We start from the raw sequence: 72,089 nt of genomic DNA on the forward strand, positions 1-72,089 counted from the left end.
GGTTACGCCAAGTTTATGAAAGATCTGGTCACAAAGAAAAGATCGGTCACTTTTGAGGATGATGATAGAATGCAGCATTGTAGTGCTATTGCTACAAGATCTCTGGTCCAAAAGAAAGAAGATCCGGGTGCGTTCACTATTCCTTGTACAATCGGGCTATTACATTTTGCGAAAGCATTATGTGATCTGGGGGCAAGCATAAATCTCATGCCCCTCTCGATTTACAAGAAGTTGGGTTTGAGTGATCCAAAGCCCACTGCGATGCGGCTACTGATGGATGATCGAATAGTAAAAAGGCATATAGGGATACTCCACGATGTGCTAGTAAAAGTGGAGTCGTTCATATATATCCGGCAGATTTTGTTGTTCTTGATTGTGAAATCGATTTTGAAGTGCCCATTATTCTTGGGAGGCCATTCCTTGCTATGGGAAGAGCCTTAGTAGATATAGGAAAGGGGCAGATGAAATTTCGGTTGAACAATGAGGAAGTGACCTTTAATATTTGTAGGTCCATGAGGCAGAGTGGTGAGCTTCAATCGGTATCTGCTATATCCTACAACATTGGTGAGACATCTGAGACACAAATAGGAGAACGTCTAGCGGCAGCGATAATGAATTTTGATAGCGATTGCATTGAAGAGTATGAGTCATTAGTCGCGGCTATTAATCGAGGTGATGTTCGGTTTAAATCGAAGAAATATGAGTTAGATATGAAGAATCGCGAGTCCCCACCTGCGAAACCATCTATAGAGGAGGCTCCAAAGTTAGAACTAAAATCTCTCCCACCTCATCTCATGTATGAATTCTTAGAAAATGGTGACACTTTGCCGGTAATCATTGAATCAGACCTGAATGAACAACAAGTTGAGAGTTTAGTGAAAGTGCTAAAAAGGTTCAAAAGAGCTATTGGGTGGACTATTGCGGACATTATTGGGATCCTCCTGGTATTTTCTCTCATAAAATCCAACTCATGCCTGATCATAAGCCAAGTATTGAGCACCAGAGACGCTTAAATCCACCTATGCAAGATGTCATGAAGAAGGAAATCATTAAGTGGTTGGATGCCGGAGTAATCTATCCGATCGCCGATAGTAGTTGGGTATGCCCTGTTCAGTGTGTACCTAACAAAGGAGGAATGACTGTGGTCCCCAATGAAAAAAATGAACTTGCTCCAATGAGACCGGTTACTGGATGGAGGGTGCGTATGGATTACTGCAAATTAAATGCATGGACTGAAAAAGACCACTTTCCTATGCCCTTCATGGATCAGATATTGGATAGACTTGCCGGAAAAGGGTGGTACTGTTTCTTGATGGGTATTCGGGGTATAATCAGATTTCTATTGCACCAGAAGATCAAGATAAAACCACTTTTACTTGTCCATATGTGACCTTTGCGTTCAAAAGAATGCCGTTTGGGTTGTGCAATGCACCCGCCACATTTTAGAGATGTATGATGTAGATATTTTCCGACATGGTGGAAGATACTATAGAAGTTTTTATGAATGATTTTCTGTGGTTGGTGATTCATTCGAGCGGTGTTTGAACAATTTATTTGAGGTCCTTAAGAGATGTGAAGACTGCAATTTAGTACTGAATTGGGAAAAATGTCATTTCATGGTGAAAGAAGGTATTGTTTTGGGTCATCGCATTTCAGAAAAGGGCATAGAGGTTGATCGAGCTAAAGTCGAGGTAATAGAGAGACTTCCCCCACCGATCTCTGTGAAAGGTATGAGAAGCTTTCTTGGGCATGCAGGTTTTTACCGGAGATTCATCAAAGACTTTTCAAAGATTGCACATCCATTGTGCAAACTGCTGGACAAAGATTGTAAATTTTGTTTTGATGAATCCTGTCTTAAAGCAGTCGGCGAGCTAAAAGAAAAATTGGTGTCTGCACCTATCATTATTTCTCCGGATTGGAAAAGTCCATTTGAGGTAATGTGCGATGCTAGTGGGGTTGCTCTTGGTGTAGTATTGGGACAAAGAAAGAACAAAATTCTTCACCCCATTTGCTATGCTAGTAAAGCCCTAAATGAAGCTCAAAAGAACTACACAGTGACTGAGCAAGAACTCCTTGCAGTAGTCTTTGCTTTTGAAATATTTCGCTCGTATTTGCTAGGTACTAGAGTTATAGTGCATACTGACCACTCAGCATTGAGATATTTGATGGCAAAGAAGGATGCGAAACCTAGGTTGATAGTTGGGTATTACTGCTACAAGAATTTGACTTTGAAGTGATGGATAGAAAAGGAACTGAAAATCAAGTTGCTGATCATTTGTCCTGTCTAGAGGATGAATCTATGAGAGAGTTAGGGGATAAGACTGACATTGATGATACTTTCCCCGATGATCATGTATTGGATGCTTCACAAGACTTGATTCCATGGTTTGCAGATTTTTCCATGCTTTGCAGATTTTACGAACTATCTGGCTAGTGATATTGTTCCATCAGACTTGTCCTTTCATCAAAGAAAAAAGTTCATGTATGATGTGAAGAAGTTCTTTTGGGATGAACCATACTTATATAGGAGTTATTTGGCGTTGTGTGCCAGAATGTGATGTTGAGTGTGTTAGAAGCATGCCATTCCTCACCCATTGGTGGACATCACAACGGTATCCAAACCGCTCATAAGATATTACAATGTGGTTACTATTGGCCAACTCTTCATCAAGATGCTCATGAGTTTGCTAAAGCATGTGATCAATGCCAACGAGATGGTGGCATTTCAAGAAAGCAAGAGCTCCCTCTAAACCCCATTCTTGTGATTGAGTTATTTGATGTTTGGGGTATTGACTTTATGGGCCCTTTTGTGAGTTCTCATGGAATGAAGTACATTCTAGTAGCGGTTGATTATGTATCTAAATGGGTCGAAGCCATCGCCCTCGCAAACAATGAAGGGAAGAGTGTCACTGCATTCTTAAAAAAGAATATATTCTCTCGTTTTGGCACCCCAAGGGCAATTATTAGTGGTGGGGGCTCCCACTTCTACAACAGATTGTTCAAGGGGTTACTGGAGAAATATGGGGTTTTCCATAATGTGGCCACTCCTTACCACCCTCAAACTAGTGGGCAAGTTGAAGTGTCCAATCGGGAGATCAAACAGATATTGTCAAAAACAGTGAACGCTAGTAGAACGGATTGGTCAAGGAGGCTTGATGATGCTCTTTGGGCATACCAGACAGCGTATAAGACTCCCATAGGTATGTCCCCATACCAACTTGTATATGGGAAAGCTTGTCATCTTCCGATTGAGTTAGAGCATAAAGCCATGTGGGCTATGAAGAAGTTGAAAATGGATTGGAGCGAAGTTGCAGAACAACGGTTAACTGGGTTGAATGAACTCGATGAATTTCGCCTGAAAGCTTATGAAAGCTCATTCCTTTACAAAGAAAAGATGAAGAAGTACCATGACCAAAAAATTGAAAAACGAGAGTTTATGGTCGGGGATTTGGTGCTTTTATTCAATTCTAGGTTGCGCTTGTTTCCGGGCAAGCTCAAGTCCAAATGGACTTGTCCTTACTTGGTTACCCAACTATTCCCTCATGGAGCAGTTGAGTTGGAAACTAAGGAGGGTGTGCGGTTCAAGGTGAATGGACAACGCATAAAAATCTATTTCAGGCATGCTGGATCGGCGAATGAAGTGATCGAGGCATACCATCTTGATGAAGTCTGAGTAATCAAGTGTCCTCAGTCGTGCCGCGACGTTAAATCAGGTGCTTGTTGGGAGGCAACCCAATACTTATAGTTTTTCTTTCTAGTAATGGTAGCATTTTCTACCAATGGGTTTTAAATTTGCAGGCACATCACCAGGAAATTCTGCAGAAAATCACTCTGCAGCAGTAACTGACGGATACATCGACGGACCGTTGTCCCTATGACGGAACGTCACACGAATCCGTCGTGCCAGCTACGTCTTTTTGTTATTTTCAAACTAGGGCACACGCGACGGAAACCAAGACGAACCATTACGACTGAGACGGACCGTCGTCGGGGACTCGTCGTGTCATTAATTAAGCGTACCCGACCCGACCCGGCTGGGGTTTTGTAAAAATTCAACATTTAAAACCCCCACCCCTTCATTTCACCCCATTCCTCCACTTTTTCTCCCATTTCCCTCCCTTTTCAACTTCCAAAGATCATAACCCCTCTCTCTTACAACCGATCATTTTGCCCAAATTCTCCAAATTTCTAAAATTCACTATCTACTAGTCGGAGTCTGCTGCTGTGGGTCTCTACTTGATCACCAAGTACCTTTCTCTCTTGTTTTTCTCAAATTCTCAGGTATGTGTCTCTAATTTCTACTCATTTATATTGTATTTTTGTTTATGAATTAGTATTAGCCTAGTTCTTCTTGATAGGTTCATTCTTTAATAAAATTCTGTCTGACCTAGGTTGAAAATCCTCGAAATTACCGTGTTACAACTCTAAAAATAGGTGCTTTAGCATTGCTAGTTTACTAGGTATTGGGGTTAGACATATGTAGGTTAAAACACTACCAATTCTATTTGGGTCATAGGGGATGTATGGGGCATCCCCAGTTCTGTCACTGAGTTACAGAACGAGACCCCGATGACGGACCGTCGTACCCACGATGGACCGTCGTTGGGTCCGTTCCAACAGCCCTAACACCCCAGTGTCTAATTTTCTCCAAGTGTCCACCAACGTCCACATGTGACGGACGGTCCGTCCTGCACAACCGTTCTGGTTGTCAGAGACCCTGTTCCTAAGGGTCTCTCAATTAGAGGCACAAATGGCTACACTTCTGCATCACATCCAGTCTTGGATGCAGAGGTCTATTGTTGTGGCAGAAGAGCGCTTGGAGCGGAGAATGGTCCAGCATACAGAGCGGAAGATCGCTGAGGTTTATCAGTGCTTGGACGCTTTTGAGTTGTGGGTGTTAGCCCGACCAGCCCCTCAGGTGGATGTGTCGATCCTTCAGGATGCGGTCAACAGTCTTCACACAGACATCGACATGATCTTAGAGGCTAGGGTGCCTGAGTCTGAGACCCCTTCTGCAGAGCCTGCTGAAGACACAGTGATGGCGGCCCTATTCGCCACTTCTGAGATTCCACCACCTCCCCCTCGAGAGCATGCCAAGAGGCGTAGGGGTCGAGAGGAGGATGAAGCACGAGCACGGAAGAAGGAGCGCCATGAGATAGAGGCTGTGAGGAGAACCTCGCTTGCTGATGAGGAGGCACGTTAGATGAGAGCAGTAGAGTTAGCTGCTGGGGCGTCTAGCTCCAAAAATGTGGAGATAGAGGAAGGCACTGCTGATAGTGTTGTTGATGCTGAGGACACTACTGAGGGTGTCCAGACTACAGAGGTTGTGGGTTCCGGGGAACCGGACCCACCAGCTTGCTGATCGTCGGCGCTTTGCGCCCCAGGTTTGCTTCACCTACCACTCTTGTATTTCATTTTTTTTATGCATTGGGGACAATTGCATGTCTTTTTTGTTGGGGGTGGGGTAAATAGAAAGTGAGTGCTATGGTGAAGTCTGATTAACCCAATTCACTATCCTCTTTTGGGGTTTTCTTGCCTATGTTCTTTTTCCCCAAGAGACTGATTACTTTTTCTGTTGAACCGGCATGTCTATATCTTGAGTATATAGTTTAATTCTGAAGCATGATGGCTAAAATGATATCCTGATAAAATGGAAAATGATGCATGACTAGGCATAGTAATTGATAAATGTGTGGCTCTAAGCATGACATAGAGGTACACCACTACATGACCCTAAGTCTAAAATTCGAACTAGGTGTCTAATAATCTTTTAGAGTAATGAGATGTCAAGTGAGTATGAGGAAGATTTGAATAGTCCACTATTTGTACTAAGCTAGAACTTGCCTGGTTAGTCCTGCTAAAAGTAAGCTGTAATAGACAATTAGGAAAGGATCATAGGCCCTTATTCAATATAGCCCATTTTTAGCCTAAATAAAAGAAAACCAAATGATATTTATCCTTCTTTGATCCAAATGATTTGAGCTTAAACTAGACCTTTCTTTTTCACCCCAATTTCTGAGAATAAAGTGTTGGCCCTGGTCCCTCCTTGGACATGTGCACCTCAGCTTATGCCAAAAGCATAAGCTGAGGGTGGCTAATGCAGTAAACAACCCTTTTTATGGCCCTGACCCAACTTTGGGTATTGTGTACTTTGACCCATGGCAAAGCCATGAGTTGAGGGTGGCTATTATGAGGAATGCTCTGGAAAGTGGGGTTGAAAGAACAAAGAGAGAAAAAGAACAAAAGTAAAGTGACTCAAGAATTAGTTGAAAGAAAAGTAAAAAAAAATAAAAAAATACAAGAAATACAAGCAAGAAAAGAAGAGAGTCACTTACACAAATGAAGAAAGAAGGGAAAAGACCAAGGTGAAAGTATATGAGAAACTGGGCAAAATAAAATGATAGAGAATGGTATGTTTAGCCGATATGTCAAGGAGCGCAAAAAGTCACTAAAGTATACCTAAATATACCCTACCTGACCCTGAGCCTATGTTACAAGCTAAGAAAGTCATATCGTGATCCTAAGAGTTGTATAGCGAACTTAAAGCAGTGAAAATAAGGGCAAGCTTATGGCAATATATATGAATGAGTGTGAATTTGTTCTGAGAGTGAGTGTTGAAAAGTAATCCTTATACTCAAACTGAAATCATTGTGTGAAAAATGAGGATTTTGTTTTGAAGTGAGGACACTAGTTGCAATACCGGAGATATTAGCACCTCAGTGAGAAATTGAAGAGAATAGGTGTTAGTGCATGGTGAGTCTGTGTCATGGTCTGATTCCACATAATTTAAGCCTAATAGTGATAGCATGCATAAACATGATGAGATTGATCGGGATTGATAGCCAAATGACTGCTAAGGATAAAACATGGATACTATTGTACAAAGATTTTGTATTGAGTCATAGTGCGTTGCTTGAGGACAAACAACGAATTTAAGTTGAGGGTGCTGATATACCGTGGTTTCACGGTATTATTAATACTTTTTCCTTATGTTTAGTGTGTCCAAAAGCCTTTTTGTCCTAATTTTTATGTAAGTTTCTATTTCTAAATAAAATGCTACAGGGAAAGTGTTTGCATAGATGATTTTAATCCCATCATCACCACTAGCATTGAACTCTTCATGAAGTTCTTGTTCTTCTTCATGAATTTCATTTATTTTTTGTTGTTGTGCCACAAATACTACCTCTGTATTTTTCACTTCTTCTTCCTGAACTTCATTTATTTTCCCTTGTTCCTCAACTCCTTCTTGTTTTCCATCTTCTTCCTCCACTACTTGTCTTTGTTCATATTCATTTTGACAAAATTCTACTTTTGCTTGAGGAGAAGAAACTGCTTCAGTTGCAAGATTTTCTAAAAGTGTAGATTTTTTGTTCCTCTTCCTAGAAATTTTAGACCTAGCCTTCTTCTGGATCTTTTGTTTGGTCAGATGTATCAATATCAAATTTTCTTTTGACAGGAGTCATTATACTTGTATCTGCAACCACAAAAATAAAATATTTAAAAGCCACACACATATGAGCTACAACCACAAGTCAAAACAGGGCAATAAGCAGATAAATCCCTAATTAAATATTACCTGATAAGATATATATCAACGATAAAGTAGAAATTATGAGGACAACACAACACCGCCTTTGCTGTATAAGATGATCTGTGAAAGATGGAAGAGAATAAGAGAAGAGAAGGATCAGAGAAGTGTACTGGCAAAGGGAGAGGAGAATTTAGATAAATCTTGGAATACGAAATGACACATTTATATAAGAGAGAGGAGAGATGAGAGAGAGAGGAGAGGATAGGAGCGAGGGAAAATTAAAATTATTAGAGCCGTTTAATTTTTTCTTAATTAGGAAAATTCAAACTGTGACATATGTTGCCACATATATATTATATGTTGCTACATATATACAATCTGTTGCAACATATAATTTTGTCGTGTTTATTACTACATAAATTACATATGTTGCGACGCATATACTATCTGTTAGCTACAGATTATTCGCTCTGTTGCCACATATAATTTTGATCCTTTCCATCATAATTGACATTTTTTTAAACAAAATCGAAATAATCATAAAAAATATTTTAATACATAACCACCTATATATCTAATCAATGGTTGTAAACACAACATTTTCATCGATCTTAGCTTTTTTTTAGTTCTACGCATCTCTGGGTCTTCATTGTCACTAACATAACCATTTCGAGCCTTTACAATTCCATAATTCCACATGAGTGAAGCATATCTAAAGTGAAGGGTGTCAGCACTAATTCCACATGATGGTACTTGTAATCCATCACTCAAATACTCAGCGTATGCAACAACAAAAATTCCACAATCTCTGCATGGTATATCATCAATCAAAAAATATAAAAACATTACATTTCGATAGTAGTAAGACAGAATAATATTGTGATACTTACATACTACTGTTTTCTTGTTGCGCAATACCAGTAACATGACTGACTTCGAATGGGTGAGATTTGTTCTTTCCTAGGTAACATTTAAGAACTGACCAGTTGGTTCGCTCATTTTGCTCAAAAAATCCACTCAGCTCAAGGTACTTTGGAACCATTGTAGCCATCTTTTGAATCTCGGACGATAGTTTTCTAGTAGACCTATTTGAGGACATGGAATCATACACTTTTATGCACCGTTTCTGCAATGCAAGGACTGCCAATACCCAATGGAATTCCCCATTACTATTTACAGGGACATAAACATCATCCTTCAAGTGCCAAGACATTCTAGAAGGTATAGTATACCCTTTCAATATGTCAATTATTTTGTCCTCATATTCACTAGAATTGTCAATGTATGTTTTGAAAAAACAACTAGTGGTGGTATATTGATATTTAGACTTAATCTTTTTCTTCGACTTCTTACGCAAATAGTAAAATATGACATCCACATACTGCACACATGCATCAAACAAGTGTATTTGTATATATTCATGTACTAAACAATACATATAAAAGTGGGCATGGATTTACCTCATCATTCCAGCACCTATTGGGTTGAGACATTACGTAGAACCAGTCCTTATTCATTGGAAATGCAACTACTCAATCAAGTTGGTCAAATTCAAGTTTTGACCAACTGGCTATGTAGTTATCCTCCTTGTTTCCTCTACAATTGTGTAATCATTATAAATCATTGTTTATTGGACAACAAGAAGAAATTCTAATAATAGTTCCAAGGTTTTACTTTACTTACTTTTTTGCTTGATGCTTGTAAAGACCCTCATTTATCTATTGCGAGAAGGATGACATTAGTTCAGTTGGACCCTCGCTGTCAATGTTAAAACCTTCAAATGGATATTGTCGCTTCACATCACAACTGACAACTTCGACATTCTTCCCTTTCTTTTTTCGCTTTCATTTTTTCTTTTTGCTTCACCTTCTCTTTCTCCTTCTTCTTCTCCATCTCCTTTGCCTTATTCTTCTTCTCCTTCTCCTTCTCCTTCTGCTTGTCCATATCCATCTCCTTTGCCTTCTTCTTCTTCTCCTTCTCCTTCTCATTATTCTTCTCCTTCTCCTTCTCTTCATTTGCCTTCTTCTCCCTCTCCTTCTCCTCCTTTGCCTTCTTCTCCTTCTCCTCCTTTGCATTCTTCTCCTTCTCCTTATCCTTTTCTCCTTCTCCTCCTTTGTATTCTTCTCCTTTTCCTTCTCCTTTTCTCCTTCTCCTTCTTTGCCTTCTTCTCCTTTTTTTTCTTCTCAATAATCATAGAAAGTGTTTGGGAAATAGATTTTTTCAACCTCCTACATTTCAAAGGCTATGAAGTCTTCTTGGATCTTTGCACATCAATATTATGAGACATTTCCTTAAAAATATCAGTGAATTTTTAACACGACTAATAGAATAATCATGTTGTTGCTCACATTCTTTGCATAGACAAAAAGAGCATTTCATGTTAAAAGATTGAGTTGTTGTCATGGATGAAGCTTCTTGTATCATTTCATCTACAAGGTAAATAAAAAAATATTGAGATTTTACAATTCAATATGTTGCCACATATGTACCTGCTTTTGCGCAACATATACATCTTATGTAGCAATAGATGCATCATATGTTGACACATCTATACAGATTAATGCAACATTTGAATCTTATGTGTCAATAGATGACCAACATATCAATTTTACAATTCATTATAAAATAATATTAGCAGTATGTTGCAACCGATGGATAGTCTGTTGCGATAAATTATGAATATGTTGCCACATATGTACCTGTTGTTGCGCAACATATAACTTTTATGTAGCAACAGATGCATCATATGTTGACACGTCTGTACAGATTATTGCAACATTTGAATCTTATGTGGCAACAGATGACCAACATATCACTAAAATGTGGCAACATACTCTAAATATATTTTGGACGCCTGAACAGTGTAAGCAACACTATATTTCTAAAATCATATCAACAAAATGGCCAAAAAAAAGAACAACAACAGCAACAAAAAATGACTTTTCACTGAATGATAACAATACATATACATTTCCTCAATATAAGGATTTTTTGAGTTGGCTGATTTTCTTTCAAAAATGATAAATAATACACACCATTAAGTCGATTATTCATTTTTTTCACCTACGCAACAATTTATTTTTCATTAATCCAAGAAAAAAACTTCGAAAACGTAAAGTATTTCAAAAAAATAACTTACCCATTTCTAGTCGAACACGATTACAATTCAGAAAGATGAGAGAGTAATGGATGTCTGGAGAGGAAGAGTAACAACTGGAGAGGAAGAGTAACAATGGATTTTTGAATTTCTAAGGAACAAGATGAACAATCACCCAAGGGAGGAAGAAAATAAGAGAGAGAAGAGAGGAGGGAAGATGAAAAGATTTTTCTTTTTAAATGATTTGGTTTGAATTATAAAAGTGTGCTTTTTTGTATTTTATAAAAGATTAGAAAGTTTTGAAAATGTTAATTTGGTCGCATAATTAGTTACTTACATTTTAAAGAGGATATGACCGGCCCTTGGTAAATCTGTCACCAAAACAATAACGAGACTTATTTGACACCTTTCTCTTAATTTTCTCATGCAACTATGATTATGCCGAAATAGCATGATCAGATTTGTAGGTTCATTAGAGGGTTTCTTTACTCCTTCATGTTTCTACAAAGTAGGTAGCATGAGACTTTCATTTCTTAAGGTTATAAACCATGCACGCAACATTGAAAGGATACGCCTTGAGGACTATGGGGGTTTCGACAAGAGGCCCCGCCACGAAGATGGTGTTAGCATCTCTCAGTCTCAAAGTAGAGGGTTTTTTGATAAAGGTAACCTATAGTAGTTTCAATCTAGTAGGATGGTTCACGCAGCCCTATAGATTACAGATGGTGGCTTCGTGGGTGTTATTGGTTAAGGCAACTAGGCTTTGTGTCATACTTCTCGAGGTTTGCATTTTGGGTATTTGGGTTGTGGTGGTCAATCAGGTTCAACCGAGTCATCTCAGAAAGTTACTTATGGTATGGTTTGTTATGCATGTGGCATGATAGGAAACTTTTCTAGAGATTTACCCACGACCAGTCACTACAGGATAAAAGGTCCATAGATTCACGCCGCAAGGAATTCGATATGTTCGACTAGAGGCAACTCATAGGGTAGTAGGGGTAGTCTCTACGGTACTCGAGGTGGTCCTCTGGCAGGCAGGTTGGGCGGTCGAGGTAGATGCATCCATAGGTATGCCTTCCCGAGTAGGCCAGAAGGGTGGGATTTGGATGATCTCATCATAGGTACAATCTACATATCTAATCGATTTTCTTTTTCTTTGTTTGGTTTAGGGTCTACTTATTCATATATGTCTGTTTATTATGCTATGTGTTTGTAGTTATCTTGGGAGTCGTTGTTGGTGCTTATGTGTGTAGATTTTACTATAATGATTCTTCAGTAGTGTCCATCTTAGGGTATGACACTTGGACAGAACTTGATTTTGTTAGATATGGTGGATTTTTACTTGATTCTAGACATAGGTTGGCTATCTCCATATCATGCGTTCTTCGATTACTTTTCCAAGTCTATCACTTTGTGTATGCCTCGTATCCTTTTGATTATATGGACATTGATCGATAGCCATATATGAGGGGTGTGATTTAATTTCTAAGGGTGCAACAGTTTGTAGGAAAAGGGAATTGACACGACTCGACCGTTGTAATTGGCACCCACACTATCCCTCCGATGAGAGAACCACTACTATAACCAAACCAAACAACTAGACCAAAACTAAGGAAATTAAGTTATGGTAGCAAGTTAACTAACTAACAAATACGAAATTTAAATATCTATAGTCTAAAAGTCAATGTACCAAAATATCTTACGAGATTCATAAATATAAACAAGAAGGGATATATCCCCCAACTAATGAATTATTCAACGATATAAAACAATGCCTATGTACGAAAATGGTGGACATAGACGAAAGAGAACTTTATGACAACCCAAAAGATGCGGCTCACCCTTGAAGTCTATGCAATGATCTCTAGTCTCCTAAGTGAGGTCTGTCAATAGCCTCTTGAAGATGCCCTATACTCAACAAAAATAAGAGTAAGTGCAGAATTAGTACACAACCACCGTGTACTGGTAAGATCATAAGGCCACTCGGTAGTGCAATATAAACAAGTCTAACAACATTATAATCACATGCATATATATATCAACATATACAACATTATCAATATGACAATTCAAAAACACATTACACATGTTTATCACATCATTGGTCCTCTCACGAAACCCAAACCCAAACAATTACCTTGCCAAATCCTGGCAATCCGATCCCAAAGTATGTCGGAACGTGAAAATCCAATTCAATATTATGCCGAAACATGGCAACTCGATCCAAAGTTATGTTGGAACGTGGCAGATCGATCCCAGTTAGCTTGCCGGAACGTGACAATTCGATCCTTATTCACACACCCAATCACAATCACAAGTATATCATCACGATCATACATTTACATCATGATCATGGCAACATCATTCATCCATCTCAGTTACAACAAGTGTGATTAATATTACTACATTCATATACATACAAGTATAACAATGAAGGAAAAACATGCATACAAAACACAATCATGAAATCACAACCATCACCTACCTCGAAACAAGATGGAAAACCTAAGAAATTTGATCATTTCCTTTCCAAATTTATTCCTCTTTTTCTTGGTCTACAAACAATTAATAACATACAAAATCAATAAATAATCACTAATTACCCGAATTACTAACAATGCTCACAACCCTTGATCATACCCATGATCTCCAATATCAGGATTAAGGTTGTTTCCACCATAAAATTTCTCAAAAACCCATCTTTATCAATATTGACCCATTCAATTACGTTCTACGGATCAAAAAATGGATTCGGGGAGTTTAAAACTTATCTTACGCCTCAAGAATGGTGGAAAACAAGTTAGGCTCGCCTGGGTTGTTCTGTAGCTCTAAAAGTCGAAAAGTGTAAAATAAGGTCGTTTAGGGGTTTTATTAATAATTTAATTCGTGTCTGTCCCGCTGCAACGACACTCATCCCATTGTAGGGGCGAAACTATAGTGGCTAAAAATCCTGCAACAACGGTATTTTTGAAATAGTGAGCGCTCCCCAAAAATCTACGATTTTAAGTCGCATCTCATCCGCCATAGCGGCCACCATCCCGCTACAACGACATAACTCCCTCTACACTGGCACAAAGCGAGATAGAAACTTCTCAGTAGAATTATGATTCCCCCTTTTTACAATAGACTTTTAACTCACTATGCTTAGAAATACCCTTAACGCTAAGATCAATTCTCCGAGATCTACTTATCCAAATTTGATTTCGTAAAGTTGTACGGATTCCTTAGAGTTATCTATCTATCCATGAAATTAAAATCATATTTACTCTACCAAATTGCATCAAGATTTTCCTACACCTTGATAACTCTGATTACCTCCAAATATGGACAAGGTTAGAAAAATTCTAATACAATGAAAAAGTTTTTCTGACCTTAATTTTCCCTTCTTTGGCATTTCTATAACGACATAACTCATTCGTTATAATAGAGACCAATTTACCCATCACTCATCCCCAGATGACAAAACTTAGGAGAAGTAGGCTAACGAAAGAACATTGTAGTACTCATTCAATGAACAATTGGGGATACTTGTCTCACATATCCTTCTCGATTTCCCAAGTAGCTTTCTCGATTGGATGATACTTCATTGGACTTTCATAGACTTAATATCCTTGGTTCGCAATCTGCGTACATCATGATCAAGAATTGTAATAGGTTCCTCCTCATGTTAGAGGTCCTTGTCCAATACGATTGAGTCCCACTTAATGATATAATCCCCATCAGTCCATCACCATGATACCTCTTTAACATGACACATGAAATAAGAGATGGACACCAAATAAATTAGGGGGTATAACATATCTATACGCCACCAGTCCTACATATTTGAGAACCTCAAAGGGACCAATATATTGCGGACTCAACTTTCTCTCTTACCAATCTCATCACCCCATTCATGGGTGATACTTTAAGAACAAATTTTCACCAGTTTGAAACTCCATATCTTTCACCTTATGATCTGCATACTTTTGTCTACTCTGAGCCGCATAAATATTAGCTTGAATACTTTTCACCTTATCTTGATCATCCTTCACTAGGTCAACACCCAAAGGTTTCACATACCAGCCTCAAACCAACCTATGGGTGATCTACATCCTCTCAAATATAATGCCTCAAATGGTTCCATATCAATGTCTAAGTGATAGCTATTGTTATAAAAAAAATTGCATAAAGGTAAGAACTTATCTTAATGCCCTCCAAAATCAATCACACAAGCTCTAAACATGTCTTCTAATACTTGTATAGTCCTCTCCGATTGTCCATCTGTCTGTGGATGAAAGGCCATACTAAAAGTGAGTTTTGCCCCCAATTTATCATGAAAATTCCTCCATTACTTAAGAAGTGAAAAGGGTACCCCGGTCTGAGATGATATAAAGGGGCACACCATGCAACCTCACCATCTCTTTCACATAGATCTTTGCCAATTGTTCAGCATTATAATCTAGTCTTATCGGAATAAAATGGGCTAACTTTGTCAATCTATCAAACACAACCCAAATAGAATCAAACTTCCCTAAAGTCTTGGGAAGACCAACCACAAAATCTGTGGCTATTCTTTCCCATTTTTATTCCGAAATTGGCATTGCCTGAATGGTATTGAATGGTCACATCACAATCCTTGAGTAACTCCATCCATATCCGCTGTCTCAAATTCATATCCTCTTGAGTGAATACATGTTGCAGACTACGATTATCAGTAAACACTTCATACTTAAGGCCATAGAGGTAATGACACTAAATCTTGTAGGGAAATACTATCGCTCCCCACTCCAAGTCATGAGTTGGATAATTTCTTTCATGTACCTTCAATTGGCGCGATGCATAGGTTATCACATTCTTATCTTGCATTAACATAACGCCCAACTCTGAATGAGAAGCATCATAGTAAACTATAAAATCCTTACATTCCACCGGTAATGCTAGGATAGATGCGGTAGTCAAGAGAGTCTTGAGCTTTTAAAAAGCTCTACTCACATTTTTTAGTCCATTCAAATGGTATCTCCTTCTTAGTCAAATTAGTCAAGTGAGTGGCAATAGAAGCAAATTTTTTCACAAACCGACGGTAGTAGCTAGCAAGCCCCACAAAGCTCCTAACTTCTGTCACAGAGCTAGGACGAACTCAATTTTTAACTGCCTTAATCTTTTGAGGATCTACCATTACCCCTTCCTTCGAAACTACATTCCCTAAAAATGCATCATAAGTCAACCAAAATTCACACCTAGAAAATTTTGCATATAATCTTTGTTTGCAAAGAACATCTAGAACAATGAAGATTGTCGACATACTCTTCTTCACTCTTTGAGTAGACCAAAATATCTTCAATTAAAACCATCACAAACGAATCAAGAAATATCTTGAACACGCTATTCATCAAACTCATAAAAGTTGTAGGCGCATTAGTCAAACCAAAAGATATCACCAAAAATTCGTAGTGCACATAACAATGTTGTCTTGGGCACATCTTCTGGCCTAATTTTTAATCGATTTAAGCTAGACCTCAAATCAATCTTACAGAAGACTGATGCACCTTGCAATTGGTCGAAAAGTTCATCTATTCAAGTCAAGGGATACTTGTTTCGAATAGTGACCATATTCAATTGCCAATAGTCTATACTCATTCCCATAGTCCTATCCTTTTTCATAACAAACAAAACAGGGGCACCCCATGGAGAAGAACTAGGTCGAATAAATCCCTTATCAAGAATCTCTTGGATTTGAGCCTAAGCTCTCCCAATTTTGCCGGAGCCATGCGATATGGAGGGATAGAAATGAGATGAGCACCGGGCTCTAAGTCAATACAAAAATCTATATCTCTATCTGGAGGAATACCAGACAAGTCATTAGAGAATACTTCGCTAAATTTAGACACCACTAGAATAGGCTCAATAGATGGAGACTCTACCTCAACGTCCCTGACATGAGCCAAATAAGCCAAACAAACTTGCTTTATCAATTTACTAAGCCAAATGGAGGATATAATCTTAGATTGATTTGGCTTGACACCCATTCCCACTCTAATCTTTCCCTTCCTGGAATTTCTAGAGTTACTGACTTAGTATTACAATTTAATACAACATGATAAGGGGACAATCAAGTCATGCCTAAGATAATATCAAAATCAACCATATCCAAAATCACCAAATCAGCCCAAGATTGAGAACTCATAAACAAAATAAGACACGCACGATAGACATGGGTGACTATGTTTGACTCTCCAACTGGGGTAGAAGCATGCATAGGGACATCAAGTACATCACAAATCATATCAGACTTGGACGCAAAACTCACGGATGCATAAGAGTAAGTGGAACCCGGATCAAACAACACATAATCCACCCGGTCACAGACAAGAATAGTACTTATGATCACCGTGTCAAGACGTCTATGCCTCATTCTTGCCCAGAAAAGCATAACATTGAGCCCTATCATCTTGATGAGATACTTCCCTGCGTGGTTGCATATTACCTCTACCCGCACTACCATTACTATTTCCTCTACCTCCTCGATCTCTGTGATTACCTCCTTTCCTATCTTGTGGATGCCTTCGACCATTATTAACATTGCGCACAGGTACCACCACTGTAGATGGTTGTTGTCGGAGTTTAGCACACACGGGTGGGGCCAATCTCTCCTTATGTGTTTGAGTTCTCCAAAATTATAGCAATTACAATCATATGATGGTTTGTTTCCCGCCAAAAGCGTGACTCATTGGCTATCTAGAAAATTATAAGACGAGTTTCCCGAATAGTTACCTATAAAGGCGGGCATAGCAGACTAAATTGGTTTGGCTGCCAGCGTCGGCCTACCAGACCCCTTAGAATAGGAGCCTTGTAAATTTCCGAATTCTTGGCTCTCATTGCCAATGCCTTAGCCTGACCGTCTCGCCTCACCCCCTCCACTTTCTTCATGTAGTTTGTCATCTCATTAAAGCTCCTCTCTACAGATTTCATATGAACAAATAACACTTGAGCTCAGAATTCAAGCCTCTAATAAACAATCAGGTTCTCTCCTCCTCTGTAATGACCAGCTGCGTAGCATATCTAGATAAAGCATGAAACTTAGCTTTATAAGCAGCCACAAACATATCACCTTGCTCTACGTCCATCAACTCATCCTTTTTGAATTCTCTCAAGGTCCCAGGCACATACTTCTCTAGAAACAGGACATGGAATTAGATCCAAGTAAGTGGAGGTAATTAGAAGTTCTACGCTCCACCATTGCTTGACCTCATCTTGAAGTTGGAAATACACGAACTCAACCCCATGTTGGTAAACAATACCCAATTTAAGCAACCTCTTGTAACATTCTAAAATGAACTCATAAGTATCCTCAGTCTCGGAACCGAGAAATACCAGAGTCTTAAGCTTCAAAAACTTAGTCAACATATCAAGATCATTACCCTTCATCACAAAACCCAGCAAAGGACAAAAGAAATCATCATTATCTCCCGTCTCCCTCGTCTTGGGCGCAGTGCTAGCAACAGGAGGATTAGCAGGGACTTGAGCGGATGAAAGCATTTCCGTACCAGCCAACCCTTTCAAGAATGACATGAGCTATTGAGCTAACACCAGATTGATGGGAGGAATTGCAGTAGCCTCATCCTACACTCCTTCCTCGTGTTCCATTTCCTCAACATCTCAAACATCGATATCATCTTTTATCTCCTCATTATGCGCAGGGGGTTCTCATTCACATAAACATTCTCAACCGGTACCTCATTCTCAGTAAGCGCTACTCTACCATGGCCTCTATCCCCTAGCTCTTTCTCTACCCTTACCTCGACCACGACCTTTCGCTGCAAGTTCCTCAGCTAAAGCATTGATGGGGCTGGGTGACGAACACTGTTGAACCTTGTATTAATAACCATATGCGGACAAAAGAGTGGAAGGAGGTTAGATACCAATTCAAATCGACTGATACCAATTGGAATCAAGTTATAGCACGAAGAAGACAAGATATATATAGAGATTTCCAAAGCCCAATAGCCTCTCGAGAAAAATTAAAGGTGTCCCCGTACCATTCTACGAGACTCTATTAGACTCATTCTGATACATCGAGATTAAAGAAAGTAGGCTCTCATACAAGCTTTTTCACGACCCGGACCATCGTGATTGACACCCAAACTATCCCTCCATGGGAGAAGCATTACTACAACCCAAACCAAGCAACTAGACCAAAACTAAGGAAATTAAGTTACGAAAGAAGTTAATTAACTAATAAATGCGGAATTTAAATACCTAAAATCTGAAAGTCAATGTACCAAAACATCTAACAAGATCCATAAATTTAAACAAGAAGGATACATCCCCAACTAATGAACTATTCAACTATCTAAAACTATGCCTATGTCCGAAAATGGTGGACATAGACGAAAGAGAAATCCATGGCAGCCCGAAAGATGTAGCTCAATGTTGAAGTTGATGCGATAATCTCTAGTCTCCTAAGAGAGGCCTATTAATACCCATTTGAAGATGTCTATACTAAACAAAAATAAGAGCAAGTGCAGAATCAGTACACAATCACCGTGTACCGGTAGGATCATGCGGCTATCCCACTAGTGCAATATAAACAAGTCTAACAACATTATAATCATATGCATATATATCAATATACACAACATTACCAACATGACAATTCGGCAAAAATATTACACATGCTTATCACATCATTGGTCCCCTCACAGAACCCAAATCCAAATAGTTAGCTTGTTGGAACGCGACAATCCGATCCCAAAGTATGCTGGAACGTGATTATCTGATCCATTATTGTGTCAAAACGTGGCAACCCGATCCAAAGTTATGCTGGAACGTGGCAACCGATCCTAGTTAGCTTGTCGGAATGTGGAAATCTTATCCCTATTCACACACCATAATCACAATCACAAGTATATCATCACGATAATACATTTACATCATGATTTCATGACTACATCATTCATCTATCTCAGTTACAACAAGTGTGATAAATATTGCAACATTCATATACATACAAGTATTACAATGAAGCAAGAGCATGCATACATCACACAATCATGAAATCACAACTATCACCACCTCGAAACAAGCTTGAAACCCTAAGAAACTTGATCCTTTCCTTTTCGGATTCGTTCTACTTGTTCTTGGTCTACTTATCCAATTTTGATCGCGTAAAGTCGTAAAGATTCCTTAATGAGTGATCTATCTATTCATGAATTCAAAATCATATTACTCCACCCGATTGCTATCAGAATTTCCTACATCTTGGTGAATCCAATTTTCTCTAAATTTGGACAAGCTTGAAGGAGCTTAAGGAGTAGATTTGATGAGTGGTGAATATTTAATCATTTGAAACTCTTTTCTTATGATTATGTTGATTTTAGAAAAAGGCTAATTATTCATTGAATTATGTTGATTTTAGATATTTGTTGCTACCAAATAAAATTATGGGTAAAAGTGGAAAAGAATCTGAAAAGAAGTTGAATCTGGAACAAATTGGGTCTCTGATGTTGCACGTGCGAGTGAAAGTTCGTTTAAGCGGACGGTCAAAGGAGGTCAACATGTCGCTTAAGTGACCGTGCAGGTATCTCTCTGTGAACTAGCCAAAAAGGGTGGGGTCCACTTAAGTGATGGGATGTCGCTTTTGCTAACTTCCATTCGCTTTTGTGAAACCTGCCTTCTTGGTTAAGAGCTAACTTGGGTCAATATTCTCATAAAGGGGCTGAAGAGAAACATTAAGATCGGAAAAAAAAAATTTAGGAGTTAGCTTATGTTAATATTTTTGGGTTGACACTTTGAAGACTAATTGCCTCACAATACACATTTGAGTTTGAAGATTGTGTGCTTATATAGTAAAATATCTTATTGCTTTCTTCATTTCCTTACTTTAAATTGCTAGAATTGTGGTTGTAATTGTGTATCTGAAATTAAGACTTTTGTGCTAGAATTAGACAAAGCTATTTGGGTATTTGATTTATTGTTATGTTACTTTTGTGATTCCTTGATTCCATACTTAATTTCATGAAATGGTTTTAATTTATTTTTCATGCTTTAATCTATGATTTATGAGTGCACGCTCAGATCTAGCTTCCGATCTTTGTGGGTTACTCGATATGTTTTTTCATATATTTTATGTGATCGTAATTTATTTTCTATCACTTTAAAATTTGTTGCAAACAAATTGACATGCCGAATGGGACAAAATATGTCCATCTCTTTTCTTGATGCAAATCAAATCTTTAAATCTGAAGCCACAAAATCGCAAAGGTGGAAGAATATTCAGTACATCAAGTCCCGTCTTTAAGTTTCATGAAGTCTCTACTTTGACAACCCTTGATGTAGGGGACATTTGTAGACATTGAAAATTTATGGGACTCTACAAGACGTGTTTAATTCTAGTTAGGACTCTACAAGATGTATTTGGTTCTAGTTAGGATTCTTGGAGGCTACACAACCTAAACCTTATTTCATGTCTATATAAAAGATATTATATTTCTTTGAAAAGAAGATTTCAAAAAATCCACAAATTCACAAAGATGAGATCAAAATATTTCATAACCAAATACTTCAAGAAGAACCACAAATCCATTCATGAAAGATAAAGTCCAAATTATCTTAGTGCAAGAAATACGTCATCCTTGAGTTATGGAGATCAAGTTTAAATCATCCTAGTTCGAGAAATACACCACTAATGACTCTCTAATTATGAGATCAAGTACAAATCATCCTAGTTCAGAAATACGTCATTAACGCCTCTTGAATTATAGAGAAATCTAAAGGAAGAAGGATCAAGGGAGAAACAAAACTTATACTCACAATCTTGATCAATAATATTATGTTTCTTTATATTTTATTTGTAATTGCAATTTATTTTCTATCACTTGTTGCGAACAGGTAGCTTATTCAATAATCCTATAAATTGAATGATCTAAAGCATATCATTGAGTCAATCACATCATCATTATTATGTTGATAGACCTTCTGTAATATTGAATACCTTAGTCAAAGGTGCTACTTTGATATTCTGAAAGAATATATTTCAAAATTCTATAAACGTTATACTTGATAGAATAAAACTTTACAGCATAAGGAGTAAAATCAAAAGAAAATATATCAATGATATTGAATAAACTTTAATTAAATAGACATTGACACTAATATATAATGATTGACAATCAACTTAACCATCTTCACCTTTCAATTAATTTGTATTTAAAAAATTACTCACATGTTAATCGATTAGCAAAGCATGTGGCGAAGACAATTGATATTTTTTAATCAGAACTTAATAATTTCATGTCTCCAAAGTCATGAGCAGAGTATAAATTAAATCCATGTTGGCAGCATAATGCAATTCGACCAACCTACGACAAAGACTAAAAAAAAAAAAGAGGAAAAAGAAAGCTGTCGACATTAATTCTCCTAATATTAATAGACATCTAACTAACTAACTAACTATATATATTCACCTATATATATATATTCACCTATATACCCATACATTTTTGTTTTACCATATTGGTAGGAGCCCTTAATTTTCCTATACATTTAATAACCAATATTATAAAATACTTAAATAATAATCACATTTTTTTCTATAGTAGTCTTTTAATGAAAAACAAGAAGTCCAACCCACAGTTTTAAGGACCTTCTTGATTTTAACTAAAATATACTATGAATAGATATAGATATCTCCATTCCTGATTAATCTGTATTACTTAGAGTTGAATTTTGTGTTAATACTTGTAATGTTTTAAGAATAAAATAAAATACGAAAAAGAGCAGAGAGGAGTAAAATAAAGTTTCTGGCATATAACAAAATCAAGATTAGTGTATAACATGTTTAGGATCAAAGATTACAGACAGTAAATGATCCTCAGCTAAGTAATTGAGACATGTCTTTACTCACAATTTTGAAATATATCCTCATTTGTCCTCTTTTAACTTGTGTTTGAAATAACAGACTATTTTTAGCTTCATCACACACTTAACTAGATAAAGTGGTGGAAATGTCGTTTTTTACAGACGATCAACTAAAAATTAAGATAAGATCAAGGCTACCTTATCAAAGGTACAGCTAGCTGGGGAATGAGTGTTGTGGATCGAACATCTAATGACTATTCGTTACCCCCATCAAAACTGCCTTGACCATTTTGTCTTCTCTTGTCTCTCCAATTTTCGCCCCACATTTTAGCCTCTGCAACTGCTCTTTCTCTATCCAAATCCCTGTTTAACATCCTTGCTGTTTCCCTTGGAGAATCTTCCTTCTCAGATCCTCCATCCACGTCCCATTTCCGTCCTGATCCTCCTCCTTCCCCATCTTCATTCCTAAGTATTCTTCCAACTCTATCATCTTTATTTCTCCTATCAACACTGTCTGCACCAAATCTATGAATTTGCCCAGGAACTGTACCAGGATCATATGACTGGTTTGCAAGATAAGAAAGGGCAGTCACAACATCCCCAATTAGCGGACGACCAGCAGCTTGTTCTTGGATACACATGGAGGCCACAGCTAAAGCCTGGTACAGACCTCTCATCGGAAATTGTCCTTGAAGACTTGGATCAGCTAATTTTGCAAATTTCCGACGATCATTAAACAGTGGCCTAGCCTGTATATATATTCAGAATACAGGATAGTCAATCATTTAATTTCTCAGCTGAACATGTTATATTTCACACAAAAATGTGGTCAGTTGCAGAACAAGGAATTCTGCCAAGGGGATAAAAAAAAACAAGAACGACACACTTGAGATTTGAATCCATCACTTAAATTACTTTCAGTTGAATCCCCTTTCCAATACGTTATCACGAGTAAAATAAATCAACAAATTGCTTAACTAAAGGAAAGAAATAAGTAGATTGATTACCCATGCGACAAGGTTTTGTTCTCCCTGAGGTTTGGTGCTGTCAATAGCCTTACGTCCAGTGATAAGCTCCAAAAACACAACCCCAAAACTATAGACATCAGATTTGACAGTCAATTGTCCAGTCATGGCATACTCAGGGGCACAGTAACCATAAGTTCCCATGACCCTAGTGGACACATGTGACTTGTCTCCAGTAGGACCAAGTTTTGCTAGCCCAAAATCTGAAAGCTTCGGGAAAAAGTTTTCCTTAAGCAATATGTTGGATGACTTGAAGTCCCTATAAATAACTGGAGGGTTCGCCTTATCATGAAGGTGCTCCAAACCTTTTGCTGCACCAGATGCAATCTTCATTCTCGTGTTCCAATCTAGTGGCTCTTTATCAGGAGGGAGATCTGCACACCACTTATTCACATGAGATCACTAAAGAACACAAAGCCAAGAGCCACAAAATTCTGCAGTATATTATTGTTAATAAAAAAACTAATGAGAACGGTAACAAGCAAGATTCAAGTTGAAAACTGGCAATCAAAAGTACGCCTTAGAGAGAAATGGCTAGGTTTATAAAGACAGCTATACAATCATAAAGCCATAAGAGCTCTTTATACCACCATCATATTAGGGACCCATGGGATACAAAGATTCTATTCTTCCGTCTCCTAATCCTAAATTATCATCTATACAACACTGGCTCTTCAGATATAATCCCGGGCATATTGCATAATAGAATGAGAAGAGTGGCAGGCAGGTTTCCAGCAATTGAGGGCTGTCACGGAAACAACAAGGAAGCATTAATAATGGAAAGGCAAAGATGACCTCCCCTGAGATTATAAATATAGAATTCATCAAGCGTACTTACTGCTTAACAAGGGATGTGCAACATTAAGAACAATGAAGTGTACAGACTAAACGAAAAAATCATAGCTGAGACAAACTAACACCAATCAGACTGATTCTGGATCCATGAATATTTCCCTCAGATAAATGGTATCATGGCCAGTAGAGTTTGAGATTTGAACTTGGAACCTCAAGCTCAAGGTGAATTTTGAACTCCTAAACCACTAAGTCAACTTCTACTCTTGTGTTTGGAGGATTCAAAATCAATATATATCTGTACAAAATTTGAAAATTACCTCATATATAGTGTAATTTTTTACCGAGGGAGTTCGATGACCACCCTCGGCCACCTCTAGATCCACCACTGGTCATGGCAATATAAGACATTCTGGTGGGACAAGAAACAATATTATCACTGCAATCAGTTCAGATCTAAGTCCATGTGTGAGGAACACTATATTTTATTCGTATGCGCGAGGAACGAGTCATGTGTAACTTTTCGCGAAGAATGAGTCATGTGTAACTTCAGACTGAGATATAAAGATTACATGGACTATTGATTGCTGCATATAGCGCAATACTATATGTAAATATGTAGGCAGATAATATATAAAAGCAACAAGCACAAAAACAGGCCTAGCCACCCTGATGAAATCAACTGGATGCTTCGTGTTATTTCATGGAAAAGATTCCTCTAATGAGAACTTGGGCACTGCCTGCTTGAACGTTTGCAGAATATGGTCTCTTCAAGGCAAGTTATCCCTGTCATTTTCATTCAACGGGAACTCTGCAAATAGTTGTACTGATTTTTGACTTTTCATACAGGTTTTTTCTTATAACCCTGGTGTCTAGGACAACATGTGCAATACTGTGTACTAATTAACTCCATCTAGTACCTGTTACCTTCCACCAATGCAACTACCGCACCAACAAGGGTTATGGTGGAGCTTTAAGTACTCCTTCACCCTTAACCAAGAGGTCCCGGGTTCAAGCCCCCTTGGATACGGAGTCGCCTTTATTAGGGAGCGCTTTACCCTCCGAGGTGGGACTTCGCAGCGCGAATCCAAATTTAGTCGAATTCCAATGTGGGTACCGAACATCAGGTGAGAAACAAAAAAAAAATAAAAACCCAAGTACCACATAACTTTGACTGCCAAAGCTTGGACAAGTTTTTACATATGAACTCTATATTATCCGAAAGTTCCTTTGCTTTTACTTATCCTGCTTCGAGGAACATAACATTGTTTTTACTTGTCCTGCTTATACATAGGAGGCATTGAGCTAGCTTTTTTGAGGTTGAGTTAGACCCCATTGTCACATCTTACAGAAGCAAAAAAAAAAGAGAGTTTGGTTTTAAATTAAAATTAAAAAAAGAAATAAAAAAATTAGTTAAGTAGAACAAATTGTCACATATATAGACTAGAGAGCAATTCTTTAGTGTAAGGATCCAATTCTTTAGTGTAAGGATCCAATAGATTTTTTTCGAGGAATTTCGTTAACACAACTCAATTTTGTTCGAAGCAAACAAAATAAAAAGATAGGAGAAAGAATTTGGTTTTGAAGTTAAATAAATAAGAAAATTAAAATAAAGATAATAATTTGAGTAGAACATATGTATAGAGCAATGAAAAATTTAATTCACCTCATCAGTGAATTAGTTGAAATAGATTTTATAGGATTTCTAAAAAACCAATTCCTGTAAATGCCAAGAATTGAAATAAGTGGGATCAGAAAAAGAAAGAGAAACGCCAAATTTGATATTTGATTTAGAACGGGAGAAATTCAGAGCTGGTTGGTTATGGAGGAAAACCATATAGAACAAACCAGTATGTCAAGTCTGATTCTTTTTTTTTTTTTAAGAAGGGGCCTAACAATAGTAACTATATAGATTATGAGACTTTCTGATGAAGGGTGCTCAACTAACCACCCTTGGATTCGAGTGCAGGTATTTGATATGGGTGCGCATCTAGAGGTTACATCCTTCATGATCTAAAATTTACGATTCAGGGGTACAAACATGGGTTCGGAGGTTCAGCTGACAAAATTCAAATATCTAAAAATAGATTTATAAAAGTATGTCTAAATTATGAGACATTATGTGGAAAATTTTATAAGTTATTCTGAAGAAAAGATATGATCCAAGATGAAAATCCCGGAAGGAGACAAAAGAAAAAGAACTGACAGAAATTTCTATGTATAAACTATTCCATGTTCTTCAATTTCACCTTTGCTTTTGTTTTTATTTGTCCCAAATTTCTGTATAGATTTTTGTCAAAGTACTCATAATCAACTGACCAGATTGTGTATGGATCCCACAACCGTGTCGTGTCGACATGGGTGCGACACAGAAAACAAAAAGTCCGAACAACTTAGGTCATTGTAGCTCCACCATGGTCTCTCCCTCCCGAAGAATGGCACTTCCTGGATAGTCCAACAGTTTTGTCTTCGACAAATATTTTTCTGAATTTTTTTTGATAAAAATGTATTTCATATTATAAAGTTCACAAACATGTAAAATTCTATCTCAAAAAGAGTTCAAAAGTCACACTGAAAATAGGAATCCCAACTTTAGTTTTGGGACACAAGAAGTAATATATATGGAATATCTTGCTGCGTGTTGTGGGGTATAAGCGACATGCTACATAACAGAGAAGAAATATAAATCAGACAAGCAGAAGGCCATGCAAAATTGGTTACCATGAAGGTGATCCTCTAGTGATCCCAAAGGCATGAACTCGTAGACAAGAAGTCTCTGGTCCCCATCAGCACAGTAACCAATCAAATTCACCAAGTTAGGATGATGAAGAAGACTAAGCATAAGAACCTCCACCAAAAATTCTCTATTCCCCTGAAGCCCATTCCTATCCAATTGCTTAACTGCAACAACCTGGGAAGATCAACCAATCATTCATCAAACATATTTAACTGAGGAACAAAAGTTTACAGCAACTACCTGGGGCGTTCAAGAATCTTCACATTTAATAGTGCAGAATATAAAATAAATTCAAACTTTTGGCAAACCAAACCTTGACAATGATTAGAGGCTGACAAGGTAAACTTTTGGACTTAAGAAGCTTTAAGATGGTACTTCTAACATTTTTGTCCATATAGAGTCAAATGAGATGAATATCTTATTTCCTTGTTATCCGCGCAGAATGTTCAAGTATCACAGCTAATTACGCATGTTAGAAATGACATGGCATGGCATGGAATAAGCAATCGTCTATCTACGTAAACTACTAAACTATTAATCTCTTGTTATTTTTGTCATCCAGCATTTTTTTATAGAAACTATCTTATCAATTGAGAATTAGTTAACGTGAGTTCTATGAAAATGCCTTGCTTGAACATTTAGGCCTGAAATTTACCTCCTTTTGTAGTGCTCTTCAAGGGTCTAGAAGATACCTATCAATAATATGTACAACTACACGGGTAGTTTCAAGAAGAATTATTTTATGAATTATGAAAGCTATGAAATTCTATAGCACTGTCTTGCTTCAACCTTGTTACTAATTTATAAATTGCTAAAATACTCTAATTGGCAATGCTCCTCAAAATTTTAGGTAATGGCAATAATAATGTTGTTTAGCCGCAAGGGAAGTTCGAACAATAGCAATCTCTCCTTCAATATTGGTGAAGAAGTTGACATGATTGTAATATAAGGGATACATTTAGAAAAAGTTATCACAGTTTGTAAAGAATGGACATTTACTCGAGCTTGCTTTATTCAGATTTATTAGTTTCTCCTGAAAATATAACCAGAAGCCCACATACTGAAACTTTTGTAGCATTATTGGTATTTATGACTTATGAGTTTCTTTTGTGGTTGTATCTGGCAGTAAACAATACACTGAACTTTACTTCACAAAAATCTTATAAGATCAGATTATACTAGAGTTTTGCTAAGAAACAAGGGACAAGAATTCAAAGGTGTTCTGATAAGAATCCCGTTACTTGAAAGAAAACAAGAAAATAATGCAGAATGGTAAATATGAAGATTAAAGACAGGAATTTAAAGATATGCGGAATTCGATAATAAAATCCCCAAATAATAAAGTGCTAATAATCCTAACTAATCTTGGTACTTAAAAATTAACGGATCGAAGCTAATTATAATATTAATAGAGTCAATTCAAGAACTTAGATAACAAAGTGATCTAGACCCCTATTTTAATGAGGAAAAATTATTGGAGTGGTACCTTTTAATAAATAATTTCTATTTTGTAATGTTTTTATTTATTACTATTTATAGCAATACTATATTAAATCTGCAATATGTATTATAAGTGAATCATGTACAATATATATGTATTATAACTGTTTTTTAAAATATATTATGTTTGTTTGGTAAGAAATTGTCTCATTGTATTATAAGTGTGTTAAAATGTTTGATAAATGTATTATCCATCAATAAAATTTGTATTATATGTGAATAATAAATTGTTCATTGTAATATGTATTAAAATTGTACTATACATGTATTAAAAGTGATTAAGTGAAAAAAAAATGTTATTGCTATAATTGATAAATATTTTTTCATTATAATATATTTATGTGAGTCTCCCTTTTGATGATATTAGAGACTAATTAGTATAAGACTAATTACATTCTTTCTTTGTCAAAAAAAAAGACTAATTACATTTTTTCTTTGTCAAAGAAAAAGACTAATTACATTCTTTAATTTATTTGAAAGGAAACCAAAGATATCAAGTTAAGAATTAGACTAACCTCTTAAAGAATGTTTATTGCAAGATAAAACCATAGTGATGACACACAAAGGTGTAAAAGAAGAGAAATCTGTCAAATTCTATTAATAATAATGTTGTCGTTCAAAAATAACAAAAATTCACTTTTGTTATAAATATATTTGTATTATAGTTAAATGTTTATTTTGTATGTACCTTTTGGAGAAAAGTTAGGGACTCTAACTTAGGGATCAAGTTAATTTCCCCAAATTAAAGGGATTCTCTTCATTGTAAAGAACCCCTCCATAGATTAAGAAGTTTTCCCTCTTTCCCTACTATAATTTTCTTCTTATAGTTTTAAGTTTCATAACACGTTACAACATGAGATTCTAAATATCATCACCTTCTAGTTCATTTTCTTGTTGGTGCTGGCCTACGATTTTAATGGAACCATATTATTGTGCTAGTCACTGAGATTTCGTCTGATGCTAGAATCAAGACAAATGTTTTAATGTGTTTATAAAGTTCTACTTTATTCAATCAGTTGGTTTAAGCTTACAGATGAAAACCATGGACAAGGATAAGATTATTATACAGGAGTTGATGTACCCATACTATTGCAGCAAACGGTGGAGGAAATCAAACCAGTAAAGTAATTGCTTTGTCTTCCTACTCTCCCTTCAAATAATATTCTAAATTATCATAACTTGATCTCATAAAATGTAGATATGACATGGTTTGTGCACTATATGTGGTCAACAAGTTATTTTTTGTCATAAAGGATGTTGTCGTGAGGTAAATAGTATTGCCACAAAATTGTGCACTGAGCTTTATAAACTTCGGGGTATGCATCAATAAGATATATACCCATAAAAATGGTTATATTTTCTAAGTTTTAACATGAGTAAATTTGTTAATGTTCATGGCCATTACAAGTGTGAATATTTCTAAAGGCTAGTAGGTGAGTCTTCATTGGGTAGTTGATTATTTGTTTTTTTGTCTATATAACTACGATCGTTTAGTTTAGTATATAGTTAATTACAAGTCCCTATGGGTTTGATGCTCTGAACTTAACACTTTATTACTCGTACGACCAGGTATACTTGCATGTTCGTATAATAAACTATCTAACTATACTCAAGGAAAGATGTGAAATTTGCATCAAAACACACCCCTATTAGGGCGTGGATTCAGCCCTCTTTGAGCTGCATGTTTGACACTCTTTTGGGCTCCATGTTCCTCTCTCTTTTGGGCTCCATGTGGCTCAATCTTCTTCCTCTTGGACTTGAACTTGGACCATGAAATATGTGTATCACTTAGTCCACTATTTGCCATAATTCCTGGGGCTATTCTTGGTCTCTTCTTCCGCGATAAGCATATTCTCAGGCTCATTCTTGAGCTCTTCTTCCACGATAAACATCTTCTTGATTCCCAAGCTAATCCAAGTCTTTTAATGGACGTTTGTCATCGTGATGCTATCATTTTTTTTGTGATATTACATTTGTGGTAGAAGGGGCAAGAAATCAAGATGAATGCATGAAAATGAAGGTAACACGAGTTTCACTTGGACTATATCTGTGGAATATCTTAAAATTCTGTGTCTCCTCCTTCTCTATGGTATTTGAATTAATGCATTATTTTCCTGCCAAATTAATTAGGCCATAAAGACAAATTGGTGATACCTCACAATTTAGTTCTATAAGAAAATGAGCCATCTAGGATCCCTTAAAACTAAACTGATCCATCTAGGATATGACAACTTAGCATTTCAGAATATCAAGCATAATTTTCACCTCCATCATGGGGAAATCTTGGCTCTGTCCCTGAGCAGATTAAAGGGAGTCCAGAATTCAAACTCCAGCAGATTTGTCATCGGAACATGATGTCTTAAGCTCCTATTTCCTACCAGCTATATAAGCATCATTAATGGCCTGCTTTACCATTTGCTTTTCTGTGTTCAACTTGATGAAAAAACAAAAACAAAGATCATTTTCTGGTTTACTTTTAGCCAGAGCCAGCCCCTCTATGAACATGTGTGCTTTTAGATTCACTCAGTGCACACAAGTGGGGTGATTGAGGTGATTGTTCCACAAAATTTTAGTTTCTTCACACAAGACTAGAAAAGGAAGACCAAGTGGGATGAAAGAAACTAGCAAACTGATCACCAAACAGATACAATTACATTCTATTTCTGAATATCACTATAAAAAAAACTTGGTTCGCTCCGTCTACCTATCTCTCTTCATTTCCAAACCAATTACCTCTTATGTTCTGCCAACATGAGAACTACCACAATAAGGAAATCTTAAATAATTAAAGACTGGAGCTCAGCTAATTGTCTCATCTACCTATTTCTTTCAAGTAAAACAACTTCTGATATAAGAAGTGCCTATGCCAGAGTGCGGGCAGGCTTCATACCGCACCGCAACCCCGAACCCTACTAGAAGAAGGAAAATGAATAAGGGGGAAAGGCCGGTAACACGAGGCAAAAAGATAATCTAGAAAAACAAAAAGAAAAAGGAATTTACCTGACCGCTAGGTAGTTGCCCTTTATACACACGACCAAACCCTCCTTCCCCTATAAAAGATTCTGGCCTGAAGTTATTAGTAGCAGCTGCAAGCTCACGGAAAGTAAATGTATGTGCAGCAATCTGAACATCAGGTGCATCCTTTAGCCCCAAAAATTCTCTCTTTGAACCATTACTACTTCTTATTTTAAGTCTGTCTGCTCCTGTAAGTAAAACAGTAGAGATCCATCCATAAGTAGTAGAAAAAAATATAATTTATTAGAATCTACGAACCGAAAAGGGAATAATCCATCCAAATTCTATCCCCTAGATTGATCTTAAATCCATTGATACATACCGAACCATAAATCAGTTGATTTCCCCCCTATTCTAATCAAAAAGAGAGAGATCAAAGTAGGTGAGTTTTGAAGCTGATGATATAAAAATGGAATGAGAAAAAAAAAAAAGAAAGACAAACCTGAAGATAACCTGGATATATTGGAGGGAGGGGGTTGCTTGCGGTCAGAATCATCTCTATCTTTTTGGGGATTCAACTTCTCATCTTCTTTTGAATCAAAACAAGAGAAGCAACCCATTTATTAACAAACTTACAAGATCCAATCAAATCAAATCTTCAGCTCAATCGTTTACTGTGATCAGCAAACAACTAGTGCTTTAGATGAATAGCAGAGGAGATGGAGATGATTTGTTAGTCTAAACTTGTAGCCGGCTTTTCATTACATTTACATTACATTACACACTTTTGCTTTGTGCGCGTCTTTTTCTCTCTCTCGCACACACACACCACCGATACATACGATTCTACAAGTGTTGCTATATATATATATATATCTTCTAAAATTCTCCCTAAGACTTAATTCTACTCCATCCTTTCACATTCACCTTCGTAGCTGCTTACCATAAATATATTTCCTCAGTTACTTTTACTTGTTATTTTTTCTTAAAATAGACTTTTATTTTTATATATATAATTAATAAATGAATATAAATTATTTATTTAATTTCTTTTATAACAATCAAACATGTTTCAACTTTATTTGCTATTTTAATTTTCAAATATCGACGACTTCTTCTCTTTCCTCATATTATATTATTATTTATGTTTCATTTTTATTTCCTATTTTTCATAATATAAATTTTTCTTTCTTTTTTTTAAATAATTACCCTATATAGAATTTTTTATGTAATATAAAATTTTATTTTTTAATATTTTTTATTCAATATTAAATTATATTTTATTTTTAATTTACATAAATTGCAAAGGAATATTAGTGATTCAATTGTTCGTGAATACATACGACAAGAATAATTATGAATAATTGAAAAAAAATCAACCACCATAGCCGCAATTATAATCACAACAATTCTTCGAATCGTACATTAATTTTTTCGAATATTGATAAATCTGGAAGCAATCTATCGGATTACTAGATTATTGTTGTTACTTTGAAAGTTGTAATATTATGTATTGTATTGTTATATTGTATTTAAATTATTATCTTATGTTATGTATTTCTAATTTAAATATTTTATCTTATCATATAAGTTTTGTACATTCTTCATAGTGAATAACAATAATAATTTAATATTATACCACTTAAAATATTGATTTTAAAAAGAATATTTAAAATATTATTGATTCGGGATGAAAGTATTATATATTTAATAATATAATATCTTTTAAAATGTTATATTACATTAAAAAAATTATGAATATTAGAGATTTAATTAGTAATATTATATGATTTATTATATATTAATTAAAATGAAATAAAAAGTATGAATAGTCACATCATTATAATTAGAGAACAGAGAGTGAAATAGAGAATCGTTCAAAAATCTATTATCTATTTTATTTTTCAAATATAAAAAATAAAAAGTAAAATAAAGAAGGGCCGGAGATGATATTAGTTAGGATTATGTATAAAATTAATATAGAATTTGTTTTGCAATTTAGAAATTTAAATAATTAATACATATATAAGTTATAAAAGAGAAAATCTATGTAAAATTTGTTTTACAATAAAGTACATAAACAACTAAATTTTGCCGAATCAATTATTTCATAAGCTAATACATAAATTTAATTATAACTATTAGTATATAATTACTATTACTATTTCGAAAGAAGGATAATAATGTTGTCAAAAAAAATTCCTTTCACACTAAATAAAATATAATTAAATGGTTTCCTAAATATGCCTAGCATCAATATAGAGTATCTGCAACTTTACAAGAATCTAAATACATTATCCAAAATATCAGATAAAATTAAGTAGAGTAATCAATTTGTAATAATGAGTATAATTCTCTTTCATTGAAACGAATATAGTTGAATTGGAAGTAATAAAAAGTGAAAGTAAAAACATGACAGAGAGAGATGCCATGGGATTGTAATCAGATAAGGCTACGGCGGTAAAAGGACTTTATTTGACTATTTGTAAGTTGGTAAGACTCTTAATAAGTAATATTATACGGATGTCATGTCAAATTTAAAATTTCTGAGTTTAAATATAATGATAATAACAAATGATTAAATTATAAACAAGTTAAAATAAATTGAATGTAATATATGAAATATAGGTTCAATATTTATTTGATATGATAAAAGAATATGAAAACCAACAAATATCTATATTATATTTTAGGAGTACTTCTTCTATATTATTTAAATGGAATAAGTACTCGTATATTATTATTTTCTTATTAAAAGAAATAAGTACTCTTATATTATAAAAAAAAATTCTATGTTCTTTTTATCTTTTTAGGGTGGGTTTGGCAAAAAGGAAACTTTTTTCATCTCTTTTTAAAATATATAGTTATATTCTTTATAAGATAATGAACTCTAACTAATTCTTTTTGGAAAATAGGACTCTGTTTGTGAAATAGTGGAAAACGTTTTTCTAAAAATAATATTTGCTCCCTCTCCTCTGTGAGATTGTACAAATAATTTTAGTGAATATTACAAGCCTATGAATTTCAACACTAAGTACATAGCAAAAATTCCATTGAAATGAAAGAACTTGAATTTAATCTTTGTTTGGAGAAAAAAAGAATTATTTGGAAAATGTTGTAAAGAGAGGTATTATGTAAAAGTTTTTCTTTGATTTTGTAAAAATATGATTTTAATAGAATTGGTGGTAATCAAAGAATGAAAGGACACATCCTTTTATTTAAAAGACATGTCTTTTTTTTAAGAAAACACATTATTTCATTTAAATACTAGTTAATTATTAAATCTGAACAACATATCAAAATTCCTCACTTGTTTAGATATAAATTAGGATACAACGATCAAGTTATGTTTATGTTGAAAAGAACCTGATCCTTATGAACAGGCCAATAGAAAATGATTTGGAACAGAAAACTTTTTGGATAGTCGTCACCTAAAAAATTCTAGTTAGGAGAGCCTCAAATGAAATCTAGGCTAGATGAGGTTTAGGGTCATTCAGGAATGGGGTGGGGTGTTATGTTGAGGTTTCAAGTCAGTACTTTCTCGGTACGATTGAACTAGCCTTTTGACTAGATGATAGCCAAGACATGAAGAGTCCATAAGGCCTTTCAAAATCGAATTTGGGTTAGTAGAATCTCCGGAATTTATTTTGGCATGAATGGTATATGTCGGGTTGTCAAGGGAAAAGGTTGTGTTTGTAAAAATGGCCTTTTCCAGACTTTAGAGTTTCTAAACTTCATCGAGCCAACTATAGAAAGAGGCGCCCCGCTATAACTGTAACACTCCGAAAATTTTTAAGCTAAGACTTGAGCCGTTCTTCGTAGTGAATGAGATTTTATCAAGGAATTAAAAATTTCTTAAGTGTTAAGGTCGCTAGATGTAGTACCTTAAGTTCTAGAAGAACTAAATTGGAAATATCAAAAATCTGAAATATGGAGAGTTAAGTTAAGTATGAATTTTGGGTTAACTTAAAACGACCATAACTCCTAGCATAGGATGAGTTAGGTGTGCTAAACGATACCTTAGGAAATATCTTTGAATTATCTTTCAAACTCCACCGAGTTTTCTAAGTTTCGAGTCGGATGAGTGTGTGATAGCCTTTTGAAGTTAGGTTGTACAGTTAAGGAAAGTTAGTCAAAAATAGTGTAGTGTATTTTGGTCTTTTCCTTACCCAGTCAGATTTTATTTGTTTTTAGTAAGGTTTTAAGGGTTTAATCCTATTAGGTTCAGTTTTATAATCCTAATATACGCCTATGGTTTTAGTTGAGAGTTCAAGAAGAGAAAAGAAGAGAAAAGAGGAGAAAAGAGGAGAGGATCAAGCGTTCGTCTAGATTCTTGCGTCTTGTAACCGAATTTTTGCCATGGATCAAATCCCTAAGATGTATGCAAGCTTACATAGTGTTGTGTTAGTTCTCCCACACACCAATCATGTTATTTTCAGCGAAATATCATTTTTGAAGTTGAAAACTAGAGTTCTTGAAGTTCATTCTAAATCTTGTTGTGTTGGGATTTTGATGATTTATTGAGATGAATTGAGTAATTTCAGTGTTGTTTTCAGTTGATTTGAGTTTTATTAAGTTAAGCAATTGAATCCAAGTGATTGGGGAAGAAACCATTCGATTTTAGGCGAGTTAGGATGAGAAAACAAGCAAGGAAGTTTGGTAGATTTTTCTGGGTTGGAGCCTGGCGCGATGATCCTGCCAGAGCGCCCCAAACCCCCCTTTGCACTTTATGGGCTGACTCCCCATGCCACCCATATCCCCAGGGTTGCCTTCCCCATCTAGTTTGCCTCCGGTTGCTCCTTTTGAGTTCGTTTAAAGTGCACTTTCACTCCCTTTTGATTCTAACTACTCTAAGCTACTTCTAAACACCTCAAATCATTCCTAACATGATCATAACCTTGAATTCATAACTCAAATTTAAGGTAGAGTTGAGAGTTAAGTTTGGATAATTCTTTCGAATATTCTAAGAAAGTCTCGTTGAGTCCTTTTGTAGAGTCTTCTACAACTTCTAGTAACTTGTTTCAACACTCAAGCAAGTGAGTATGAGGACAAGTTACTAGAAGTTGAAACTTTTGTAGTTCATGAACCAAAAGTCTTGAATTCATAATTTACATCCAAGAGAGAGTTAAGACTAGAGTTCAAGAAAACTTTTAAGTTCAAGTGTGAATCCTTGAGGTAATCCATTGATTTGAACTAAGTTTTGAGGAAGCAAGTAAGAGAATGGGAAGATTTTTATACATTAGTTCCATCTAATTACTTAGACCTTTGAGTAAAGTTTTTCATGCCCATAACTTTTGCATGAATTCCACTAATTGTGTATCATTTAGAGAAGTAGTATCTCCAAGTTCTAAATCTTGAGTATTGAGTTCATTGTTCCGTTCGATATTATATTCCTAATCACGGGACTATTACATGTTACCCATGAAGTCCTCGAGTTGAGTAGTCATGCCCATAACTCCGCATGAACCCTATAACTCGAACAATCTTGAGATAAGAAGTGTCTTTGAGTTCTCGAGTTGATTAGTTCATGCTCGTAATTCCGCCTGAACCCTCTAAGTTGAAAATTATTAAATCATCCATAAACATGAGATCATGAACCTTGAATCCATACTTCAATTCAAGGAAAGTTAAGAGTCAAGTCTAGAAGTTAAGAAGCAAGTCAAAGCAAAGTTTATCAAGTTCACAAGAGTTTTTAAAAAATGTTTTAACTTTGTTTTAAGACTTAAAGTTCAAGTTGAGTAAAGAGTAATGAGTAAATGTGTAGTTCATTCTTCAAATGTATATAGAGACTAAGTATTCCCAAAGAGATTTAAAATGTTTTCATATTTAAATAAGAACGGAAACTTAGATTGCCAAAAAGTCTTCAGACTAGTTTTTAGAAAAGAGTAATAACTTTCTAAATGAAGAAACAAGGGAAACTGAGATTTCCAAGATAGCCTTTGAGCTTAGTTTTTTAGCACTAATCTCAAATGACAGAAGAAGTATGTTTTTAAAACATAAGAGATGGTATATTTTTGGGAATAGTATTGAACACTGAATTAGGGGCGAGCATGAGTTCAGATAACTCTTGTCTCCATAAAACCATGTGGCCACCATGTGTAGAAAAGGGTCATACATTTTAGATGAATCATTTTCATAATAAACTAGTTGATCCACTAAGTTAAGTTAGTTCTTATACTGATGGCAAGGTATAGGATGGTCCTTGGCAGCGTGAGGTAAAATATTGTATCACTATTATAGCTCTTAAGTGATGATTGTCGGTTAAAGAAATGTCTAGAAAAATTATATTACTTTATTATATAAGAAAAGTTAAGTTTGTTATTGCATTTTCATTAAGAACTAAGTTGATTTTAAGGTTTTATAAAGTTTTCTATATATTGCATGTGTATTCTGAGTTAAGAACCTAGAGTCGAATATCATATCTTTGAAGTTGAGTATCTTATCTTTGAGTTGAGTATCTAATCTCTGAGTGAGCATCTTATCTTTGAGTACTTATGAGTTGAGTAAGTTTCAGTAGCTTTGAGTATCCTTGAATATTCCTTGAGTTGCGTAAGTTTGAAAAGAGTAAGTATATTTCCATTTTTATCAAGTTCAAGCTTATGTTATGCTTTAGAATTCCCTTTACATGCTCGTACATTCCATGTCCCGATCCAATTGGCCCGAATATTTTCATGATGCACACACTGGTATTTAGGATCTTCAACAGGAACTTCATTGATAAATCAGAGAGTTCGAGTTAGCTATGATGAGACTCCTTGCTTTTAGAAGATTTCATTTACTATTTAATTTAATCAGGATGTCGTGGGTCTTGTCCCGACTTCAATCATTATCAATTAGAGGCTTCATAGATAGTCAATATAGTTGAGGAGTCTATATTAATCATTTATTTTATAAATGTTTTAAAGACTTAAGTTTTCTATTTTATGGCAAATTGAACATATTATATTATTCGAGTTTTCTTTTAAGTTAAAGTTTTGTATTTCAGTTTCACTAATTTTATAGTTTTAAGGTTTTGCATGCTTAAGTTAGTCTTCCGCTTGTAGGCAGCAAGGATGAGGGTTCGCTTGGGGACCAACACCGGTTCTTGAGTGTCGGCCATGTCCAGGGTGTAGACTCGGATCATGACAAACTTGGTAGCAGAGCACATAATTTAAGTGTCCTAGGTATCTATGAAGCCGTGTCAAGTAGGATCTTGTTTATGGTTGTGAGAGCCCACTTCTATAAATGAGGGACTACACACATTTAAGAAAACTTTCCCTTCTTTTTATACTCTCAATCGTGCAATAGAGCTATGTTATAGATATCTACTCTAACTCGTGCATTCTCAGATTCGTTAGACTATCCATCATACTAGAGGTGGTTGAAAAGTGAAGTGTAAAGATCCTTATGGATGAGTTTTTCTTACCAAGAGTCTTGGGAAAGTCATGAGACTTCAGAGGGACTTGAAGAATTCCAAGAGTAAGTTAAGTGTCCAGTTTCAGAGTAATGCCTTCATATGAATTGTTCATTTGAGTTAAAAGCAAGTTGTACTCTTTTCCTAAGCCTTTTTTCAGCTGGGATCCTTATGAGAAAGTGTGTTTAAATCTTGGATAAGATTTGCACTCGAAAAAGTAGCATGAGTTATGAGATGATGACAGTAGTAGTGAAAGAGCCTAGAGTTAGACGAAAGTATGTAGAGGCTTAGTAATCCTAGAAAGGGAGATATTGTTTTGAAGAAGCTATGTATGTTACTATAGTTGTGCACCTAATAAGATAATAATGAAAAGCGTTCCTTTAGGGGGTTGACTAAGAAGTGGTGAGTGGTGAAGATTTCATCATAGGAGGTAAAGTTTATTGTAGATAGAAAAGAGTTTAGGGTGATGTGTCATTGTGTTAGTAATGACCAAGTGTAAGTATTCAATAGAAGAGCAAAAGTATTCATAAAGTGATAGATCTAATCTAGGATTATAAATTTTGAAAGGAGAACCTCATGGTATTCAGAGGATTACAGATTAATTGAGAGATAATGGGCAGTAAGTGAGTAAGTAGTACTTAAGTTGTGAAGTGGAATATGATGGTAACTCGAGCATGCAGGTTGAGAGGTAAGGATTGACTAACTGTCATGAGGTCCTAGCAGTTATGTGTTTTTAAATTGTCATACTAGTATTGAGGTATAGTATAGTATGCGAGAAATCATATTAATATTTGAGTTAATTAATAAACATTAAGCTTGAATTTGAGATGAGTGTCGTCATCAAATAACGACAACAGGAGGTGATGATGTTAGTCTTAAGATTTGATCGGGAAGACATGAAGAAATTGAGATGTTAGATACAATGAGTATAAGTGGTATAAGTGAGAGACCCTAACCTTTAAATAAGAGCAGCAAATTGTGGCTTAGTCACGAGAGTAACAAAAACATTAAGAGGTGTGCCGAGATGGTATGTTCCCGGTTGAGGTTCCTATTTAAGTTATGATTTTCCATGTGTGACTAGCTAGCATAATTGAGCTGTTAATATGGAATATGTCCATACCTTTCAAATGATAGCTATAGACCTAAGGGGAGATGATAAGATGAGAAAGCAAGGCAAGTGGTGAGAATAAGATAGTAATGAGTTCCAAAGTGATTGAAAGGATAAGGTTTTACTATGAGAAATAGTTAAATATGAGAGCCCTTAGTTGGTTCCAAAGGAGGGTTGGTAGGAGATCATGGAGTTGTTAGAATACTAAGCTTGAATGTGGTGGTAAAGAGTAATAGTTTGAGATCAGATTCCCTATAGAGAAGAATAGAATCCGAACTTAAGGATTTGCTTATGCTTGAATATATTGAAAGTGTACCATTAGAATCAGATCTTGGTAAGAATAATCCCATTCCATATCTAAATCAGTTTTCATTCAAGGATGAATGATGCTAAGAGGGAGACAATGTAAACCCCTGGATTTTTGAGCTAAGACAGAGATGCCCAAGAAATATGGGTAAAATAATGACGGTAGGGAAATTGAAAAAAAAAAGATTTGAAAATCAAAAAATATTCCTAATAAATCTTTAAAAAATTTAGTACATAGGCTTTTATATTTTTTCAAAATAAGTCAAATAGGGAGTGCCACATGTTAATTTTACGTTGGTCTGAAGTTGTATAAACAGTCCTTCACGCGCCCATATTCGTGACAACATGAGTGGTGTTAAAATTAGTCAAAAGGGTATATTTATTGTGGATTTAGATGTTTTCGTGAGGTAAGAGGACACCCACAAAGTTAAGATGTCTTTTTGAAAATTCGAAACAACTTCAGTGAAGACTTTATGTCTTTGTGATCTTAATTGAATATATTATTTGTTGTTATATATGTAGTATTCTAATTATTTGTATACTTAACAATTTATAAAATTGCATACATATTAAAACTATTAGTACGCCCTAAGCCTACACTTTGGACATGGCTGACACTTGAGAACCATTGTTAGACCCAAGTGAACTCTTGGTCTAGCTTAACTCTTAAAGGAAGACTTACTCATAATAGTAGTACTTTATAAAGTAAATTGTAACTCAAATGATTAAATTAGAATGTTTTATAAATAAACATTCAACTAGCCAAAGTAGCAACTCAAGTCTTAACATAACCTAATGAAAATGAAAGACTCATGAACTAAAAATATCTAACTATCAATGAATCCTCTAATTACTAAGATGGACGTCGGGTGAAGACCCACAACATCCTCATAAACAAAGAATGATAAAGCAAATAAAAGAGATCCTTTGAAAGCAAGGAGGCTCACCAACAACTCTAAAGCTCAACTGGATCAACATAATGTTGGATGGTTGTCACATCCTGAAATCACACCCCAGAACATAGGGTCAATCTCGGATTGCAACCGGTATACTTGACCTCTCGGAGGTCTTGTACAAGCCCTTACATATCATTCATCGCATATACATAATGAAAAGTAGTGCGGAATTAAAACTTTTCACAAAACATTTAATAGTCTTTAAAAACTCTTCATATAAAATTATAGGAAATACTAAGTCTCATATAATCAAACTTAAGACACAATAATACTTTTGGGACACAACCCATACACAATACTAATATAGAAATACTTAGTCTATTAGAATACTTTGAAACAAAAGACATCCATATATGCCCTAGGAGCTCCAATAAACACCTTCAAAGCCAATTGTGCAATGTCTAGATAGCGTCCCATACCACCACCTAAACCTCATAGAACTTCTCTAATGCTAGTAGGTATTCCATATGATGAGAATAGGCAATAACCTACATAGACCATGAGAGCAAAGCATGGAATCCAAAGTTCTAACCAACTCCGATGAGGGTGTTGTACTTGCTAATGGTAGAACTTGGACACATCCTATGTAGGCACATGGTTAAGGAATATGAAGGGCATGCTTTTTAATCTAGTCTCATTCTTTAACTAGAACTACTTCCCTTACTATACTCACTCGGTGCTAGCCTTTGTTCTCATAGAGTAATTTACACTTAAGGTTCATATAAAAGGGTTCCATATCAAGTTCATAACCCAATCACATTTCCCCTACCAAAAAAGGTCCACTAGCAACCTCACAATGGCGCCATGAAGCTCATCTTGACTTTCCTAAGGATTAATATGATGTTGTTACAACCAATTAACCTTAAGTTTATCATTCCTTTTCTTGAAGAATACCATTTACTGCTTTCGACTTCAACATTCATAACCTTACCACTAGGTTCAAGGTTTCACATAAAAAGACCATCTTTACATCATTTAAGGTCACATGTCATTAATACATTCAAGACTAAGAGACTTTAGCATCCTAAGTCAAGACATCACATATTCAACATTCATACATGTATCAAGTAAGGGACACAAGTCAACCAAGACAAGACACCACATACTTCACTTTAACACATATTACATGTCATTCTAGAAACACATAGAATTAGTCATTTTCATCTTTAAGTCATCCTATACAATATCATGCCATCATAAATATGACCATCATAGACTCATATAATCAAGTAGGGATAAGCATACATCAACCCTAAGACTATACACAAAAACCATAGTCATAGTCTAACATGATCGCCTAAATAACATCAATAGAAACATATACTTTCACATTACTTATCATGTAGGTAGATATTATCATACTTCAAATAATCAACTACACAAATAACCACATTACTTCAAGTATTTGCGGACAAGTCTATGATCATCATATTACTTAAAATAAAACCGACAAGACCACATCAATTTGCAAGTAAAGCACATAACACTGCCACCATAAGTGGACCATACCAATCACAATACAATTAAAGTCTAAAATGCCTAAAAATAAAGGAAATAGGGCATAGTACCACCTCTCCATCCTTCATACCTCAATCCAATACCAAATTAATCAATTCGATATCATAAGACCCTTACCAATGGCCATGAACAATAATGCAATGCACTTATAACAATAATCAATGAAACTAAATTAATCAATTCGATTTCATAAGACCCTTACCAATGACCATGAACAATAATGCAATGCAATTATAACAATAATCAATGGAACTAGGTCAATTCACTACATATTCATCAATCTAATGCGACCTAGATATCAATTGAACACAATTCTTGCATCATTAGATAACCCATATGAATCTACACTAGAATTCATTAACATTAAGTCAATATCAAGTAACTCATAACTTAGTCAAAAACTAAGGTTCATCCAATTCATGGGTTCATAGGTTAATTTAGTTAAATTTATCTAATTAATGACAATTCAATCCAAAATCCATGTTTATAGAAGAACCCATGCATAGATCATGAAATTGGACAATTCAACTTTGAAAACTTTAGAAAACATCTTTGAAAGATGGGCTCCTTGATGAAGAGAGTTTCAAGGATAAAAAACCGTACCTCAATGAAGCTAATTCTTCAATTGGATGAAGAATCTCCACTCAATTCTCCAATCCAAGACCATCCTTGAGTTTTTGCTCCAATGGAGTTCTAGGGAATTTCTAAGGGAATTTGAGTTTTGATTTTGAAGAATGAAATCTTTTAAGTGTTTTAGGCTTATAAAGATACTTTAAATACCCAAAAGAACCTTAAGGAACCGACAATACTCTTATTTGGAAGTGGGATGAATTTACAAGTTCACCCCTCACTTGGCAGTGAACTGCACATAGGGACACAGACCCATCGATGGTTGCCCATCGACGACCCGTCCCTTGACCAACAGACCGTCCTGTTGGTCCGTGGTCTGGGACTGAGGCTTGTCCTTGGCTTCCTTCCCCACACTCCTAAGTGTACATCGACGGAGTATTACCAACGGGGCGTCAACTGACCCACTGGGCGTCGATTGCCATCCGTTGGTTGGGCTGTCTCGGACAGTCTTGGCACCAACTTTGGGTCCTTCCTCAAGGACCCTTGGATGGTCCTTGGGGATGTTTTCCCGAAAGTTTCCAACCCAAAGATGCTCGTATATGAGTTTATCACCTCTCACGTGAATTTCACCCAAAACAAACACGTAAAACTCGACGAAACATGCCTAGACACACAAGGTCTTTTCAAGGCAAACCTTTTGAACGTTCTTGGACGTTTGACCTCAAAACTTCACGAAACTTGACACACTACCTATATAAACTATAATAACTCACTTAAGGACCTTATAAACTCATGAATACACATAAACACATAAAACCACATATGAGACATATAGATGGCTTAGTCGTCGAACGTCTTAGTCGTCCCTTGACGTTTGACTTCCAATGCACCTAAAATCTTAGACACTGCCTCGATACCATGTATTATTCCATTTTAGGACCTTATAACACCATGACCAACATGTTAGGCTCTAGTTCCCTAAGTCATTTTCGAGATCTTCATTCTCTCCCACTTAGACAACATTCATCCTCGAGTGACACTTGTCACTCTCCGAACACATCCAAGAGTAGAAATTCAACTAGCAGCTCTTAACCATACCATATTACACATAATAAAGAATAAAACATCAATTTCACATTATCTAGAGGTTGACAACACAACAAGAGACTAGAAGACATTTCTATAACTCATCATGCTACAAAAATCACATTCTACATTCCAAATAGCAAAAACTCATTTTATATTCAAAATCATACTCATATACATCATTTCTAACCACATTTCAACAAGTTTAGACCAAAGAATGAATTAGTCAAATTTTGAAAAATTACACAGTGAGCAGGCAGTACCTTATAGTGATTTTGGATAGTTTTTCAAAGATGCAACTTTTAGCCAATTCATGATAGAAACATACTAATATTTAAGGTAAAATTATATAAACACATGTTACAACATAATCATAACCTTATAAAACGCACAATGCAAGGAATCAATGAAATTCAATTTCAACAAAACTCCCAAACATCATGCACATGCAACATGCTTCTATGACTTTCTATCCCATCTACTAATCATACTTCCCCACTTAGAAGGAACTCATATCTCTTAAAAGAATAAACTATTACTTACCAACATCATCATAATCATTCTCATACGACTTTGATCCTCTTGCCCGGAGTGCATAGAAACGAGCCTTTGCCTTTGGAATATCCTCCTTTGGAACAATAGGAGCATCTTTCTTAACCTCTCTTCCTCTAGAAGTAATGTTAGGAAAATCTCTCACTTTATGTTCTTCCTTACTTCAACTATAGCAACTCCCGGTACCCGTTAGACACTCACCATAATGCCTCTTTCCACAAGTGACACATGTAGGTTTTCTATATTGAGAACCACCTCCTTTCACCAATTTCACCTTAACACTCCTAGGTTCTTCTTGAGTTTGAGCCTTCTTTTTGAACCTAGTTTGATCTTGGTCACCAGAAACACTCCTTTTCAAGTTTCTAGACATCCTTCTAAGTTTAGACTCTTCAATTGATTGGTCATAAACCATGAGTCTAGCTAAGGTCATATCATCATGTAACATCGCCGTATGACATTCCTCCCTCACTAGATCGGCGACACCCGTAAAAAAATGACTCATTTCATCCTTTGGATTAGACACAAGGGATGGGACATATGTATATAACATAGAGAACTCCAAAGAGTATTCCTCTATGCTCATCCTCTCTGGGGGAAAGTATTTTCGAAAAAAGTTTCCTTAAATTCTTCCCACTTGATAGGGTCCGACTCCACCGGCCTGTTGCCTTCCATTAAGTGTACCACACTTGAGCAACCTCCATCAATTTATACGAAGCTAACTCTTCCTTCTCACTAGATGTAACTCCCATAACACTCAACACCTTGTACACTCCATCTAGGAACTCTTGGGGATCCTCCCCCACCTTAGAGACAAGAAAGATAGGAGAACTCATCCTCACAAAGTCTCTCAACCTAGATGTCATAGTGCTCTCCACAACATTCACCCTAGGCACCATACTCAAATTCACTTGAGTAGTCACGGCTCGGGCTAAAGCAAGCAAAGCCTCTCTAATATCACTATTACTCAACTCCGGGGAAACCACTGGAACATCATTCTCTCACATCACAATAGGTACTTGGTCACCTTGAGCATCTTGAGGAACTTGCTCAACTTGGTGAGGAATCTCCTGTTGAACATCATTCTTCTCAACTCTCCTAGCCGAAGTCCTCCTTGTATTCATCTTCCTAGAAACACAAGAAAAAACCATAAGAAAATAGTACTCATAACTTTTACTCTACGGCACAACATAGGAGTGGAAAATAAAGGGAACTCTATCGTCCTATAGCCTCTCACCCATAGATGTGTCGCGACTCACACCGATGGTTAAGACTCTACTAGACGTTACTTGATGAGACTTTTTGATTCCTAATACTACTTTCATAACCTGGCTCAGATATCAAACTTGTCACATCCCAAAACCACACCCTAGAATATAAGGTCAATCTCGAATTGCAACCGGCATACTTGACCTCTCGGAGGTCCTGTACAAGACCTTACATATCATTCGTCGCATATACATAATGAAAAGTAGTGCGGACTTAAAACTTTTCACAAAACATTTTACAGACTTTAAAAACTCTTTCATATAAAATCATAGGAAATACTAAGTCTCAATCTCATCAAATTTAAGACACAAGAATACTTTTGGGACACAACCCATACACAATACTAATATAGAAATACTTAGTCTATTACAATACTTTGAAATAAAAGACATCCATATATGCCCTCGAGTCAATTGAGGACATATTTCAACTTCACTTGAATGATGTCACGATCCAAGTATTTCTTCCCAAATGCTCCTCACCTACCAACAACTATAGAGAAAAATAAAAGCATGGAATTAGTACAACCACATGTACTAAGTATGGCATAATGGATAAAAATGATGAAAATGGTCATTTATTAGAAATATGTATCTTTTGACTTAAATAACATATATAATCATAAAAATAACATTTATCAACGTAGAACACATAAAGGAAACACTTTAAACAATTTATCATATTTTTGAAGCGACTTTATTGTAGCTTCACTTCACTATGCAGTGAAGTTCTACACTGTTATAGTGAAGTTACTTCCCTTCACTCAAGACATCTTCTAGTATGTAATTATCCCACTAAAAGCTATCCAAAGGCTCACTTAAGCAACACAAAGAGAGACCGCCCATACACCCTCTATAATCATGCCTAAACGACCCTCAAGACTACTCATAATGAGACACATATACATTTACAAGACACCATAAACACATAACATGTAAAATATGACATTTCCCTTACCAAGACTATCAAAAGACTTACTTAAGTAAATCAAGAAGATAACGTCCTTGATTGAACTTTTCAAGGCTATCTAACTAATCCTTAAGACTACCTAAGTTTAGATCATGTCCATATAATCAACCGTTTTCCCTAACTAGAGTCATTCTTAAGTCTCATCTAGGTAAGATACGAAGTGACCATTCCTATACCCCCTTCACACCTTAACTAGACATCCCTTAATTACTCTAGATAAGTACTTATTCATTTAAAAACTTTCTTACTTAATTACATTCATTAGTTCATTCAAGTAATGGTCTTGGCCAAGACTTAGGAACTCCAATTAATACCTTCAAAGCCTATTGTGCAATGTCTAGATAGCGTCCCATACCACCACCTAAGCCTCATAGAACCTCTCTAATGCTAGTAGTTATTCCATATGATGAGAATAGACAATAACCAACATAGACCATGATAGCAAAGCATGGAATTCGAAGTTCTAACTTATTCTGATGAGGGTGTTCTACTTTCCAATGATAGAACATAGACACATCCCATGTAGGCACATGGTTAAGGAATATGAAGGGCATGCTTTGTAATCTAGTCTCACTCTTTAACTAGAACTACTTCCCTTACCATATTCATTCGGTGCTAGCCTTTGTTCTCATAGAGTAATTTACATTTAAGGTTCATATAAAAGGGTTCCATATCAAATTCATAATCCAATCACATTTACCCTACCAAAGAAAGGTCCACTAGGGCTACCTCACAATGGCGACAAGAAGCTCATCATGACTTTCCTAAGGATAAATATGATGTTGTTCCAGCCAATTAACCCTAACTCCATCATTCTTTTTCTTGAAGGATACTATAACGGCTTTATAACCTTACTACTAGTTTCAAGGTTTCACATAAAAGACCCTCTTAACATCATTTAAGGTCACATGTCATTAATACATTCAAGACTAAGAGACTTTAGCATCCTAAGTCAACACATCACATATTCAACATTCATACATGTATCAAGGGACACGAGTCAACCAAGACAAGACACCACATACTTCACTTTAACACATATTACATGTCATTCTAGAAACACATAGAATTAGTCATTTTCATCTTTAAGTCATCCTATACACTATCATGCCATCATCAATATGACCATGATAGACTCATATAATCAAGTAGGAATAAGCATACATCAACCCTAAGACTATACACACAAACCATAGTCATAGTCTAACATCATCACCTAAATAACATCAATAGAAGAACACATATACTTTCACATTACTTATCATGTAGGTAGATATTATCATACTTCACATAATCAACTAAACAAATAACCACATTACTTCAAGTAGTTGCCGACAAGGCCATGATCATCATATTACTTAAACTAACGCTGACAAGGACACATCAATTGCAACTAAAGCACATAACACTGCCACCATAAGTGGACCATACAAATTACAATACAATTGAAGTCTAAAATACCAAAAAATAAAGTAAATAGGGCAGCATACAGATATACCGTGGTTTCACGGTATTTTTAATGCTTTTTCCTTAAGTTTAGTGTGTGTCTAAAAGCCTTTTTGTATTGATTTTTATGTAAGTTTCCCTTTATTTGCAGAAATCTGTCTAAGGATGAATGCGGAAGTTTTTGAGCAATAAATGTAGAAAAGTTACCACCTACGGAGCTTGTGACGGTCCGTCGTGCCTGTGACGGTCCGTAGGTGGCCTCGTTGTGAAGCTACTGAAGGAAGATGGGGAAGTCTGACCAAGTGTGGGGTTAAGAAGTGCATAACAGACCGTCATAGCCACGACGGTCCGTCCTGCTGGTTCGTCATGATGATCAGAGAAGTAGTCCAAGTACCCGAATTCCAAGAGTGTAAGTGTTATGGAACGGAGACCCTCGACGGACCGTCGTGCTTGGAATGGTCCGTCATACCTGTCATCGAGGGGAATAAAAAAAGCAGAAGGATTTTCAAAGTATGGGACGACGGAGGCCATGATGGCCCATCGTGACCACGACAGCCCGTCACGAGGTCCGTCGACCCAGCTGTATTTTGACAGATTTTCATCAATTAGAGTCCTTCTTTTATTAGGTATTTGTTTTTTATAAATAGATGTAAAAACCTTATTTTTGGGGTTAGAATCTTGGTTATTAGACACTTTCATGTTAGATTCTTTGTTAGTAGATTATTTTGGATATTAGACTCTGGATTGTTACACTTTTCTCGGGAGTTGATTGTTGGTGATTTTCTCGATTAATCAAGTAAGTTTCTGGATTTTATTCTTTCTCATTGAAGTAGGTGAATAAATTCTTATATTATATATATAAATATTGTGATTATGACTATGGGTAACTATACTCCATAACTAGGGTTGTGGGAACCATAGGAGAATAATGAGGTAAAACCTAACTAAAAGAACAATTCTAGAATAGTGTCTTGCATGTATTTATAATTCTTTCGCTAAGAAGTCTTTTAACGGATGGCCAACGTTAGAACTTGCCTTAATGCTACTTGCCGGACCAAGGAGGTAGATAATAGGAAAAGAATTATCAACATAGATTTAGTGTATATTATCTAATAGGCTAGTATTGATTGGTACGAGGTAATAACTTAGTCAAATATCGAATGCAATGCTTAATATGAGTTAAAGGTAAGGGTTAGTATAGCAATACACGTAGCTGGACAAAGGTGCGGAGTGAAATTTTCTAGATGCCGGACAAGGATCTAGAAATACATAAAGTATCACTTTGCATGCAAGATACTAGGAAAGAGTTGCTATAGTTAGAATTATCAAGTTAGGAACCTGTGGGGAACACGTAAACCTTAGTTACTTTTATTAATTGATTAAACTCCAACATTTGAATCTGTTAGGTGTCTACTTTAATTTAGTTATTTGCATTCATTTAGAAATAACCCCCCCCCCCCTTTTTATTTTCTTTGTTTTCTAAGGAAATAATTGACTAAATAATAGTAATAATAGATTGAAGTTAAGTCTGAACTATTTTCCTCGAGGGATTGATCCCAACCTGATTTGTTGGGTTCTTTACTTGATACAACCGCTTTACTTCTCAAACAAGAAGTAAGTTTGAGCGTATCAAATTTTGGCGCCGCTGCCGGGGAAAGTAGCTTTTAAATTAACTTAAACTTATTACTAAAGTTTAGTCAATATTTTCTTAATTTTACTTTGTTTATTGTTTTTTATTTTTGCAGAACTATCTTCGTTGTATGCCAAATACACGGAGAGGAAGAGAACCTTTGTTTCCCTACGATCACGAATTAGAGCGTACACTATGCAACATGAATCGAAACTTGGGTATTAATGATGATGATCCAAACTAGAACATCCCAGCTTCGGTTGATGTTCATGGTCAGTTATTACCCGATGCTCCGGGTGAAAACCAACAGAGGGGACAAAATCCTGCTTCACGTCCTCAAGAATACTACAGAGGCTATGACAATATAGCAGACTCTGATGGGCCACTTGTCTTTCCCCCTCTACAACCAGGCCACACCTTTGTGGTAACTTTGTAGCCTGATGCAAATGCTCACTGCCAGATATTTGTTTTCAGGGTTACCTTCTGAGGACCCACATGCCCATATAGCTAAGGTAAGCTCAGTGTGTAAAAGTTGTGTACGGAGGCCTGATTTGGATTTGGATGTAATAGGGCTAAGAGTCTTTCCTCTCTCACTGACAGGAGAGGCTTCTATTTGGTTCACTGAGCTCCCTTATAACTCAATTTTCACTTGGAACCAACTAAGGGACGTTTTCTTAGCACACTACTATCCGGTCTCTAAGAAACTAAACCACAAAGACAGAGTGAACAACTTTGTGGCAATACCAGGAGAGTTAGTAAGTAGTTCTTAGGATAGATTCACCTCATTTTTGAGAAGCGTCCCCAATCACCGCATAGATGATGAGTCACTGAAGGAATACTTCTATCGGGGACAGGATAATAATAATAAAACGGTGTTGGATACTATAGCGGGTGGTTCTTATAGGGAGTGTCCTTATGCTGAGATTGCCGAAAAGTTAGAGAAAATCTCCCGGAACAATAAAGCTTGGAGTACTAGGAAGTCAGATACTGGGAGAAATACCTTTGCAGTGCAATCCACTCACAACCCAACCACAGATGAGATTCATGAAGAGATGGCTCAGATGAGAACTGAGCTTGGGTTGGTATTAAACATATCACTGGGGGTTCAGAAAAGATAAATGTAGTTAACTACTTGTCTAAACCACCACCACCAAATGATGAATGCTATTATGAGGAGAATTCCTATGCGGTAAATGAACATCCGGGGGGTTTTCGACCGAGTGCCCAAGGCTCAAATCAGGAGAATTGGCGCCAAGGTCAAGGAAACCAAGGTCGGATCTATGGTAACTATAACTGTGAGGGTCATTTTGTCCGAGATGGAAACTACAACCACAACAACATCAACAGGGGTAACTACGGTAATATAAATGATAGGAATGGGCCCTATATCCCTCCTCAAAATCGTGAAGTTACTCCTAGGGATGGTGGAGATTGTGTGGCGCTAGTCGAGGATATGTTGCAGAAAATGATGAGGAGGTTCAACGCTAATGATGAGGACATTAAAGAGTTAAGGAGTGATTTAGTGGGTATTGGGCAGAAAGTCGATACACATGCAAGATCGATTAAGTAGATTGAGTTGCAAATGGACCAATTATCTGCGACTGTGAACACACGGCAACCGGGCACTCTTCATAGAAACACTGTCCAAAATCCAAAAAATGACGGACACTGTATGGCAATCACTACTCGGGGTGGTAACTAGACCATAGGCCCACCTATGCCTTCTAAGGAGAAAAAGGTGACAAAAGATAATGATAAAGTGGTAGAGGTTAATGGTGAAGTAGAAGATAAAATTGGAAAAGATGCTGAATTGCCTACAAAGGTAATTCTCATTCCTAGACCCCCCCTTTCCTCAGAGATTAGTGAAAAGGACCGAAAATGGTAAATATCGGCGTTTTATAACAATGTTGAAGCAGCTTTGGATCAATGTCCCTTTGCTAGAAGCTTTAGAACAAATGCCCGGTTATGCCAAGTTTATGGAAGATCTGGTTACAAAGAAAAGATCGGTCACTTTCGAGGACGATGATAGAATGCAGCACTTAGTGCTATTGCTACAAGATCTCTCGTACAAAAGAAAGAAGATCCGGGTGCGTTCACTATTCCTTGTACAGTCGGGTCATTACATTTTGCGAAAGCATTATGTGATCTGGGGGCAAGCATAAATCTCATGCCCCTCTCGATTTTCAAGAAGTTGGGTTTGGGTGACCCAAAGCCCACTGCGATGCGGCTACTGATGGCCGATCGAACAGTGAAAAGGCCTATAGGGATACTCTACGATGTGCTAGTAAAAGTGGAGTCGTTCATATTTCCGGCAGATTTTGTTATTCTTGATTGTGAAGTCGATTTTGAAGTGCCTATTATTCTTAGAAGGCCATTCCTTGCTACGGATAGAGCCTTAGTTGATATGGAAAAGGGGCAGATGAAATTTTGGTTGAACAATGAAGAAGCGACCTTCAACATTTGTAGGTCCATGAGGCAGAGTGGTGAGCTCCAATCGGTATCTGCTATATCCTACAAAGAAAAGATGAAGGACCATGACCTAAAAAGTGAAAAACGAGAGTTTATGGTTGGGGATTTGGTGCTTTTAGACAATTCTAGGTTGCGTTGGTTTCCGGGCAAGCTCAAGTCCAAATGGACTGGCCCTTACTTGATTTCCCAACTATTCCTTCATGGAGCAGTTGAGTTAGAAACCAAGAGGGTGTGCGGTTTAAGGAAAATGGACAACGAATAAAACTCTATTTTGGGCATGCTGAATCGGTGAATGAAGTGATCGAGGCATACCATCTTGATGAAGGCTGAGTAATCAAGTGTCCTCAGTCGTGCCGCGACGTTAAATCAGGCGCTGGTTGGGAGGCAACCCAATACTTATAGTTTTTCTTTTTAGTAATGGTAGCATTTTCTACTAATGGGTTTTAAATTTGCAGGCAAATCACCAAGAAATTTTGCAGAAAATCACTCTGCAACAGTCAGTGACGGACACATCGACGGACCGTCACGCACGTGATGAACCATCGCATGAGTTCGTCGTGCCAGGTACGTCTTTCTTTTACTTTCAAAACTATGGCACACGTGACGGAACCAATGACGAACCATCGCATCTGCGACGGACCATCGTCGGGGACTCGTTGTGTCATTAATGAGTGTACCTGACCCGACCCGACCCGGTTGGGGTAATTATAAAAATTGGCAACTTTTAAAAACCCCACCCCTTCATTCCACCCATTTCCTTCCTTGTTTCACCCATATTCCCTCCCTTTTCAACTTCCAACTTCCTAACCCCCTTCTCTATCAACCGATCGTTTCCCCAAATTCCTTAATTCTGAATATCTCCTTTCTACTGGTCGGAGTCGGTTGCTGTGATTCTGTTCTTGATCACCAAGTACCTTCCTCGCTTGTTTTTCTCAAATTCTCAGGTATGTGTCTCTGATTTCTACCCATTTACATTGCATTTTTGTTTTTTTTAATTGGTATTAGCCTATTTCTTTTTGGTGGGTCTTCATGCTTTGATCAAATTTTGCCTGACCTAGTTTAAGAATCCTTAAATTGTATTGTTAAAACTCTAGAAATAGGTGCTTTTGCATTGCTAGTTTGCTAGGTCTTTGGGTTAGAGATATGTAGGTTAACACTAAAAATTCCATTTGAGTCATAGGGGATGATTGTGGCATCCCCAGTTCTGTCACTGCATGATAGAACGAGACCCCAATGATGGACCGTCGTACCCACGACGGACCGTCATAGGGTCCGTTGTAACACCCCCAACACCTCGCTGTCAAATTTTCTCCAAGTGTCAACCAACGGACAAATGCGACGGACCATCGTTACCACGACGGTCCGTCCTGAACAACTATTCTGGTTGTCAGAGACCCTATTCCTAAGGGTCTCCCACTTTTTCTAAGTGTCCTCTTACGGACATCTACGACGACCGTCATACCCTCGACGGTCTGTCCTGCACAACCGTCATGACGGTCAGAGACCCATCTCCTGAGGGTCTCCATACTTTTTCTAAGTGTCCTCTAACGGAAATCTACGACGGACCGTCATACCCTCGATGGTCTGTCCTGCACAACCGTCATGACGGTCAGAGACCCATCTCCTGAGGGTCTCCATACTTTTTCTAAGTTTCCTCAGATGGACATCTACGATGGACCGTCATACCCTCGACGGTCCGTCCTGCACAACCGTCTTGATGGTCAGAGACCCCTCTCCTTAGGGTCTCCACGACGGACATCGACGACGGACCGTCATTGTCACGACGGTCCATCCTGCTTATCCGTCATACTTGTCAGAGACTTTCCTTTAGGGGTCTCCACATCAACATAGTTGAAGTAAGACATTACGGACCCCATGACGGTCCGTCATACTCACGACGAGCCGTCACCTGGTCTGTCGTGTTTCACTGTTACTGCAGAAAAGTCATTACACCTTAGCTCTTATATTTATTTTATTTTGTTTTTGCTCATCTTGTTTGCTCCTTCTCGTATTAATATTGATTCTTTACAGGTACTATCTCTTATGGCACCAAAACAAGATCGAGTTTACGCACGTGGGCGACCAAAGTCTGACGCGCCCCGTCTGCCCGCCTGGTCATTGGCTCTGATGATGAGCGTGACCCCGAGTACGTTCCCCCAGGCACTGCCACTCCATCACGAGCTGCACGTGCTACCAGAGCTACGCCCAAAAAGGTGGCGTCCGGCGTAGTCACTGCCTCCTAGTCTGATGAGGAGCATACACTGACCGGCACACCTTCTAGGTTAGCTACTCATGAAAGAAGGAGCGTCTGTCTCCTTAGGAGTTTCGTGGTCGAACGAAGCCTCCGGGTCTGCTGAAGTCCCTGCATCCGCCACAGCTGCACAGTCTGCCTCGTCTGATGAGACTGACAGTTATGATTCCACTCTCGGCCCACCGACTCGTGCTGTCACCCCGGTTGCCGACCAGCCCAACCGGTGGTGTGTCGACGGGCAATATCAAGTTTATTCAGAGGCAAAGTTTCTGAATGATAAATGAGTCATGACACGGACCTTTACACTGGAGAGGCGGGTCCTTACGGAAAGTCTCCCTACCATGCCAGAGATCCACAATCTATTCACCAGACACCGATTGGAGTGGACAGCGTGTTCTTTGGGCTCTTATAGTGAAGAGTTGGTTCGAGAGTTCTACGCCTCTTACATGGCTACTCTCAGATCACAGATTGATAGGCGGGCTGCCCCCGCCAAACAGGCCCCACTTGAGCATGTCCGAGTACATGGCATTCAGGTCGATATCTCCCTGCCTGCCATCCGCCGGTATCTATACGGCGAGGATGTTGATGCCAATCGGACCCCTCTCACCGCCGAGTTTGACTATTAGTGGCAAATTGTCAAAGATGGACAATTCTTGCGTGAGCCATCGCTGAGAGAGACCACTAAGAGGTGGATGGCCCTACACTTGTCTGTTGATGGATAGGGTGCCGACTGGGTAACAAAGCCGAAGGGAGCCATCAAGAAGGCTAACTTGACCTTCACGGCTATGTTCTTATGGCTGATTATCCGCCACTGCCTTTCCCCCACGACCGCTGATAATATAGTCACATGGGATCGTGAAGTTCTGATGGTGGCGATGATAGCCGTGTTTGAGGTGGACTTTGCTTGGCTTCTAAAGGCGGTCATGCACGAGAGGGATTTTAAGGTCACAACTACTTACCATTTTCCGTGCATGATATTATCCCTATGCAGGTCTGCAGGTGTGCCCATCTGGCACATTGATCAGCTCAAGACTCCGCTGGGCACTGTTGAAATCGGCCTCATCAGGGATGAGGACAATGAGTTGGCTCCACGCAGAGGGCCCCATCTAGAGTTGCCTCCAATTGGTGAAAATCTGGCTGATACGGTAGCACAGGCTCGCACAACTACGCAGGCTACTTCTGAAACCACTGACACTACCCCAGTCGAGTTTATCCCGGGTAGTAGCACTGCCCCGAACTCCTCTCGCTCAGCCCCTTTCCCCGCTCTGGTTCCGCTTGCTAGGGTCCAGAAACTAGAGGCACAGGTGGCTACACTTCTGCATCACATCCAGCCTTGGATGCAGATGTCTATTGCGGAGGCAGAAGAGCGCTTGGAGCAGAAAATAGTCCAACACACAGAGCGGAAGATCACTAAGGTTCATCAGTGCTTGGACGCTTTTGAGTTGCGGGTGTTAGCCCGGCCAGCCCCTCAGGTTGACGTGTCAACCCTTCAGGCTGCGGTCAAGAGTCTACTAGCGGACATTGATATGATCCTAGAGGCTAGGGTGCCTGAGGCCCCTTCTGCAGAGCCTGTTGAGGACACACTGATGGCGGCCTTATTCGCCACTTCAGAGATTCCACCACCTCCCCCTCGAGAGCATGCCAAGAGGCGCAAGGGTCAAGAGGAGGATGAGGCTAGAGCGCCGAAGAAGGAGCGCCGTGAGATGGAGGCTGCGAGGAGAGCCTCGCTTGCTGATGAGGAGGCGCGTCGGATCAGGGTTGTAGAGTCAGCTGCTGGGGCATCTAGCTCCAGAGATGTGGCAATAGCAGGAGGCACTGTTGATAGTGCTGTTGCTGATGAGGACACTACTGAGGGTGTCCAGACTACAGAGGTAGTGGGTTCCGGGGAACCGGACCCACCAGCTTGCTGATCGTCGGCGCTTTGCGCCCCAGGTTTGCTTCACCTACCACTCTCGTATTTCAATTTTTTATGCATTGGGGACAATGGCATGTCTTTTTGTTGGGGGTGGGGTAAATGGTAAGTGAGTGATAGGGTGAAGTCTGAGTAGCCCAATTCACTATCCTCTTTTGGGGTTTTCTTGCCTGTGTTCTTTTTCCCCAAGAGACTGATTATTTTTATTGTTGAACCGGCATGTCTACATCTTGTGTACATAGTTTAACTCTGAAGCATGATGGCTAAAATGATATCCTGATGAAATGAAAATGATGCATGACTAGGCATAGTAATTGATAAATGTGTGGCTCTAAGCATGACATAGAGATACACCACTGCATGACCCTAAGTCTACAATTCGAACTGTGTCTGATAATCTGGTAGAGTAATGAGATGTCAAGTGAGTGTGAGAAAGATTTGAACAGTCCACTATTTGTACTGAGCTAGAACTTGCCTGGCTAGTCTTGCTAAAAGTAAGCTATAATAGACAATTAGGAAAGGATCATAGGCCCTTGTTTAATATAGCCCATTTTTAGCCTAAATAAAAAAACCCAAATGAAACTAATCCTTCTTTGATCCAAATGATTTGAGCTTAAACTAGACCTTTCTTTTTCACCGCAACTGATCTTTTCTAGGAATAATGTTTTGGCCCTGGTCCCTCCTTAGACATGTGCAGCTCAGCTTATGCCAAAAGCATAAGTTGAGGGGGGCTAATGCAGTAAATAACCTTTTTATGGCCCTGACCCAACTTTGGGTATTGTATACTTTGACTCATGGCAAAGCCATGAGTTGAGGCTCGCTATTATGAGGAATACTTTGGAAAGTGGGGTTGAAAGAACAAAGAGAGAGAAAGAACAAAAGAAAAGTGACTCAAGAACCAGTTGAAAGAAAAGTGAAATAAAAAAAAACTAATACAATAAATATAAGCAAGAAAAGAAGAGAGTCACTTACACAAATGAAGAAAGAAGGGAAAATAACAAGGTGAAAGCATATGAGAAATTGGGCGAACTAAAATGATAAAAACTGGTATGTTTAGCCGATATGTCTTAGAGGACAAAAAGTCACTAAACTATACCTAAATATACCCTACCTGACCCTGATCCTATGTTACAAGCTAAGAAAGTCCTATCGTTATCCTAAGAGTTGTATAGCGAACTTAAAACAGTGAAAATAAGGGCAAGCTTATGGCAATATGTATGAATGAGTTGTGAATTTGTTCTGAGAGTGAGTGTTGAAAAGTAATCCTTATAATCAAACTGAAATCATTGTGTGAAAAAATGAGGATGTTGTTTTTAAGTGAGGACACTAGTTGCAATACCGGAAATATTAGCACCTCGGTGAAAAATTGAACAGGATAGGTGTTAGTGCATGGTAAGTCTGTGTCATGGTCTGATTCCACATAATTCAAGCCTAATAGTGATAACATGCATAAATATGATGAGACTAATCGGGATTGATAGCCAAATGATTGCGAAAGCTAAAACATGGATACTATTGTACAAAGATTTTGTAGTGAGTCATAGTGCGTCGCTTGAGGACAAACAACGAATTTAAGTTGAGGGTGTTGATATATCGTGGTTTCACGGTATTTTTAATGCTTTTTCCTTAAGATTAGTGTGTGTCCAAAAGCCTTTTTGTATTGATTTTTATGTAAGTTTCCCTTTATTTGCAGAAATCTGTCTAAGGATGAACGCGGAAGTTTTTGAGCAAGAAATGCAGAAAGGTTACCACCTACGGAGCTTGTGACATTCCGTCGTGCCTGTGACGGTCCGTAGGTGGTGTCGTAGTGAAGCTGCTGAAGGAAGATGGGGAAATCTGACCAAGTGTGGGGTTACGAAGTGCATGATGGACCGTCATAGCCACGACGGTCCTTCCTGTTGGTTCGTCGTGATGATCAAAGAAGTAGTCCAGTACCCAAATTCCAAGAGTTTAAGTGTTATGGAACGGAGACCCTCGACGGACCGTCGTGCTTGAAACGGTCCGTCATACCTGCCGTCGATGGGAATGAAGAAAGCAGCATAAGGATTTTCAATGTATGGGATGACGGAGGCTATGACGGCCCATCGTGACCACGACGGCCCGTCACGAGGTCTGTCGACCCAGCCGCGTTTTGACACATTTTCAGCAATTATAGTCCTTCTTTTATTAGGTTTTTGTTTTTTTATAAATAGTTGTAAAAACCTCATTTTTGGGGTTAGACTCTTGGTTATTAGACACTTTCATGTTAGATTCTTTGTTAGTAGATTTTTTTTGATATTAGACTCTGGATTGTTGCACTTTTCTCTGGAGTTGATTGTTGGTGATTTTGTCGATTAATCAAGTAAATTTCTGGATTTTATTCTTTCTCATTGAAGTAAGTGCATGAATTCTTATATTATATATATGAATATAGTGATTATGACTATGGGTAACTAAAATCCATAACTAGGGTTGTGGAAACTATAGACGAATAATAAGGTAAAACCTAACTAAAATAACAATTCTAGAATAGTGTCTTGCATGTATTGATAATTCTTTTGCTTAGAAGTCTTTTTAACGGATGGCCAACATTAGAACTCGCCTTAATGCTACTTGCCGGACCAAGGAGGTAGATAATAGCAAAAGAATTTATCAATATAGATTTAGTGTATATTATCTAATAGGCTAGTATTGGTTGGTACGAGGTAATAACTTAGTCAAATATCGAATACAATACTTAATATGAGGTAAAGGTAAGGGTTAGTATAGAACACACGTAGCCGGACCACGGTGCGGAGTGTAATTTTCTAGATGCCGGACCAAGGATTTAGAAATACATAACTTATCACTTTGCATGCAAGATACTAGGAAAGAATTGTTATAGTTAGAATTATCAAGTTAGGAACCTGTGGGGAACACGTAAACCCTAGTTACTTTTTATTAATTGATTAAACTCCAACATTTTAATCTGTTAGGTGTCTACTTTAATTTAGTTAGTTATTTGCATTCATTTAGAAATAAAATCCCCCCTTTTTATTGTCTTTGTTTTCAAAGGAAATAATTGACTAAATAATAGTAATAATAGATTGATGTTAAGTCTGAACTATTTTCCTCGTGGGAACGATTCCAACCTCATTAGTTGGGTTCTTAACTTGATACGACCGCTTTACTTCTCAAATAAGAAGTAAGTTTGAGCGTATCACATACCACTTCTCCATCCTTCATACCTCAATCCAATGCCAAATCAATCAATTCGATATCATAAGACCCTTACCAATGGACATGAACAATAATCCAATGCAATCATAACGATAATCAGTGAAAATAGGTCAATTCACTACATATTCATCAATCTAATAAAACATATATATCAATTTGACACAATTCTTACATCATTAGATAACCCAATGGAATCTACACTAGAATTCATTAAAATTAAGACAATATCAAGTAACCCGTATCTTAGTAAAAAAGTAGGGTTCATCAAATTCATGGGTTCATAGGTTAATTTAGTTAAATTCATCTAATTAATGAAAATTCAATCCATAATCCATGTTTGAAAATCATTAATGCAAGAACCCATGCATAGATCATGAAATTGGACAATTCAACTTTGAAAACTTTAGAAAACATCTTTGAAAGATGGGCTCCTTGATGAAGAGAGTTTAAAGGATCAAAAATCATACCTCAATGAATCTAATTATTCAATTGGATGAAGAATATCCACTCAATTCTCCAATCCAAGACCTTCATTGAGTTTTGGCTCCAATTGAGTTCTAGGGAATTTGGGTTTTTATTTTGAAGAATGAAATCTTCTAAGTGTTTTAGGCTTACAAACATTGTTAAAATACCCAAAATACTATAAAGTAACTGCCAATACTCTTATTTGGAAGTGGGGTGAATTTACAAGTTCACCCCTCACCTGGCAGTGAACTGCACGCACGGACATAGACCCATCGACGGCCCGTCCCTTGACCAACGACCATCCTGTTGGTCTGTGGTCTAGGACTGAGGCTTGTCCTTGGCTTCCTCCCCCACATGCCTAAGTTTCCATCGATGGAGCACCACCAACGGGGCGTCGACTGACCCGCTGGGCGTCAATTGCCATCCGTTGGATGGGCTGTCTTGGAGAGTCTTGGCACCAACTTTGGGTCCTTTCTGTAGGACCCTTGGATGGTCCTTGGGGATGTTTTCCCGGACGTTTCCAACCCAAACATGCTCGTATATGTGTTTAGAACCTCTCACATGAATATCTACAAAAACAAACATGTAAAACTCGAGAAATATGCCTAGGCACACAAGGCCGTTTCAAGGAAAACCTTTCGAACATATGAACTTTCTTGGACGTTTGACCTCCAAACATCACGAAACTTGACATGTGTCATTTATTAATTGGTGTTTGAATACACTTACTTCAGGGGCTGATCAAAAAATGGTATAATAATACCGGTTCAAAATTGTTTAGTGGGGTTATAGGACAGTTACAAAGTTAAAGTGTCTTTTTAAAAATCCGGGACAACTTCAATGGTTACTTTACAAAATATGGGCCTTGTTTATTTGGAATTGTAAGGTAATACCATAGGAATTTTTCTTTGTGGTAACAAATGATCAAGACTAGACTTTATCGCATTGAAGATAAATAACTAGTCAAATGCAATAAAATATAGGAAATACATTGGGAATTCCAATGTAATATGCACACAATAGACAACTGAATACATATTGGATGTCCTAATTGAAAAATCCCTTGTGTTCATATCTGAATATGATAGAATTGAAATGCATGACTTGATTGAAGATATGGGTAAATACATAGTAAAAATGTAAAAAGATTCCGAAAAATCTAGCAAACTATGGAATGTTGAAGATTTCAAATATGCAAAGGCTTAGGATATTATACATACAAAGTTATTCATGGGCTTCCCAAAGTGATTCAGAAGAAAATCCCAATTGTTCTATTGAGTACCTGCCCAACAACTTGTGTTGGTTTGTGTAGCATAAATATCCTTGGAAGTTATTGCCAAAAATTTTTAATCCTATAAGCCTTGTTCATCTTGATCTCCGGGGGAGTTTGTTGCATCATTATGGAATGAAACAAAGGTACTGTTTTCTTCGAGATACTTTAATTTCTATTTTGTCTTGTCCTAGAATTATGGTTCTTGTTTTTAAATTAAATAAGTTATTAATTCCATAAACTCACATAAATATTAATATTATTTTGGGTTGTTCTCATATTATTACTAGGGATTATAGCTTAACCTCTGTAAATAGCTTTTCTAACATTCGCAAATCACCTATTTTTTGGTAGTGAATATTTATTCAAGGAGTTCTTTCTAAACAACTTTTTTTTGGATGATAAAAGATTTAGCTTATTAAATTAACACTTTGTTCTCTCTTTGGCAACAATTTTTTTTTAAAAAAGTATAATTTCTAAATAAATTTAACATACTACATACTCTTCTAAACTTGATACTATTGGAATGTATGCGCCAACTTATGTTGATGGGACCAGGTCCTCAATACAGTAACAACAGTAATAAAGAACAAACAAAGAATGTAAAGATTGAGAAGAAACTTTACGTGCAAACCTCCTTGCTCAAGGGAGGATAACCACGACTCTCAATAGTACTTGACAATATAACCACGACTCTCAATAGGACTTTACAATATAAGAACGATTAAAAGCAAACAAATACGACAAGTACAAAAAAAATGGAAGCACTTCTATCAGTTCCCTTGCTGTTCTATCAGTTCCCTTGCTGTTCTGATGCAAATAGCTTTTACAACTGTACAACACTTTGACAACTGGACGAGTTCTTCATACTCTGCAAAGCACAGGGTCCCTGTACTTGTCAAGAGATCATCAAAACATCAAGAAGCACTAAGATCTTAAAAATTTCCCCCTTTTTGATGATGACAAACAACCTGCATAAATCCTCACAGGAGTCAGCAGACATTCATTCAAAACTCAGTTATATTCCCCCTTTATATATATACCCCCTTAATTTATGCCATCAGGTCATGTACCTATTCCAGAACATAACAAACATATACGTTTTCCCCACTTTTTACATTATTCAAAAAGAGAGACAGTAAACATATGCAAATCAAAACACCAGCCTGTCAAGAGAATCAAGGGCCATGCCACAAAGAACATGCGTATGGAAGTATAAAGAGATAATAAAAATACAAATAAAATAGTGTAGTTAAAACAAAAAACTATCAGATCATATATACTAGCCACTGAATTAAGTCAAAAACACAAAGCCACAAGAGTTAAGTACATATGAGTAGACAAAGACAACAACACACATTTAGGACGGAAGGGGAATGTGGTTGAAGGTGCACATCAGCAAAACCATCTGCTCATTTGCATCCACATGAGCTTTGATGAGTTGCTAATTCAGTGTCTGTATTTCCTCACTAAGTGAGGCATTCTTGGCTAGCAACAGTGCATTCTCAGCCCTAAACTTTCTTAGAACCTCCTCCTTATCCTGACTGGTACCAGGTCCGCTTGAGATCGCCTTCTAAAGTGCAGACTTGAGTTTGGAAATTTCAACCTCCTTGGTATTGAGATTGTTGGTAAGGTCATTCACCTCTCGTTTCAGAGTTGCATGTTGTTCAAGCACCACTATAACTTGAGACCGACCTTGAGTCTGGCCTTTCATACACTCACACTCCAGTAGAGTGCCCTTGATGAACATCTATTTAGTGGTACCTGGTACCCAACGACACTTCAAAATTGTTGAACACAAAATTTAGAAGATATAAATAGGGAATGCCATGTTTTGCCTGTTTCGATGTCATGACCCTGTGCATGTGTTCGATCATTAGGGCACAAAGGTTTATCTCCTCAAGATTAACTAGCGTTTGTCCATGTGTTTGAGCATTAGGGAAAAGGTTTATCTCTTCTAAATTAACTGGCTTCTCCATGAGAAATAAATCTCCCGCAGATGTAGTGTCCGCTTTTTTGTTCTAGGCACTAACACTTTGTTAACGAATTCAAACGTCAACTGATACTCACCCTTGAGATACTTCTTTGGCACTCCAGCACGTTTAACTTCACTTCATTTTATAGCAATCTTGGTGAACTATTCACATGGCTTGCATTCCTCATTAAAGTGAATTCCTTCCACAGGTTCCCCTAGAACTATTCCTAAAATTTCCCCATTTAAACTGATTTCCACGTCTTTAACAACAGTCTTAATCCCCCGTCTTCAAGTAACTAAATTTTGTAATACTCACGCCCCTCTGGTTCGTGAAGGTATGGGGCAGGTGGTTCAAAAAAGTGGCTCCACTCTTGAATGGTTACAACATCAAACAGTGCAGCCATACAAAATTTTGTTAGTAAAATCAGTGGCAAAAACCCTACCATTTAACACCTTTTTGAGTTCCATTTTTTCGATTCTCTCCTCTTTTGCCATCTCTGGTTCTTCTCTTGCATTCTTAACCCTGGGACCAGGTCCTTTTATGGGTTAGGCATTCACATCCCCTTACTCGCACCTTTTGATTGGAGACTTTCTTTTTGACACCTTGTCTCGTTTTTCAATAGATTTTCTTGCTCTGTACTAAATTCCTTTGGATATTAGTCTTTCTTTATCTTCTTCCTTGCGTCGTTTGTCGACATACTTAGTGATGTCCTCAGATTTAGTCTCACTATCGTCGACAGAAATAAGATCTGTTATGGGTTCGTTTGGCAAAACCCCTTCTTCCTTTTGGTGCCTTATCCTGTCGGTCTGGGCGACATTTCCTGCCATGGCACTTCCCAGAACCTTTTGAGTAACACTCCTTGTCCCATATTTCTTATTCTTTTCTTTCAAATGTGCCTTAACCAATTTTCCCTTCCCTTTTCGTTTCCTTTCTTCGTCACTATCAGCATGTGTATAACCAGCACCCTCAGGAGTACCTATGACGGTGTTTACTTTAGAAACTTCAACTTGTGAAGTATTTTCTCCTCTCATACCTCTAATTCTCCATTTTAATGGTACTTCATATTGTTCCTCCCCATCAGTATCAGCATCAAAAGACTTTGGAGTTTTGTCAAAGATAGGTTGACTCCTGGGAGGGCCTTGCTTCGGCGATCTGAACACATCACTTAGTAGAGATTGTTGGGAATCTTCTCTAAGTGAGGCTAAACTTTGAATAGCCACAAATTCTGCCCCTGATGTTAGGATATACGATTCCAGACCTCTCATTTAGGCAAGTCTCTCTCAAAAAGCCTTTCGGACATTGTAGAGGAGATTTCCGTTGATGCACAATCGACATATTGAGATAATGGTTCATCACTAGGTTTTGTAACCAACTGTGCTTGAAAGGTTTAAGAACCACCCTCAGTTAGAACTAATGTGGAGAATAAGGTAATCCACGTTAAGACTGAAAGACAAAAACTTCCCCAATCGCAGTCTCAAGGATATAGGACACATACTTAGTGCCATCTCCACAAACTAGAGTCGGAGGAGACTCTTCTAGAACAGGAGCAGTGAAATTGAATAAACTAAGATTTTTGATTTCTTGGGAGATTGGAACTTTAGAAGGAGATTCAAAGTTAGACATGATGATGAGAAAGAGAAGAACATTTAAGTCTTTCAGAATTTATTTAAAAAGATTGACCAAAAAAGAATGTTGAGAAGATTTGTTAATTTATTTCAAGAAAAAGAGATATTTAAAATGAAGAAGGCATCGCGTCCCCAGCAGTGGCGACAGTTCATTTAAAAACAAAAAGACCTAAGAAACTGACGCGACGAAAGGGATAAGGACATGTCATTGTGTTGTTGACTGTTAAAATAGTGTAGCATAAAATAATACTAACCTCATGAGGACTAGGTTTATTTTTCATTTTATCAAGCTTGTATGTGTTATGAAATTATCTTTTCAGCTAAGCACACCATGAGTTTAAACAAGCATAGATATCTGCCCTTCTAGACATAGTCAAGTAAGGAGTTTCTTGTGGGATTGTCTAGAGATTATGTAATCTTGTGCATCCCATATCTTATTCGATATTTAACAAAGAATTCTTTGCTCAGGGGTTTTGTAAAGATATCTGCTAACTGGTCTTCAGTTTTGCAAAACTTCATCTTCACATTTTGCTTTTCAACGTTATCCCTCAAGAAGTGATGCCTTACATGTTTGTACTTAGCTCTCTTATGTTGCACTAGATTTTTTGCCATGTTCATTACGCTGGTATTGTCTCATATGAGAGAAACTATATTAGTGAAAACACCATGGTGTATTAGTTGCTTCTTAATCAATAAAAGTTGTACACAACATGATGAAACAACAACATATTCAGCCTCTGCTGTGGACATGGATACTGAATTCTGTTTTTTGGTTCCCCAGGAGATCAATGCTGATCCCAAGAAATGTGCCATGCCTGATCTGCTTTTACAATCCACCAAAAAATCTGCATAATCGGCATCAGCATAACCAGTTAGATCAAAATAATCCCCTGTTGGGTAGAAAAGGAACAGGTCCCTCGTTCCCTTCAGATATCTCAAATTTGTTTGGTTGCCTTGAAGTGTGACTCCTTTGGTGTTGCTTGGAACCTTGCACACAAACCCACACTGAAAATGATGTCAAGCCTTCTAGCAGGTAGGTATAAAAGTGATCAATGATTCCTCTGTACATAGTGTGATTTACTTCCACACTATTTTCATCTTTATCAAGTTTGACACTTGTACGCATGAGAGTGTCCAATACCTTTGCCTCCACCAGATTGAATTTCTTGAGTAGCTCATTTATATACTTCTCTTGACATATTGAGGTACCATGTGTTGTCTGTTTAATCTCCAAGCCTAGAAAGGAGATGAGCTCACCCATCATGCTCATTTTAAATTCACTACTCATTAATTCAGCAAACTCTTTGGACAGTAGATTTGAGGTAGCTCAAAAAATTATATCATCTTCATATACCTGCACAATCAACAAATCTTTACCTCAAAAATTTAAGAACATGGTATTATCAATTTTGCCTCTCTTGAACTCATTTGCTAGGATGAACTTTGATAGACGTTCATACCAAGCTCTAGCAGCTTGTTTTAATCCATACAAAGTTTTGTCCAATTTTATCACATGATTGGGCAATTCTGCATCATCAAAGCCTGGGTCGATTTGACGTATATTTCTTCCTTCAAATTGCCATTCAATACGGTATTTTTGACGTTTATTTGAAACATCTTGAATTCTTTGTGAGCAATAAATGCGAACAAGATTCTGATAGCTTCCATTGTGGCAACAGGAGCAAAGGTCTCATCATAATAAATCTCATGCTCTTGATTGTATCCTTGCACCACCAATCTTGACTTGTTTCTAGTAATAGTCTCATTCTTGTCAAGTTTGTTTCTGAACATCCACTGTGTCTCTCTGATAGTTCTGTCAATTGGTCTTGGGACCAGGTACCATACATTTCTTCGTTCAAACTGATTGAGCTCCTCTTGCATGTACATCACCCAGTATATATCCTTCAGAGCTTCTTTGATATTCTTTGCTTCAATGGATGATATGCACATTGAATATCCAACTAGGTTTCATGATTTTGACCTAGTTTGAATTCATGAATCAAGGGGAGAAATCAGATTGTCCAATGGATGTAATGATTGATGTTTCCATTCAGAGTCTCTAGTTATTTCCTTTTCTCTGTTAGCATAGAATCACTTTCCTCTTCTACAGGATGTTGAGACACATTTTCAGGGGGACCGATACCTTCAGAGACATGATCCTCCTCTTTGTCTTTTATCATCTCCTTAAACTCATTATCTTCGATGTTTTCACGACTTATTCCGAATCATCAAATTTAACATGCACACTTTTTTCAACACAGAGGGTTCTTTTGTTTAAAACTATGTATGCCTTGCTTGTAGATGAGTACCCATCGAAAACACATTCATCGCTGATGGCATCAAACTTCCCTAGGTCATCTTTCCCATTTTTCAACACAAAGCATTTGCATCCAAATGGCTTAAGGTGACCAATTGAGGGCTTTTAACATTTAATAGTTCATAAGGTGTCTTATTGATCAGGAATCTGATAAGGCACCTATTTATTCTGTAACAGGCTTTGTTGACTGCCTCAGCCTAGAAATTCATAGCAAGTTATGAGTTAATTAACATGGTCCTGGAAATCTCCACCAATATTTTGTTCTTTCTTTCAACCACCCTTTTTTGTCAGGAGTTCTAGGTGATGAGAAGTTGTGGTTTATGCCATGTTCAGCGCAGAACTCTTCAATCAGAGAGTTCTCAAACTCTGTGCCATGATCAGATTCGATGCTCCCGATTTTGCAATTTAACTTTGATTGAATGGATTTGGCGAAGATGATCAGTTGTCTAGCTGTCTCATTCTTTGTTCTCAAGAACATGTCCACATAAATCCATATGAAGAAGCTCTGGAGGTCTATACGTGCTCATTCCTTTCTTGGCTTTGAATGATGATTTAGTTTGTTTGCCCTTTCCACAAGCATTGAAGATTCTATCATTTGTGAACTTCAGTATAGGCAAATCGTGGACCAGGTCCCCTGCGACAAGTTTGTTCAGCAAGGAGGAGCTTACATGACCCAGACGTCTGTGCTATAGACCGAAATCATTGGTTTGAGCACTAAGACAGAACAAATCATCTCCTTCAATGGAATCAACATCAACAACATACATGTTTTTTACCCTTCAACAAAACATTATGATCCTCTTTGTTGTACTGTTTGTAACCAAGAAATTATTGGTCATGAACTTGACCTTATTTCCTCTATCACAAATCGGAGATATGCACAAAAGTTTGTACTTGAGACCGTCAACAATGTTGATTGAGTTGTTAGCGGATCTCCCTATCCTTCAAATTCCAAGAATAAAACCTTTCTTTCCACCACTAAATGACACACCACCACCTTGGTTTGCTTTCAAAGAGAGGAGGGTTGAAATATCATATGTCATGTGCTTAGAGAATCTGATTTCCATATACTAACACTGACTTCTTCCTCTCCTCTACACAAGAATTACTTATTAGTCTTAGGACCCACTTCAAATGGAGTTCCAAGTAGTTGTCAAAAGTCTTAACAAGAAACCTTCCCGTCCAAGGAGGCAAGGTGTTCTTGTTAAAACGATAGCGAGGACCATGTCCCTTTCTCTCTTTTTTCACATTTTTGTCAAATTCGACAGATTTAGCACGGGGACCAGGTCCCCATTCTTTCTTTTCTTGATCATTTTTTGGATCTGGTGAACTTCACATGCCTTTCTTCATCTCCTTTCAATTTATCACAATTCTCTTTAAGGTGGCCATTACGCCCATAATGGGTACATAAGAGACCATCATCTACAGACATATATTTACTATGAGGGTCATAAGGAGGTTCTATCGGTCTGCATCCCGACCCTTTCTTCCCATTGAAACTCTTCTGAGACAGGTTAGAGAGAATCTTAGAAGAGTCAGTCCATTTTAGAGAGTGACTCAATTCTTCCTTGATCCTACTTAGACCCTTTCTCAGTTGAGAGTTAGTTTCAAGAGAAGCAACTAACTTAGATTCAGAGACTTTAAGCTTGTCCTCCAATTCTTCCTAAAAAATACTAAGTTTTACTTTGTAATCTCTGAGGGCTAGGCTCCTTTTCAAGAGTTATGTTGTTAGATTACAACATTCCTATTCTGACACTTATTTCAGAGAATTGAGCTACAAGATCTGTATTTTCATCCTCACACAAACTTAATTTTTCATTCAAAATTAAGTTTTTAGTAGTATGCTCATCCACAAAATCAATTAGTAAAGCAGTAATATTCCACAAATTTTCTATTAGAACATTATCTAAATAATCTTTTAGTTCAAAGAGAGTTACCTCATTGGAGTCTTCTTCGTCATCAGATTTTGCCATCAAGGAGAATAGTTGAAGACACTCTCATCATCTTCGATAGACATTATTGAGACATTCTCATTGTCTTCTGCATCTTCTTCTGACTCACTTGAATTATCTACCGAGACAGCATATGTCTTTTTCACCAAATGATTAGCATGAGCCTTCCTCGAAAGTTGTCTATGACCAGGTCCTTCTTGGTGATGTATGGTTTCCTGAGATTCCTATTTTTGACTAGGGCAATCTCTCATAAAGTGACAAGGCTTACTACACTTATGGCATAGATCATTTGTTGTAGCAGTTTTGCTGGTTGATGCTTTCTTCTAATATCCCCTGTGCTTTTTTATGATCTTTTGAACCTCTTTGTCACACATGCCATCTCAGCCTCCTCCTCAGTCATCTCACTTTGAGACGATTTCAGTGCAATGGATTTCTCCTTCTTTCCTTCCTTCGCAGAGGTTTTCTGTTTCCTGTTTAACTAATATGTTTGCAGATTCCCTATCAACTCAGCCATAGGAAGTGTCATCAGATCCTTAGCTTCTGTGATTGCGTCCACATTGCTTTCCCAGGTTTTTGAAAGCACCTTAAAAATTTTGCGAACTTGCTTGCCCACTGGAATGGTTTATGCCTCTGAGCTCATTAGTGATTATAGTGGAACGAGAGTTCATCTCAAAGATGGTTTCACCATCCATCATCACAAAGTTCTCATATTGAGTGGTGAGCATGTCAATCTTCGACTCCTTCACCCATTTAGTTTCTTCATTTGCAGTTTGAAGACAGTCCCAAATCTCTTTTGTAGTTTCACACGCAGAATTTCTATGTATTCATCAGCACCACTACATACTAGAATCTTTTTTGCTTTGAAGTTCTTTTCGATCTTTTTCCTGTAAACTTCACTGTATACCTTTCTGGTCTTCACCACAGTGGTGGTGAGTTCTCTGACCTTTACTTCTTTCAGATAAATGTAAGGTTCATCAAGAATGACATCCCATAGCTCGGCGTCCTCTGCATTGATGTAATCATGCATTTAATTTTTCAACTATCTGTAGTACTGTCCGTTGAAACGAGGTGGCCTGGTAAATGATTATCCTTCCTCCATATTCGGTGGACCAGCTATTCCTTCAAAATCTTCCTTTTTTTATGTGCTAACCAATCTGAAAAGTGAAGCTCACTTTTTGGAATGTACGCGTCCACTTATGTTGATGGGACCAGGTCCTCAATATAGTAACAACAGTAATAAAGAACAAATACAGAAAGTAAAGACTGACAAACAACATAATTTACATGGAAACCTCCTTGCTCAAGGGATAAATATCATGAACTGTTCTCAACAAGACTTTACAAACTGCTTCCAGTAATATTCAACAAGCAAAAGTAAAAGTTCGTTACAAAAAGAGATTAGCCTGCTAATTTCCCCACTAAGTAATACTTCCTATCACTTAGTTGAGCTTGAGCAGATACAACACTGCTGTCTATACTAATCCTACCTGATTAATATAGACCTTAAGTAAGAACCTAATTTACCCTTAACCCATCCCTTACATTGATTTACCCGTGTTTGAAACGTTTCTTTCACAATTGAAATGAATCCTATATTATAAAAACAATTACAAGCAATAAAATGCAGCAAGTACAAAAGGCAATAAAAGCACTTCTATCAGTTCCCTTGCTGTTCTTGAAGCTTGAAATATCTATCTTTGAATGAATGAGTAAATGAGTTGTTGTTTGTTTGATTTATATCATGAAGAGTTATTACCCATCAAACAAATTACCTTGTCACTTCTGATTAGTGAAGTATTTTATCGCTTCACCAACTTCCTGAAGCAAATAGCTTTTACAGTTGTCCTACACTTTGACAACTAGATGAGTTCTTCATACTCTGCAGAGGACTAGATCCCTGCACTTGTGAGGAGATCATCAAAACATCGAGAAGCACTAAGCTCTTATTATATATGTTTTATTAAATGCAGACTTAAAATCCATTACTTGGGATAAAAAAAACTTATGTTACTAAAAGCAAACGGAGTTTTACCAAAATGAATATTCATAGCATCTAATTAAAAAAAGAAATATGTTGTAATTTCCATATACAGTAAAACAAGCTATTTCTAATTCCACACGTTGAGTCATAAATAAAAAATGTCATTTACTACTTTACTCATTCATTTTATGTGTTTGAATAGCTGCAATTGTCGTCTTTACGGAGATTGAATCTAAGTCACTCCAAAATCCTAGAGAGAAAACCAGATTTCGAGGGGATGCCGAATTTCGAATATTTGAATCCACAAGGGTGTAGGAGTCTTGAAGAAGTTCTTCATTCGCTCAAGTATTGCAGAAAACTCATCCACTTAAATATGTATGAGTGTAGAAGACTTAAGA

The 72,089-nt window shown here is 37.1% G+C and overlaps 1 protein-coding gene across 2 annotated transcripts; it reads right to left on the bottom strand.

Annotated features, from left to right (window-relative positions):
• Positions 1-22,395: 22,395 nt before the first annotated feature.
• LOC107020725 (serine/threonine-protein kinase PBS1) lies at positions 22,396-32,330 on the bottom strand. 2 transcript variants are annotated; one of them, XM_015221191.2, is made up of 5 exons: positions 31,978-32,330; positions 31,521-31,723; positions 27,005-27,194; positions 23,474-23,865; positions 22,396-23,215 (listed from the first exon to the last, which is right to left on the bottom strand). In XM_015221191.2, the coding sequence occupies exons 1-5, from the start codon at positions 32,093-32,095 to the stop codon at positions 22,721-22,723; spliced, it is 1,398 nt and encodes a 465-aa protein (XP_015076677.1). In that variant the 5' UTR covers positions 32,096-32,330; the 3' UTR covers positions 22,396-22,720. The 2 variants fall into 2 exon arrangements, with proteins under 2 accessions (XP_015076677.1, XP_027772961.1); XM_027917160.1 differs by lacking the exon at positions 31,978-32,330 and adding an exon at positions 31,858-31,876.
• Positions 32,331-72,089: the final 39,759 nt, after the last annotated feature.

The sequence above is a fragment of the Solanum pennellii genome, chromosome 5 (assembly GCF_001406875.1).
Source record: "Solanum pennellii chromosome 5, SPENNV200".
Lineage (NCBI taxonomy): Eukaryota > Viridiplantae > Streptophyta > Magnoliopsida > Solanales > Solanaceae > Solanum > Solanum pennellii.

Bases quoted from the DNA above. Each gene is read 5' to 3' on its own strand.
- LOC107020725 (XM_015221191.2), bottom strand. From the start codon at position 32,095: ATGGGTTGCTTCTCTTGTTTTGATTCAAAAGAAGATGAGAAGTTGAAT. The intron at 27,195-31,520 runs GTAAATTCCTTT...TGATCTTCCCAG, and splicing joins GGCAACTACCTAGCGGTCAG to GTTGTTGCAGTTAAGCAATT. The intron at 23,216-23,473 runs GTAATCAATCTA...ATATATATACAG, and splicing joins AACAAAACCTTGTCGCATGG to GCTAGGCCACTGTTTAATGA.